The 72,089-nt window shown below is 43.5% G+C and overlaps 1 protein-coding gene across 1 annotated transcript; it reads left to right on the plus strand.

Moving 5' to 3' along the window:
* Positions 1–4,656: 4,656 nt before the first annotated feature.
* LOC147619460 (jasmonoyl--L-amino acid synthetase JAR4-like) lies at positions 4,657–40,172 on the plus strand. The gene is made up of 4 exons (XM_086773130.1): positions 4,657–5,073; positions 37,993–38,094; positions 38,263–39,029; positions 39,488–40,172. The coding sequence occupies exons 1-4, from the start codon at positions 4,754–4,756 to the stop codon at positions 40,018–40,020; spliced, it is 1,722 nt and encodes a 573-aa protein (XP_086629256.1). The 5' UTR covers positions 4,657–4,753; the 3' UTR covers positions 40,021–40,172.
* Positions 40,173–72,089: the final 31,917 nt, after the last annotated feature.

Genomic DNA, 72,089 nt, shown 5'->3' on the forward strand with positions numbered 1-72,089 from the left:
TTACAATTTTTTCTTGTATGGTTTAATTATTTTATAAGTGTGCGTGAGAGAGAGCTCTATTAAACGTGATTCGTAAGAATTGTAGGTTCCTTCGATGATTCTCTCCTTTCTTTCTATATTCTCTTTTCTTCTTCGATGAGATGAGATGATGTCTCTAAAGAGATTAATTGTACCAAATTATTTCATATCTTAATAAATCATTGAAATATTCATATGTAAGATCAGGTCTCACACATGGGGGGACAAATTGGATCCAATATGGTGTTCATATCTCTATGCTTTATTTTCTTGTAAATTATTATTTGAAGTGAAATTTTGATTATTTTGATTTTAATTTGTTCCACTGCGTAATACTCTCTCCCCCCCATGTGTGCACAGATAGACAAAAACTAAAATAACACATAATCACAACTCTCTCTCTCTCTCTCTCTCTCTCTCTCTCTCTCTCACACACACACACACACACACAAACGTAAAGCATGCATGTACCTACATAAAAACACAATCATGACCGTCTCTCTCTCTCTCTCTCTCTCTCTCTCTCTCTCTCTCTCACACACACACACACACACACACACACATGCACACACACACACACAAACGTAAAGCATGCATGTACCTACATAAAAACACAATCATGACCGTCTCTCTCTCTCTCTCTCTCTCTCTCTCTCTCTCTCACACACACACACACACACACACACACACACACACACACACACACACGTGCACAAACAAATAGAAACTAAAATGACACAATCATGATTGTCACATACACACACACACACACACACACACATGAATGCATGAATCCAAATAGCAAAGAAGGAGAGATTCACTTGCTCATGAGATATTGAGACACTAAAAGTGATACACCAGACATGGAGCATTATAATTAATGTGTATGTGTGTGGGGAGAGAGAGATACAGTTAGATGGGTCATCCCATCTATTACATCTAACTCTCCATTCATCCATTCTAATTAATCAATAAATCAAGTTTGATTAATGCATTTTTTGTACATGTAATAGTCCGCTCAAGAAATACCCGGATCAGCAAAGAGACGTGGAGGCTAAGCGTAAACTCAAGAACAACGATGTGCCCAAAGAGCAGCAGACAGACGTGGGGACCAAGTGTCAACTCTTGAACAACGTGAAGAGAAATGTGCGCTTGTAGCTCTAATGAGTCAATGGTGATGTAAGTAGAAACACACGATCGTTTATAATTATGGTGACTTGATGCTGATGCAAGCAGAAGCACACAATTATGGTGACTTGAGAGCAGTAGAAGCACACAATGGTGATGCGACCGACAGAAGCAAAAGCACACGATGGTGATGCTGACTTGAGAGATGTATGGTGTAAAGGTGCATAGCAGTAGACTGTAGATGGCATAAAAAGTTTGAGATGACACGTTTATAGCCGATCTCCCTCTCGCGGTGATGATGCACTGGGCTCTGCACCTTTTGAAATTTCTGGAAAAATAAAGAGCATAAAGCGCCACATCAACCCCAGGGAGACCCCAGGGCACCTGCACTCTCCCTCTCGCAGTGATAATGCATTGGGACACTACCCTATACCTTTTGAAATTTCAAAAAAGAAAGCGCACAGAGCACCACGTCAACCCTAGGACACTTCTACTTTATCTCATATATAGATACAGAGGCTCTTGCAAGAGAGATTAGCATGATTTATGTCTCTACACATGGTAATGTGGCAGATATGTTCACGAAAGCTCTCTCACAAGAGAAAAGTTTAAAGCTTTTCACAACGCTTTGGGCTTATTGCCATTTGGGGATTAATTAGCTACATGATCCCTTTACATGCTCACATCATCTCACTACAAAGGGGGATTTGTAGCCATTTATATGGTAGTGATGTGTGTATATAGGCTATATAATGGGTTGGGACACTTTTTTTCCTCTTTAGGAGGTTTTTCCCCCCGAGCGTATGTACACATACTCTTATAAGTGTAAGTGACCTTATTGTCACTTCACTTGTACTTCACTCATTCTCATCAATCTACTTTGAGTTTTGTGCTTCTATCTGTATCTCCTTGCTTGTGTGTTGCTATCTTGATCTCCACTCCAACAATACATACATATATCTATATATATGCATACATATATATGCGAGTTTTGGTGTGTAAATGACCTTATCATGTCACTTTACTTGTACGTCACTCATTCTCATTTGAGTGTTGTGCTTCTATCTATATCTCCTTGCTTGCATGTTGCTACCAACAATACATACATATATCTATATATATGTAAATACATATATATGTGAGTTTTGGTGCCCATCCGAGAGAGGGGGGAGAAGACAGAAAGAGAGAGAGATGGAGGGAGGGATAAATACATGTGCTGTAGTTGAACACAAAGAAAGCCAAAAAAAAAATGCAAATCACATAGACAAAGCCTAAACATGCATGAATTCAGAAAAAATCGCCAAGCTTATGCCTCATGGGTTGCATGTAAGCATGTTGCCGAATACAAACATTTTTATTGAACACCTTAGAGAGCTAAATGAAGGCTGTGTGTGTGTGTGTGTGAGAGAGAGAGAGAGAGAGACAGAGAGAGAGAGACAGAGAGAGAGAGAGTGCATGTGTGCATGAGAAAGAGGGTGTGTGTTTGTGTGTATATGTGTGCGTATGCGTGTATGTATGTAAAAGAGAGAGAGAGAGAGAGAGAGAGAGAGAGAGAGAGAGAGAGAGAGGTATTAACGTTGGTAGAATGCAACACGAGGGCATACACGACCAACGGTGGGAATTGAACTCGGGTGGATCATGGCCTTTATAAGGGCCCTCACACTGGCCAATTTGCCCCACTTGTGGGTGGCAGAAAGGTAGTCCGAGGGTCCTTTTTTATTACACACACACACACACACACACACACACACACGGAGAGAGAGAGAGAGAGAGAGAGAGAGAGAGAGAGAGAGAGAGAGAGAGAGACATGGAAGTCTATGTGTGAGAGTGTGTGTGCGGGGGGGAGGGGGGGGGGGGAGAGTGTGTGTTTGCATTAGTAAATGTGTGTGTATATGTGTGTGTGTGTGTGAGAGAGAGAGAGAGAGAGAGAGAGAGAGAGAGAGAGAGAGAGAGCGAGAGAGAGAGAGAGAGAGTTTCAACATTTGACAATGTGTGCGTGTGTATGTGTGAGAGAGAGGGTGTGCATGTGCATGTGCATGTGTGTGTGTGTATGAGAGTGAGAAGAGAGAGATTACATGTAAGATGCATTTATTTTAGAGAGCGAGAACACCTCACCATGCATCCCTACCATTAAAATTATGTGTGTGTGTGTGTGTGTGTGTGTGTGAGAGAGAGAGAGAGAGAGAGAGAGAGAGAGAGAGAGAGAGAGAGAATTTCTATTTGAGATAGTGTGGGTGAAAGAGTGTGTGTTTACATTAGTGCATGTGTGGGTGTGTACATGTACACATGTGTGTGTGTGTGTGTGTGTGTGAGAGAGAGAGAGAGAGAGAGAGAGAGAGAGAGAGAGAGTGTATGCATGCGTGTGCGTACATCTGCATCTATGTTTATGTGCTTGAGAGAGAGTGAGATGATGCAAGCTTGGAGAGAGAGAGAGAGAGGTGTAAAGGGAGGGAGAGTGAAAAGAGAGAGAAAGACAGAGAGAGAGAGAGAATAAAAAGTAGCTTTTGATAAAATATAAATATAAATAAAATATATATATATATATGTGTGTTTTTATTTACACATACATGTATGTATGTATGTATGTATGTATTCACATATATATATATACATATGTGTGTGTGTGTGTGTGTATATATAATATATCTATCTATATATTTAAAAGTGAGCACACCTTACCACCCATCTCCACACATTAAAATTTAATCAAAATTAATTAAAATTATGTATATGTGTGTGTTTATATTTTTAAAAAGTAGCTTTTAATAAAATATAAATATAAATATAAAATATATGTGTATACATGTGTGTTTTTATTTACACATACATACATACATATACATATATGTATGTAATAATGTATGTATGTATATGTATACACATATATATATGTGTCTCTGTGTGTGTATGTATGTGTGTCTGTGTGTGTATAATATATCTATCTATCTATTTAAAAGTGAGCACACCTTACCACCCATCTCCACATATTAAAATTTAATCAAATTTATATTTTTAAATACATATATATATGTATGTATAAATAACTATATGTGTCTATGTATCTAAAACATAATATTATATATACTCATATTTACATGTGTGTATGTGTGTGTGTGTGTGAGAGAGAGAGAGAGAGAGAGAGAGAGAGAGAGGTATTAACGTTGATAGAATGCAACACGAGGGCATATACGACCAACGGTTGGACTTGAACTCGGGTGGATCATGGCCTTTGTAAGGGCCCTTGCACTAGCCAATCTGCCCCACAAGAGAGAGAGAGAGAGAGAGAGAGAGAGAGAGAGAGAGAGAGTTTCAACATTTGACAGCGTATGTGTGTGCATGAGAGAGAAAGGGAGAGGGTCATGTGCATGTGCATGTGTGTGTGTGAGAGAGGGAGAGAGGGAGAGAGAGAGAGAGAGGGGGGGGCAGGCCTAGGTGTGTGTGTGTGTGAGAGAGAGAGAGATGGCTGTAGAGAGGGAACCAATTCTTTTAAACTTTAACTAATGAGACTACTTATTTATAATATTAAAGATTAAAGATCTATAGGAGGAGATGGGAAAAAATTTAGCTGTGTATATAAGAGGAGAAGAAAGGTTTCGAGAAAGTGGCAATGGCGGAGCAGGACAACGGGGCCGTGAGCGGAAGCCAGAGAGTTCCAGACCTGGATGTGGATCTTATCGCCGAGTTCGAACAGTCAGCTCGCCTTGCCCCTTCTCTGCAGACCTACCTCCTCTCCTCCATCCTCTCCCGCAATGCTTCCTGCCACTATCTTGTCGACCACGGCCTTGATGGGCTCTCCGATGCCCATGCCTTCAGATTGCGTATCCCCACCGTCGATTATGATGACATCCATCCCCTCATCCAACGGATAGCAGATGGCGATTCATCGCCCATCCTAAGCTGTGAGCCTATCAGCATCCTTGTCTTGAGGTATTTTTTCATTTTTTTTTCTTTTATTTTGTGCACATTACAGTATCTACCTGGGATACGGTTTGCCTATATTGTGCACTATGTAGGACCCAAATTCAGGGACATATGCATGCTGAACCCAGATCATTGAAATGGAGCAAGACGAGCCTGCTTTTAGGATCTAAATTACTGCAGTGAACCAAGAAAATGTGCAATTTGGGTCTTGGGAAGAACATCCACCCACCCTTCTGTCATGGTCTCTCGAAGGCGATTACCAGAAGCTCTGATATGCAATTAAAATGCCATGTCATCACTTCACATCATCAATATGCATAAACACGTGCTGTAGACGTTTGTCTTCAATATAGAATATGTTGATACGGCGTTTTCATGCAACTAGCAACTATGTTGATGTGATGTGACATCTATACAAATCTGGCACCTCAGCTGGTAATGGATCACATGCAGCCGCATTTTAGGCAAAATCCGAGGGCGAGTGTGGTCCAATTTGGGGTAATTTTGACACCCCAATAGGTACCCGGAAGTGCCGGGGTTGTGCATCAATGAATGAAACATATTGGGCACACTGTGAACATGTTTAGGGACCTTTTTGATGATTTTTTGGGTCTGAAAACATACAACTTGCCATCAAATCCCTGTATAAGGGAGGTCAAGGGTTGTAACATGCCATAGTTGTCAAAACTTGGTGTTGGCTCCATTCTCACATTTTTGCCTGGGAGAAGCCGTTGCCACCTCCTTTGAGACGTAAACATGTCAACCAACCTTTTTCCAACCCCGTTGACAACAATGTTGAAAGCATTGGTTGGCAAGTTGGGAAAGGCTACATTACTAAGCTTGCACTTGTGAAAATAATGTCGTACCTAGTTGTCAATGAAAAGATCGTGAGCGCCGTCCTAAGTGAAATTGTGTCATTGCCACTGTGGTGCACCTTCAAATAAGTTGTATAATCTTGCACAAAATCCTGCTTGTGAAGGTAAGTGTAAACGGAAGGGCAACCGAACACGGAAAATCTAATCAATCATGAAATCTGAAAATACACATAAGCATGCCAGATAAAACAAGATGACAAATCTGCACAGTACACCACGCTAGGGCCCAGAACATGGGCTGACGCACCCACCCTCCCTCCCCCCCCCTTTTATGGTTAGATTACCAAAAAGGAGTCTGCTTCCAATACAACTTTGCGGGTACCCAGGGTTCACCACTAGCTGCACCTGTTTCTTCCAATACAATATGAAAACAAGAAAACATCACATCAACTGAATTTACTGACAATTCTCAGCACAAGTGAGATTCCTGGCATCAAGCACATGCAGGACAACGATGGACAGCCCATAGCTCTCCCACATCAACCCGGGACAACTCAACATCATCGTCTTCTTCCTGTCTGGCTCATAGAGCAAGTCGACCAGCCCTTAAAGGTTGTTTTCAGTAGTCAACCAGCCCTCAGTAGCCACAGAAGAAAGCGACCAGCAGTTGTACACAAGCCTGCAAGCCCCCGGTTGGAAGGAAAACTGTCTAGATGCCCACGACCAGTTCTTCCTCTTTGTTTTTAACCTCTGTCCAGCCTCTGTTCAAGCTGTAAATCAGCTGGCCAGCAGTGGAGAACATGCAGAAGGAGTCGGCTAGCACCTCCCATGCACCTGTTAGGTATTTGTCGCGATAGAAGGAAGTAAAATAGCTTGGAGAAGCAATCGACCAGCCCCCATGCACCTGGAAAAGTAGGTGCCTACCTCCAAACTGGAATTTTCTCCCATAATAGGGCTTCCCTCTGAAAATAGCCCACACGTGTGCTTTTTTGGTCCAGAAAGGGGGTGCCTACATGAAGGAGGTCCAAATAATGTCCAGTGCCCAGTTTTTGGCCGCCACGTGTATTAAATAAGTCCTGCTCAATGTGTACTCACTTATAAGTTATCCGGCCACTTACAAGTGTGTGAACCTACATCAATGATTATTAGCATGTGAACTCACAAAGCTGTAAATTGAGTTTTTGGGAATACTTACCATCTGCAAAACACATGTAGACTACCTGTTAGTCCCAAATAGGTGTGCACATACACGTCCATAGGGTGCCTAGGAGTCCCCGGCCCCATGGACAACACAGGTAGAAATCTCAGGCATTGTCCAGGCAAACAAGACAAGTTGTCACCAATTGGCCGACCATTTGGTCCATCTCGAGTTTTTGCGTCTCGTTCACTTGAGGCCAGGCCGGTGTCTCGTGTGAAGAGGCCAGTATTTTGCTGACATGGACGGGAGCCAGACTGGTGCCACCCGTGTGTTAGCAGGATGGTGTCGTATGGACGGGAGCCAGACCAGTGCCACCCGTGTATGACCTGGACTGTGTTCGATCCATGGGATTGTCACGCCATGGAAGAGCCAGTATTCGTGCCGTGTTTTGCCTATGGGACTGTCACACCATAGGGAGACTCGTGCCTGGAACTGTGTCTTACCTATGGGACTGTCACTCCATAGGAAGACCAGGTTTTTATGTTTTATGTCGTGCGAGTTTTGTGCCGACAGATATTTTGTACTTGTTCCATGAACGGGAGATATGTCCATGTTACTATTTGCACATGCACACATATTCTGCATGCTTGAAACTGTTTTCGCATGACATGTATTTGTGTGTTTGCCTGCTTGACGTGTTACTTACTGAGCGGGGACGCCTGCCAGTGAGTCGTGAAGTCTGCTCTGTATTCTGACGAGTTTTGGTGCATGTGAACAGGTGGTAAGTATGTTGCACTTGTTGTTTTAATGTTTTATATTCTAACCCTTTAATTTATAAGGTTAGGTGTTCACACTTATTTAAAAGTGGGCACCCCCTTTGGGCACCCACTTTGGGGCCAAGGTGGGAAGCCCCACTTTTAAGTGAGTGTGGGGGTGGGCATGGTGACCTACCCCCACTAATCCCCCCACATGCATGCGTGGGTATCACCAAAGTTTACTCCACATTAATTTTATAAACAAAGGCTTTCTCCATCGTGGATACCACCAGCATACGCTTCCACCATCTTCGTGAAGAGCAAGAACCAGCGATCGCTTAAGCAACTCTGAGGCGGCTGTTTCTATCCTGTAGACGGCTGTACCCTCTGCTACGACTGTACTCTCTGGTGGCTGCCCTACACCCCTCCTACGTTTGCTTTTCCCAGGCGGCTGGCTGACTTCCTGCACAACGACTGCTTCCGTTTCCTCTGCTGTTGGCTGCGCCTCCTCTTCTACAGGCGGCTAGTGTTGACTTGAGGTGCGCTTCACACATAAGCATTGCTGCAGGCGGCCATCTCCATACAGCATACGCTGCTGTCTGCAGGCGAATCCCTTGGTCCTGCAGGCTGCGTGTTTTCACCAGCAAACTGCCCTTTCTTTCTTCTCCAACAGGCGGCTAATTTCCCATGTACAGCAAACTGCCCTTTCTTTCTTCTCCAACAGGCGGCTAATTTCCCCTGTACAGCAACTGAACCTTAATAGTCAGGTGGTTGTGCACTACTACCTGACGGCTGCAGCACCTACTGTTGGTGGCTGCGCATGTTCTCTCCAACAACCTGCACTTTCACCTCACAGGCTGCTGTCCTTCTCTTGCAAGCAGCGATCTAGCTTCAGCAGGCGGTTGTCCACCGAGTGTGTGTGCACTCCCGCAAACGATACTCTATAGGCCGGTGGCTGCAAGTTGCCATCTCTTCTTCACTGGTATTCTACAAGGGGATTTCGCATCTCCTGGGTGACTTCAGCATACCACAAGTATTGGTTTTCTATCAACCATCTACAAGTAAGTGATTTTCAGATTTGAATAAAGTATTTTATGTTTAAATCTGATAAAAGATTCATCCCGCTCGGCCAACACCCGTTCGGTGCCGGGTTGTCCAAGCTATATTGGCGAACCTCGGTCCAAAGGTGTTGAGATCGGGAGAGCCAGGCGTTAGTACGAGAGCGCCTGTTTGTGCGTGGTCTCGGAACACCAGTGAGGCGCTCTCCGCGGAGTCCAGTGAAAGCACAGGACCGTAGCGATTGGACCACACTAGTGGTCGTTCTGCGTCGAGCTTCTACATCGAAATTCGAGCCTATTTGTTTGGTACTGTTTTCATATGTACATGGACATTATCTGGTTCTTGGAACCCATGGAGCATTGTATTCATTAAATACTCCCAATAAATATATCATATATTGAGGGGGGGTCGGCCCGTTCCGGCCCCAGTGCTGGTGTCCATCTTTCCATTTCATTTCATTTAAATTCAAGTTGTTTTAAAGTTGTCCATTTCAAATTTGTGGTTTTAAAGTTGTGCTATTAAGCGTGTGGGTGTCCAACGGAGTCTTTCCCACTTGACGGGATCGGTTTCATTGGTATCAGAGCACGGTTGTTTCCCTCTTCCTAGTGGGGAAACGAACCTGTGTACTGGACATCCCGCTTTTAGCAAACTTAAAACACAATGGACAGCCAAGGCAACCCTTTGGAAGTGCCAAATTCGAGGGGTCCATCTCTCGTGGGTCTGATGCCCTGCGTGGTAGGCACAAGTCCCTTGAAAGGGTTATGGATAGTGAATCCAAGGGTCAACTGTCTCCAGGAAAGACAGTTATGCTTGAACAAGAGCCTGATGCTATGAGGGCTGAAATGGAACATATGAGAAAACTTTTGCAGGCTCAAGAGCAAGAGTTAAAGTTCTTGCATGAAGATCCACATTTGCAAAGTGCTATTGAAGCCAGGAAGGCTGATGCTATGGTTGATGTAACTTTTGAATCAATGGCTCGTGAAGTGGGCAAGAAACCAAGGGAGTTGGCACTTTGCCTATCTCCTTCGCAAAGGTGATATCAAAGAGGGGGATGACGGAGAGCTGAAATTCAGAAATCCACCTCGTTTGAAGCATGGAGATCCCGCATCTCAAAGGCTGAAATCTTTTATGCAAAAGGAAGAGGTGACAGTCACCTCTCGTCATGCATCCTCTCCACAAGGCACTAAGCCTGACAGATATATGTATGCCAGTGCTCATGGAGGGCATCAAAGTCACATGCATGCAAGACATGTATCTCATGGGGACAGGTCTACTTCCAGAAAAATTTTGCCTTCTGAGTTGTTTCATGGAGAGACCATGCCATATGCAGGTAAGTCACATGCATCTGAGTTTCGAGTTCGTGGAGCACATGCCACCGTGCCCCATGAAGCTTCTATGACGGCCCATGGAGCCCATGCAGATAGGGCTACCCCGTTGGATAAGGGAAAAAGAAAAAGAGAAGATCATGAGCCTCATGCCAGGAAGCTCAACGAATTCAAAGCAGGTGATAAATCTGTCAAATTTGATGTCTTTCATGGTGAACATGATGCTTCTAAGGTGTTAGCGTTTGTGGCACAGTTCGACATTGCTTTTAGCGATGAGGACTTTACAGAAAAGTCAAAGGTGCGCCATGCTAGCATGTTTTTGAAAGGGACTGCTGCCCATTGGTGGATCACTGAAAAGATCACCAAGGATCCCATTTCTACTTGGAAGGAATTCAAAGATAGATTTTATGCTCAGTTCTTGCCACCCAATGCAGAGCAAACTCTCACTCAAAAGTGGGACAGGCTGGAACAAAAAGATAATGAGAGTGTGCAACAGTATGTTAACAAATTCTGGAAAGTGTTGCTGGAAGTGACTCCCTTCATGCTAATCACTGAGGATGAAAGAAAGAGGAAGTTTCGTTCTGGACTGCAACCAGCATACCGTTCGGGCATTGAATTGCACCCGAAACATACGTTGCAACAACTCACAGCTTCTGCTCTTGCTACGGAGCAATTGGTACTCAAGATCAAGCAGGATCAAGGAGGTTCGAAGGGGAAGGACAAGGCTGCCCCAAATCAGCAAAAGGGCGGACAGCCATCTAAGAAGAACTTCCGGGAGCCTTACAAGGGTGGTAAAGCTGAAAATAACACATCAAAAGAACAGGGCCCAAGGAAGAACAAATTTGGATTAACCCCGGAGCAAAGAGAGCAATATGCCAAGGATGGAAAATGCTTTTCTTGTGGTAGCAAAGACCACATGTTTCGGCAATGCCCAGATCGCAAATCAAAGCACGAGGACAAGCACACCAAAGCTAATGTTCATGCAGTTCCTAGTTCCTGATGTGCAAGGTAATACAGGTCATGATGCAAAAGAGCGTATGGTTTGCAAGGCTTGGGGGCAAATCAAGGATCAGCCCGCACTCTTCATGTTTGATGACTGTGCAACTGACAATTTCATCTCTATGCAAATGGCAGCTGCATTGGGTATTGAGGTTGAAAACATGGGACCTCAGATTGAAGCCGAAGCTGCATTTATTGGTAAAGAGGTGCAGGTTACCCCTTTGATTGGGAAGTTGCGTATCCATATCCAGGGCTACCTTGATAATGAGCATTTTCTAGTTGCTCCACTGAATGGATGTGATGTATTGTTGGGCAAGCCGTGGCACCATAGGCTTGAGCCCCGCAAAGACTACAAGTCCAATATGATTTCTTTTATGCATAAAGGCCGCATGCACATTATTGATGCTGGCAAAGAAGGGGATTCCATTCCAGTTGTATCACACATCCAAATTAATAAAGCAATGAAAAAGAGTCTTTCAGCGTACTTGGTTTTTGTGCGTGATAGTCTTGTGCCAAATCATCAAAATGTGGATGCTATGTCTAATGATAGGCTGAATTTTCTTAATGCATTCAAAGACTGTTTTGCTGACTCGTTGCCAGGTGAATTACCTCCCCAAAGGCCCGAAGATCACCGCATAGATCTTGTGCCAGGTAGTTCTCCACCTAACAAACCCGCATACCGAGTGAGTGCCGCACAACAAGAAGAAATCATGAAGCAGGTAAACGAGCTTTTAGAGAAAGGTTTGGCTCAGCCCAGTTCCTCACCTTACTGCTCTCCTGTGCTTCTTGTTCAAAAGAAGGACGGATCATTCCGTATGTGTGTGGACTATAGAGCTTTGAACAAGCTTACCATCAAGAACAGATTCCCAATTCCACGTATTGATGATATCTTGGATAAGCTTGATGGCTCAGCTTGCTTTAGCAGACTTGATTTGAAGAGTGGTTATCACCAGATACGCGTGGTGCCACAAGATGTCCATAAGACTGCATTCAGGACAGCCTTCGGATTATATGAATTCTTGGTAATGCCTTTTGGTCTCACCAATGCTCCTGCTACTTTTAATCGTATGATGGATAGGATATTCCGACCCCATCGCAAGTTTACAGGAGTCTTCTTTGATGATATCTTGGTTTTCTCCAAGAATGAGCAGGAACACAGAACTCATTTGGTCACAGTATTCGAAGAGTTGCGGAAGCATAAACTTTTCGTCAATGCCAAGAAAAGTGAGTTTTTCCTTTCAGAGATTCATTATTTGGGTCATATTGTATCCAAAGATGGAGTTACAATGGATCCTGCAAAGATCGAGACTATTCGGAATTGGCCCGAATTGCAAAACGTACATCAAGTACGTAGTTTTCTGGGATTATGTTCGTATTACAGGCGTTTCATAAGACATTTTGCTATGATTGCCACTCCTCTACATGATCTCACGAAGAAGAAAACTGCTTTCAAATGGACTTCAAAGGAACAGGATGCTTTCTTGCAGCTCAAGCATGCGATCATATGTGGTCCAGTATTGATTGTTCCTGACTTGCACAAGTCATTCGTGGTTGAATGTGATGCTTGTGGTGATTGCATAGGAGCTGTCCTAAATCAAGAAGGGCATGCAGTTGCATACGAGAGCCGTCGTTTGCATGATGCTGAGCTTCATATGGATATCTATGAGAAAGAGCTCTTGGCTGTAATTCGCGCCTTAAAGATTTGGAAACACTACCTTCTTGGGGCTGAATTTGTAGTCAAGACAGATCATCAAAGCTTGAGATACTTTCTATCTCAAACCAAGCTTTCAGAGAAGCAGATGAGAATGGCAAATTTTCTTTCCATGTTTCATTTTCAGATTGTGCATACTCCAGGAAAGAAAAATGTCGTGGCCGATGCACTATCTAGGAGGCCTTATGTTGCTGCAGTCTCAGTGGTCTCTCATGGAGATTTATCTGCTATGAGAGATTTGTATCATTTGGATGCTGATTTTTGCCATATATGGACTGATTTGATGGCTGGTCATTCACATGCCTCTTATGTTATTAACGAGGGTTATCTTATGAAGGATAATTGCCTATGTGTGGTGAAGGATTTGCATCCAAAGGTTATGGACGAATGTCACGCTCCACCATATGCTGGTCATAGAGGTATTATGCCTACTACTCGCATGATTCAGAGGTACTTCTTTTGGCCGAGCATGCGTAAAGACATTGAGGGTTATGTGCGTGCATGTATTACTTGCCAAAAGGTGAAATTTGATAGGCAAAAACCTCCAGGTTTGCTTCAGCCATTGCCTATTCCCTCGCAACCTTGGGAAAGTATCACGATGGATTTTATTATGGATTTGCCTAGATCCCAGCATGGGAATGATGCTATTTGGACTATTGTGGACAGGTTTAGCAAGCAAGCTCACTTCTTGCCCGTCAAGAAAACCATTAAAGCTGATCATATGGTAAAGCTTTTTCTTGCTAATATTTTCAAGCATCATGGTATGCCTAGATCCATTGTTGGGGATAGAGATCCCAGGACTACAAGCCTATTTTGGAGGGCTTTGTTTGATAATATGGGTACTAAGCTTGAGTTTTCATCAGCTTATCATCCCCAAACGGATGGCCAAAGTGAAGCTGCAAATTCAGCCGTGTTGGATTTGTTGAAGTGTTATGTGGCAGATCAAAACAGTGCATGGGAGAAGTATCTTCCACTTGTTGAGTTTGCCTACAACAATACAATCCATGCTTCCACAGGAAAGGCTCCGTTTGAGATTATTTATGGCAGAGTGGTCTTGCCACCCATCCTTCGTACCAAGGATGAGATTTTTGCAGCTGATGAATATGTTCGTGACTTGGATGTTGCCTTTGGTCAGGTGCGGACAGCCATTGCAAGATCTCAGGATAAGCATAAAATGGCTGCTGACAAGCATAGAAGGGACATGGAAGTCAAAGAAGGTGATTGGGTATTGCTGAAATTTGAGAAGGCTAGGCTTCGGAAGAGGCCAGGACGAGAAGGATCATATCCTAAGCTTTCTCCTCGCTATTATGGACCCTTCAAGGTGATTCACAAGATCAATGAAGTGTCCTACAGGCTTGCTTTACCTAGTCATTGGAAGATTCACAATGCTTTTCACGTGAGTCTATTTCGGAAATATGTGGGGCCAGATCCTGATGAGCCTGTCACAGAAGATCCGCCAGAAATTGAAGAGCTTGAGGAGATCCTCCAGCCAGAACAGATTGTTTTTCACAAGGAGAGAAAGCTACCTGTAGGAAAGCTTTCCAGGAGATACCTTGTGAAGTTTAAGAATTATTTGCCTATTGATGCCAAGTGGGTAAATGAGGATTATTTTGCAGATTATCTGCAATTGTTGCAGGCATATCTTGAGGCTTTTAAGTTGAGGTCAACTCTTTAGAAGCCCGGGGGGATGTCACCAATTGGCCGACCATTTGGTCCATCTCGAGTTTTTGCGTCTCGTTCACTTGAGGCCAGGCCGGTGTCTCGTGTGAAGAGGCCAGTATTTTGCTGACATGGACGGGAGCCAGACTGGTGCCACCCGTGTGTTAGCAGGATGGTGTCGTATGGACGGGAGCCAGACCAGTGCCACCCGTGTATGACCTGGACTGTGTTCGATCCATGGGATTGTCACGCCATGGAAGAGCCAGTATTCGTGCCGTGTTTTGCCTATGGGACTGTCACACCATAGGGAGACTCGTGCCTGGAACTGTGTCTTACCTATGGGATGTCACTCCATAGGAAGACCAAGTTTTTATGTTTTATGTCGTGCGAGTTTTGTGCCGACAGATATTTTGTACTTGTTCCATGAACGGGAGATATGTCCATGTTACTATTTGCACATGCACACATATTCTGCATGCTTGAAACTGTTTTCGCATGACATGTATTTGTGTGTTTGCCTGCTTGACGTGTTACTTACTGAGCGGGGACGCCTGCCAGTGAGTCGTGAAGTCTGCTCTGTATTCTGACGAGTTTTGGTGCATGTGAACAGGTGGTAAGTATGTCGCACTTGTTGTTTTAATGTTTTATATTCTAACCCTTTAATTTATAAGGTTAGGTGTTCACACTTATTTAAAAGTGGGCACCCCCTTTGGGCACCCACTTTGGGGCCAAGGTGGGAAGCCCCACTTTTAAGTGTGTGGGGGTGGGCATGGTGACCTACCCCCACTAATCCCCCCACATGCATGCGTGGGTATCACCAAAGTTTACTCCACATTAATTTTATAAACAAAGGCTTTCTCCATCGTGGATACCACCAGCATACGCTTCCACCATCTTCGTGAAGAGCAAGAACCAGCGATCGCTTAAGCAACTCTGAGGCGGCTGTTTCTATCCTGTAGTAGACGGCTGTACCCTCTGCTACGACTGTACTCTCTGGTGGCTGCCCTACACCCCTCCTACGTTTGCTTTTCCCAGGCGGCTGGCTGACTTCCTGCACAACGACTGCTTCTGTTTCCTCTGCTGTTGGCTGCGCCTCCTCTTCTACAGGCGGCTAGTGTTGACTTGAGGTGCGCTTCACACATAAGCATTGCTGCAGGCGGCCATCTCCATACAGCATACGCTGCTGTCTGCAGGCGAATCCCTTGGTCCTGCAGGCTGCGTGTTTTCACCAGCAAACTGCCCTTTCTTTCTTCTCCAACAGGCGGCTAATTTCCCCTGTACAGCAAACTGCCCTTTCTTTCTTCTCCAACAGGCGGCTAATTTCCCCTGTACAGCAACTGAACCTTAATAGTCAGGTGGTTGTGCACTACTACCTGACGGCTGCAGCACCTACTGTTGGTGGCTGCGCATGTTCTCTCCAACAACCTGCACTTTCACCTCACAGGCTGCTGTCCTTCTCTTGCAAGCAGCGATCTAGCTTCAGCAGGCGGTTGTCCACCGAGTGTGTGTGCACTCCCGCAAACGATACTCTATAGGCCGGTGGCTGCAAGTTGCCATCTCTTCTTCACTGGTATTCTACAAGGGGATTTCGCATCTCCTGGGTGACTTCAGCATACCACAAGTATTGGTTTTCTATCAACCATCTACAAGTAAGTGATTTTCAGATTTGAATAAAGTATTTTATGTTTAAATCTGATAAAAGATTCATCCCGCTCGGCCAACACCCGTTCGGTGCCGGGTTGTCCAAGCTATATTGGCGAACCTCGGTCCAAAGGTGTTGAGATCGGGAGAGCCAGGCGTTAGTACGAGAGCGCCTGTTTGTGCGTGGTCTCGGAACACCAGTGAGGCGCTCTCCGCGGAGTCCAGTGAAAGCACAGGACCGTAGCGATTGGACCACACTAGTGGTCGTTCTGCGTCGAGCTTCTACATCGAAATTCGAGCCTATTTGTTTGGTACTGTTTTCATATGTACATGGACATTATCTGGTTCTTGGAACCCATGGAGCATTGTATTCATTAAATACTCCCAATAAATATATCATATATTGAGGGGGGGGGTCGGCCCGTTCCGGCCCCAGTGCTGGTGTCCATCTTTCCATTTCATTTCATTTAAATTCAAGTTGTTTTAAAGTTGTCCATTTCAAATTTGTGGTTTTAAAGTTGTGCTATTAAGCGTGTGGGTGTCCAACGGAGTCTTTCCCACTTGACGGGATCGGTTTCACAAGTCATCCAAAGATAAAATCAAAGTCATGCACACGAGTGCAGCTAGACTAGAAGAAACACCCATCTGCTCAGCTGTATCCAATAAAATGTCCAGGGCTCATGATCCTTCCGGAACCTTCCCTCAACATAAATACAAAAGAAAGATAGATAGTCCTAGAGAATTTCATCATGTCAGGCTCCATGGGCCATACATATACATCATGTCAGGCCCCACAAGCCACACATGTACTATCATGTCAAGCTACACCAGCCATACATGTACTGTCATGTCAGGCTCCATATGCCACATAGACACACCATGTCAGGCTACACAAGCCATACATGTATGTCATGTCAGGCTCCACATGCCACACATGAACATTAGAAAATATAAGCTGTAAGGAATTTTGTGACATTCCCCCTTGCTCCTAAGCAGTTGACCGCAACTGAAAAGCTTCCAAGTAGGCCTTCAGAAGTTCCGGATAATCCGCAAAATAATCCTCGTTCATCCATAGCCGATAAGTTTTTGAACTTCACAAGATACCTTTGCACTAGCTTGCCACTTGCATGCTTGCGGTCTTTATGAAAAACTATCTGGTCAGGTTGCAATACCTCCTCAAGTTCATCCACTTTTGGTGGATCTTCCAAAACTGGTTCCATAGGAGGTGGTCCCACAGAAGGCCTCAGTAAACTGACATGAAAGGCATTGTGTATTTTCCAGTGATCGGAAAATACCAATCTATATGCCACTTCATTTATTTTTTGCAAAATTTGGAATGGCACGTAATACCTGTTTGAAAGCTTAGGAAACCGGCCTTCCTTACCTAGCCGGTTCCGAAGATGTGCTTTCTCAAAGTTAAGTAATACTCAATCACCTTTCTTGAAAACCTCCTCTCGCCTGTGTTGTCAGCTGTCTTTCTCTGCTTAGCTTGAGATCTTTCTATGGCTGTCCGAACCTGTGCAAACGCAGTATCCAAATCACGGACATACTCATCTGCTGCAAAGATTTCGTCTTTTGTTCGTAAGATAGGTGGAAGGAGCATCTTGCCATAGACTATCTCAAATGGAGCCTTATTAGTTGAAGAATGCATTGTGTTATTGTATGCAAACTCAACCAATGGCAAATACTTTTCCCAATCTGACTTCTGCTCAGATACATAACACTTGAGCAAGTCAAGCACAGCTCAATTTGCAATTTCACTCTGACCATCTGTCTGAGGATGATAGGCTGATGAAAAACTCAACTTTGTGCCCATATTATCAAACAATGCTCGCCAAAATAAACTGGTAGTCCGAGGTTCTCTATCTCCCACAATAGACTTGGGTGTGCCATGATGTTTGAAAATCTGAGCTAAGAACAACTTTGCCATGTGCTCTGGCTTGATTGTTTTTCTCACAAGAATAAGTGTGCCTGTTTGCTAAAACGATCTATATAATAGTCCATATAGCATCATTTCCATGTGTTGATTTTGGCAAATCCATAATGAAATCCATAGCAATGCTTTTCCATGGTTCGTGTCTTTGAAAAAATGATAATGTCATCAAAGAAAGTTCTTTTGAACTTGCGGTGAGATCTAAAAATTTTGTCCATCATTCTATTGAAAGTAGCAGGAGCAGTCGTAAGTCCAAATGGCACAACCAAATACTTATATAATCCAAATGATGTTTGAAAAGCCGTTTTGTGCACATCTTGAGGTAGCACTCGAATCTGATGGTAACCGCTCTTAGGATCAATGCGACTGAAACAAGCAGCTCCCTCAAGTTTATCAAGAATATCATCGATTCGGGGAATCAAAAACCTATTCTTGATAGTAATCTTGTTAAGGGTCCTATAATCAACACACATTCTGTATGTCCCATCCTTTTTTTGCACAAGTAAAACTGGGGAACAATAAGACAAAGAAGTTGGCCTTATCAACTTCTTCTCAAGTAAATCATTTATTTGAGTCATGATTTCCTCTTGTTGGGCAGCATTCACCCTATAAGGCTAGGAGGAGATCTCCCAGGGATTATTTCAGTACAATGATCCTTTGGCCTCTCTGGGGGTAACTGTCCTGGTAGTGAATCAGCAAAATAATCAGCATATTCACTTAAGAAATCAATCTTATCTTGATCTACGGGAGGTACAGTATCATGCTCAACATTATCACGTACAAAGACCAAGTAAGTGTGACTTGGTTGAACACAATGCTAATCAATACACTTAAATACACTAAGATTTGAAGGACACTTGCTCATATACAAGAAGTAAATTGCTGAATTGACAAGAGACACACAATGAGCCGGAATGGCCGACCCCTCCCTTGAGTAAATTGTATTACTATTGGAGAAATTCAATACATAGCTTCACGGGCATCCATTGCCAAATCCTCCATGCCAATGCATATGAAATTCAGCATTTAGAAAACAATGGTATGTCGATGTAGATCACCAAGGAGCTGCCTTGATACCCGGCCCGACTTCAGTGCCCATATTCTCTACCATTGGCTCTATGTTCTACCAAGCAAGGTAGCAACATCTTCAAGAGCACATAGGACAAGAGAAACACTACACAGGGCGGCTAAACAAGGAGTCCTGCCCTTCTACTGAATAAGTAATGACAACACATTGTCCAATTAGCTTACCAGTCATCATAGAAGTTGTTGCAAGCGGAAGCCTTCGCGTTGGAAGCTTTAGAAGTGTTGATATCTTCGATTTGCCGCAATCCTTCGCGACAAAAGTCTTCAAGAGGATGAAGGGAACCCTGGGAAAGCTTCCCCTATGGTTTAACTTGAGAAAGGAAGGCTGAAATTAGGGTTTTCAGCAAAAGACCAGAAATTACAGCAAAAATGAGAGCTGTTTTGCTGAATTTCAGTCATTGGGAGTGAGTAGGAGAGTGATTAGCACTTGGAAACACTCTTGGAAGCTTGGAAAACACCCTAGCGAGTTGGGTATGGCTATGGAGAGCTTGGAAATGGAGAGAAATGGTGGAAAAACAGAGTTTTCAGCCTCCAAAAATCCTCATGAAGAGAAAACACGAATTTTCTCTTAATAAGTAAGTGAATTGGGGTCCAATCAGGTGAGGGGACATGGGGAGATGCCCATTTATGAGTAAAAAGGGAGGATCAGGTCCTGGACATTGAGTCTTGTCCGCCTCGGGACTTTAGTGAGTGTGAACTTGGAAGCGGTCATAATTTATAAGTGACTTTTGGGCGCCCAAACTTTAATGAAGTGGGAACGCACTCACTTATAAATATTGGCTAAGTCCTAAGGGCTATTTGAGCCTAGATTGGGTAATACTTACCACCTGTTCACATGCCACACAACCATGTCAGCAAACAGTTTCACACGCACGGTTCACGGGCGGGCGTCCCCTAGCCCGGAACTACACATAGGTCATGCAGGCATGAAAACAGCATGTAATTTCATTTGCAGGCAAGCACATAAAGATGCTATGCAATGCAGCATTGGCATAAGCAATTTCCGTTCATGAAACCATATAAGACCAGGCGTTTCCAGGTAAGTATATGCGATACCAGACCGAGTGGAAAGCCAATCCTCCAGGCGTTTCCGGGCATGTACACAAAGGCACAAGTCCCAGCGGAAAGCCAAGTCCTCCAGATATTCCGGGCATGATAAGGTCGAGTCTCAGTGGAAAGCCAAGTCCTCCAGATATTCCGGGCATGATAACGTCAAGTCCCAGCGGAATATCATATCCAACTATACAGCATGACACGTGCCAATCACATGCATAGGCACATTCGATAAACCATGGACACCAATCCAATATGCACATAGTGTGAAAGCAAGAGTGAACCATTTGGGTGGCCAAATGGTGACATTCCCCCCCGCTTCTAAACAGTTGTCCGTACCTGAAATGCATCTAAATATGTCTGAAGCACATGCGGGTAATCTTTGAAGAATTCTTCATCTACCCATTTAGCATCAATGGAAAGATAGTTCTGAAACTTCACAAGGTAACGCCTCACAACTTTGCCTGCAGTAAGCTTGTGTTCCTTGTGATACACCCCTCATGATCCACATAGCCTTGAATGTGTATGCGCAACTTGCCAAAAATAGGCATGACCTGCACTTCTCTACCAACAAAGGCAGTCCCTGCTTCAATTTGAGGACCCATGTCCTCCACTTCAATACCCAAAGCAGTTGCCATCCGAGTGGATATGAAATTCTCCGTTGCACAATTGTCAAACATAAACAAAGCGGGTTGATTCTTGAGTTGTCCCCAAGCTTTGCATACAACCCTATCTTTGCTATCATGTGAAGTGTTGCCCTGCACATCCGGAACCATATGCACATTAGGCTTCGGTACATTAGCATTTTCAGCTTTGTTCTTCTTATTTGGGCATGCTCTTGCCATGTGCTCAGTCGTGCCACAAGTAAAGCATTTGTCTTCACGCATATATTGCTCCTTCTCAGCACTAAGACTAAAGTTTGCCGGCTTAGAAGGGCGCTTTTTAGCAAACTTATTTTCAGCTTTTGGACCTAATTTGGCTTGGTTTTGGTCCCTTTTAGGTGGCTGTCCATCATTTTGCAGGTTTTGGACAGCCCTCTCTTTGCCTTGAAATGAGGGTTTAGTCTTATTGGATCGACTCAATTTGAGTTCCAATTGCTCGATGGCGGTGGCGGCTGCGATTAATTGGTGGAAGGTATGATCAGGATACATTAGTAATCCCACTTTGTACACGGGTTGCAATCTCGATTGAAGCCTTCTCTTCCTTTCCGTCTCGGTGACATGCATAAATGGAAAAGCATTCAATGCATTGGGAGGCAAGAATTGAGCATAGAACCTCTCCTTGAACTCTTCCCATGATTTAACAGGATTCGGTGAGAGCTTCTCTATGAGCCACCAATGGGCAGCAGTGCCTTTCACGAACATGCTTACATACTGGATCATGGATTTCTGAGTGAAATCCTCATCACTAAAAGCAATATCAAACTGGCCAATAAAAGCAAGTGCCTTTGATGCATCATATTCCCCATGATATGTGTCAAACTTCATAGATTTGTCTCCGGCTTTGAAGTCACTAGACTTCGATGCATGTGTGTGCATCTCAACATGTTTTCCCCCATGTTTGTCCATTGGGACAGCCTCTGTAACTGGCATCATTTTTGGACCAAAAGGTGATGCACAAGGCATAGATACATGTGCCCTGTAAGCATGAGGCATGGCTGGCCCCTCAACATGCATTGATACATTTTCAGCCATAACTTCTCCCTCACGAGCACACTCGAAGGCATGAGTGGCATAAGAGATACGCGGAATACCTGCACCAACAGAAAATTGCAGCCCATGTTGCATGTGTTGTGCATGTACATTTTCAGCTGGCAATGGCATTTGACATACCTTTTGACCACTGCCATAAACATTGTATCCTTCACGGGTTACATAAGGTATTCCTGCATGGCGTGAAGTCACTGATTGTTCCTCTCCCATAGCATGGAGATTTATCCTCTTAGACATAAGTTCTTGTTCGGGCACCAGTGGGGATTCCAAGACATGTGGGATGGTTGCCTTTTCTGCATAGGCATCCTCGGTACGAGCCAAGTATGCACGTGCTGCATCCCTCGGTTGCATGTGCAACTCTTGAGCAATCATTGCCATTGCATGATCCATATAAGATTCAGCTTTCTTGGCCTTCAAACGATCATGTACCAATGGATCCTCGCGGCGATAGAGATTCAATTCTTGTTGTTGTGCATGGAGAAGAGCCTGCATACGAGTAAGTTCAGCCCTCAAGACTATGGACTCTTCTTCTTGCATCTTCTCTTTGCCACGGGACGGCTGTCCCACATATTCATGTTCCCTATTGTGCACCACATGAGTTTGCTCATCTTGTAAAGCATTGGAGACATGCATTTCATTGTCCCTGCCTCTTGTATTAGCATCTCCAACATTCATTGTATGGCTGTCCATAATGTTCTAAGTGTAGCGATAGCTAGTGTTCACGGTGATCGTCTCTCACGATAGAAGTGAAAGAGAACTGTATGCTCTGATACCAATGTGACTTGGTTGAACACAATGCTAATCAATACACTTAAATACACTAAGATTTGAAGGACACTTGCTCATATACAAGAAGTAAATTGCTGAATTGACAAGAGACACACAATGAGCCGGAACGGCCGACCCCTCCCTTGAGTAAATTGTATTACTATTGGAGAAATTCAATACATAGCTTCACGGGCATCCATTTCCAAATCCTCCATGCCAATGCATATGAAATTCAGCATTTAGAAAACAATGGTATGTCGATGTAGATCACCAAGGAGCTGCCTTGATACCCGGCCCGACTTCAGTGCCCATATTCTCTACCATTGGCTCTATGTTCTACCAAGCAAGGTAGCAACATCTTCAAGAGCACATAGGACAAGAGAAACACTACACAGGGCGGCTAAACAAGGAGTCCTGCCCTTCTACTGAATAAGTAATGACAACACATTGTCCAATTAGCTTACCAGTCTTCAAGTTGTTGCAAGCGAAGGCCTTCGCGTTGGAAGCTTTAGAAGTGTTGATATCTTCGATTTGCCGCAATCCTTCGCGACAAAAGTCTTCAAGAGGATGAAGGGAACCCTGGAAAAGCTTCCCCTATGGTTCAACTTGAGAAAGGAAGGCTGAAATTAGGGTTTTCAGCAAAAAGACCAGAAATTACAGCAAAAATGAGAGCTGTTTTGCTGAATTTCAGTCATTGGGAGTGAGTAGGAGAGTGATTAGCACTTGGAAACACTCTTGGAAGCTTGGAAAACACCGTAGCAAGTTGGGTATGGCTATGGAGAGCTTGGAAATGGAGAGAAGTGGTGGAAAAACAGAGTTTTCAGCCTCCAAAAATCCTCATGAAAAGAAAACACGAATTTTCTCTTAATAAGTAAGTGAATTGGGGTCCAATCAGGTGAGGGGACATGGGGAGATGCCCATTTATGAGTAAAAAGGGAGGATCAGGTCATGGACATTGAGTCTTGTCCGCCTCGGGACTTCAGTGAGTGTGAACTTGGAAGCGGTCATAATTTATAAGTGACTTTTGGGCGCCCAAACTTTAATGAAGTGGGAACGCACTCACTTATAAATATTGGCTAAGTCCTAAGGGCTATTTGAGCCTAGATTGGGTAATACTTACCACGTGTTCACATGCCAGACAACCATGTCAACAGACAGTTTCACACGCACGGTTCACGGGCGGGCGTCCCCTAGTCCGAAACTACACATAGGTCATGCAGGCATGAAAACAGCATGTAATTTCATTTGCAGGCAAGCACATAAAGATGCTATGCAATGCAGCATTGGCATAAGCGATTTCTGTTCATGAAACCATATAAGACCAGGCATTTCCAGGCAAGTATATGCGATACCAGGCCCAGTGGAAAGCCAATTCTCCAGGCGTTTCCGGGCATGTACACAAAGGCACAAGTCCCAGCGGAAAGCCAAGTCCTCCAGATATTCCGGGCATGATAACTTCAAGTCCCAGCGGAAAGCCAAGTCCTCCAAATATTCCGGGCATGATAACGTCAAGTCCCAGCGGAATATCATATCCAACTATACAGCATGACACGTGTCAATCACATGCATAGGCACATTCGATAAGCCATGGACACCAATCCAATATGCACATAGTGTGAAAGCAAGAGTGAACCATTCGGGTGGCCAAATGGTGACAGTAAGAACAAGCTGATTTCTTTATTGCCTTTGAAATAGATATATGGCTTACAACAGGTATGGTACTCCCAGTAGTACCCGCATCAATACAAACTTCCCTGCGCCTATGAGTAAACATAACTTTCTTTTCTTTGTGCAAAATCTTGGGATCCAAACGATAATGCCAAGGCATCTTTTGAATGATTTGTTGCAGACCTGACTCAAACTTTCTTTTCTCGTCCTCACTAATCGTCATGAAAGGTGTGACTTTGAGAAGAATCGGCTAAAACTTTGAAACATAAGAGGAAACGGATTCGCCTTCATCCTCTGTTAGCCAATCCCATTCCTTTCGTGTATGGGCAAGATTGCCTTACACCGTTGACTTAGTCTGACCCATTGATCAGAGTCGAGATGTCCAGACGAATGCTTGATGACATGGACCAGCAAATGCAATCAATGCGTACAGATATAAAGGCAGCCCAAGATAGGCAAAAGAAGTATGCAGATTAAAAGAGATTAGAGAGAGAGTTTGAAGAATCAGATATGGCCTTTATTTGGAGTACGACCAAAAAGAAGTTCCTTATCCTTAGGAAAGTACAAGAAGCTCTCTCCCAGATACTGTGGGCCGTATGATGCTGTTATAAAGAAAGTGGGTGATCTAGCCTACAAACTTCTTCTCTTCTTTCATGCTAGCCATCGGTGCGGAGAACTTCCTTTTGTGCTTGTTCCCCTGCTCGGTAACGGATTTAGACTTGGAAGAGACCATTGTATCATCATAGATACGAGCGGAATGAATCGCCTCGTCCAAAGTTTTGCATTTATTGTTTTTAACCTATAAACGGTATGAGTCGGGTAAACCAGCTACGAAGAAACCCAAAAGAGTTGTGGAATCCATCTTCGTAGCTTTCATCTGTCGTATATCCTTCTGAAAGTGAGGAGGAAGGAAATGATCATAAAATTGCTCTTTGAAAGCACTCCATGTAGTATGGAGAGCTGTCCTATCCAAAAGTTTTGCCATCCACCAATCACTTGTAGTCTCTTTAAGATGCATATCCACATGCTTGAGCATAGATTTCTTGGTAAATTCCTTGGTGCAAAAGGCTATTTCAAATTGCTGTATGAAAGCAAGTGCCTTGGTAGTATTCAGCTTTCCATTATAGCTCTCAAATTTGACGTCCTTGTCCCCCGACTTGAACTCTTTGACCTTCTTGCAATGACGAGCATCCCGACGCTCTAATACATCCTTCTCCTCGTCATGTCTACGATGGCGAGGGTGCCCAGATCTAGGGTTGATTTCCCGTGTAACACCTTCCACTCTGGATGGAACTTTAGGAGCAAGAACATACCTAGAAGGTGGAGACACCACCGACAGTGCATGAAGATCTTGTGCATCTCTTAAATGGGCTGGAAACCCCTCATCATCCCACGAGCTGCATGTCGATGTACATCATGTCCTTGGGCTACATGCCTCCTCATATCTATTGCATGGGCTGCAAGCCCCCTCAAAGCACTTGCTCGGGCTGCATGTCCACTTACATCACTTGCTCGGGCTGCATGCCCTCTTACATCATTGATGCGGTTTGCATGCCCTCTCACATCACTAGTGCGGGCTGCATGCCCTCTCACAACATCATCGAAGTTCCCTTCACGGGATAGCCTGCGAGGCTGCTGTGTTAGAAGTCATCTCCTGTCTTTATGTTGACACTAGGGCCTTTGTTGTGGGTGTGCCCGCCCTTGTAGGTGTTTTCTCATTTTTCCTCACTCCCCGTATTTTTTCCCCATTTTTTTCCTTTTTTTCTTGGCATGGGAGGCTGCCCTGTGATGGCAGGAGGACCCAGTTGCTGGCCGACTGCATCAGTATGCTTGTGTTCACATTATGGAGCTGGCCGACTGGTCTGGACAGGTCGTGGACCTTTTATGTTGGCCGACTGCTGTGTGCAGGTCGTGGGCTCCTTTGGTGTCCACTCGGCTGTCCCTGATGCAGGCCGACTGCGTGCTTGGGGCCACATAAAATGGCCCCACAGCCCCTTGCCATTATTGTATCACTTTGGGATCTTCTTTGTGTATATAGAGGAGAGTTACACGCCTCTCTCTCTCTCTCTCTTGTGCTGCTGTTTTCTGCATTGCGTTTACTCGTGTTCAGTCATCATCTCCGCTGCGCATTCTGACATGGTATCAGAGTCCTAGGCTCTAGATAGTTCTTGGGATTTGTGTGAGCAAGAGGGGGGCTGTTGTGTTGCTGATTGGTGGACTGTACGAGACTGTTTGGGAAGAGGAGAAGCAAGAGGACGGCGGGCTGATTTGCTGGACAGCCACTTGCAGGTGTAAGTTCTTCTTTGTTCCCACCCACCCACCCTTTTTCAGAGTACATCCCCGCAGTGGCAGATTTGTTAGAGATGGCCGAGAGGCATGTGAAGATCCCTACACTCCCCACGTTCCCAGTAGACCGTCAGTTGGACAGGAACAACTATGGCATATGGAAGGTTATGATGGAATCTGTTCTGGAGTCTTACGACCTCGCTGATTTCATCGTTGTTGGGGTTCCACGGCCGGAAGTAGAGGAAGGGGAGTTACTGTCGATCCGAAAGGACCGGGAGGCACAGGCACAGATGTGGGATCGTGTCAACGCCAGGGTCCGTTCGTTTATCTTAACTGCACACTGCAGGTAATCAATCATGTAAAGCATATGATGCTATCAGAGGTAATGACAGCATTTGGCTTCTCTTTACAACAGGGTATCGCCCATGAAGAGGATTTCTTTGTATTACAGATGTGGGTTATGAGCCCTGCAAAGTCGTTGACGATGCGGTTGCATATTAATAAGCTGCAAGCTCTTCAGCAAGAAGTTCTTCAGGCTGGGAAGGAGATATCGTCAGACGACATGGCCATAACGTTGCTGTCGCATTTGCGCTCTCAGTACTCAGCATATTACTCGTCTTTGATTACCAGTGGTAGGCTCAGCACCATCACGTGGGAGGAGCTTGTGCCCATTGTCTTGGACCAGGAGGAACGATTCACGAACCCTCCACAGGGCGGAGGTTCGGAGGCCTTAACTGGCCAACGGTCGAAAGGCCGTAACACGGGCAAAGGAAAGGCTTCATCGGAGAAGTCTTCTGAGAAGAAGTCTGTCGTTGACCGCGAGAAACTAAAGGCAGAGAGGACCTGTAATGATTGTGGCGAGAAAGGCCACTATTGGAGGCAGTGTCCCAAGTGGAAGACCGAGAAGGGTGAAGATTCCTCAGCAACAATCATGAAGACTCCGACTTTTGTGCACCTGGAGGTGATGGACACCGATGTTTCATTTTCTTCAGGCAGGGAGGAGGTTGGAGGATTCTCCGCTATGGATACTCGGAAGTGGATTCTAGACAGTGGTGCTTCCAGGCACATGACTCCTTCCCGTTCAGATTTACAGGATCTTTGCAGGTATTCTGGTCACATTCTTACTGGGGATACATCCACTATTCCAGTTCACAGTGAGGGCAGGTTGGAGATAGTTCCCGATGGCAGAGGGGGGAAGCATTCCTCCTAGATTTTGTATGTTCCGTCACTTGGTTTTCATCTGTTGTTAGTGCATCAGGTTTGCAAGACTGGCGTACGGGTGGAGTTTGATGAGCATTTTGTTGCTCTCCGGGACAAAGCAACAGGCCAGGTGGTTTGGGAAGGCGCAGTGGATAATGGAGTTTACAAGCTTTCAACACTCTCTCACCGAGGTCCTCAGGTTTGTGATGAGTGGCAGTCTGGTAATGGCCACTTAAGTGTGGATACGCTGCAAGTACAGGCTTTCTGGGACCAGATGGTGGATAGCTTGTCCGTTGATGGCAGCAGTTGGCAGGAACTTTCCAGTACTGATGTTGGTGGTTCTTGTGTTTGTCAGTTAAAGGAAACTGAACAGGTAACTTATGCTCTGATGTCTCGTAGTATTCAGGACAAAGAAACTCCTGTAGATGAGGATGTTCTTTCCACGAGGACCTCTCGGAAAGCCAGGCAGGTGACACTTGATTACTTGCAGAAGGAGGTGGATTCTCTAGGCTTTGTGGTTCCGGATTGAGAGGGGGTGGTTGACAGGTTTCAGACGGCCTTGTGTGGTCTTCATCAGGTTTCCAGGACTTGGCTTTGCACCGTAACAGGTGTTGATCCTTGTGAGCAGTGTGATGCCTCTTTGACTCGGAAGCAGAATGGTTCATTGATTTGGTTCATGGACACTAGATTGGACGGGAGCTTCCTGATGAGGCAGTTGAGCTCATGGTTGCAGATGACTCTTTGGGAGGCAGGATTGCGTATCTTGTGGTTTCTGCGGCATGTGAAGGATCATGGACTCTTTTACACAGGAGACGAGTGAGAGTCCTCCACATAATGATCTGATTGGCTGGCCATAATGTATCTTTCAGCTTTTCGGAAAGAAAAGAATTTTCCGTGCCCCGGTATCGCTCTCTACCAGTTTCCCAAGTATGATACCGAATAGGCTGCAAGGGTGCAACAGTGCCCCTACACAGACAGGAGGGCCACGAAGTCTTTCCACACGCTCACTGCCACGCTTAAACCAAAGGTAACCTTTTTTGAGGCGCGACAATACGACGAGGGATACCTCAGAATCCCAACCTTCTCTCACGGATAATGACTCCTTGCAGCCATATCTAGCATCATATTAGGCACAACTGTGTAGAAAGCCAGGCTCTGAAACGAATGCAAACGGAAGGGCAACTGAACACAGAAAATCGAATCAATCATGAAATCTGAAAATACACATAAGCATGCCAGATAAAACAAGATGACAAATCTGCACAATACACCACACTAGGGGCCAGAAGATGGGCTGACCCCCCCCCCCCCCCCCCGGGTTCACCACTAGCTGCACCTGTTTCTTCCAATTCAATATGAAAACAAGAAAACATCACATAAACTGAATTTGTTGACAATTCTTAGCACAAGTGAGCAGTCCCGACATCAAGCACATGCAGGACAACTATGGACAGCCCATAGCACTCCCACATCAGCCCGGGACAACTCAACATCGTCTTCTTCCTGTCTGGCTCATAGAGCAAGTCGACCAGCCCTCAAAGGTTGTTTCAGCAGTCAACCAGCCCTCAGTAGCCTCAGAAGAAAGCAACCAACAGTTGTACACAAGCCTGCAAGCCCCTGGTTGGAAGGAAAACTGTCTAGATGCCCACAACCAGCTCTTCCTCTCTGTTTTTAACCTCTGTCCAGCCTCTGTTCAAGCTGTAAATCAGCCGGCCAGCAGTGGAGAACATGTAGAAGGAGTTGGCCAGCACCTCCCATGCACCTGTTTGGTATTTGTCGCGATAGAAGGCTGTAAAACAGCTTGGAGAAGCAGTCGATTAGCCCCCATGCACCTGGAAAAGCAGGCGCCTACCTCCAAACTGGAGTTTTCTCCCATAACAAGGCTTCCCTGCTGAAAATAGCCCACGTGTGCTTTTCTGGTCCAGAAAGGGGGCGCCTACATGAAGGAGGTCCAAATAATATCCAGTGCCCAGATTTTGGCCGCCACGTGCATTAAATAAGTCTTGCTCAATGTGTACTCACTTATAAGTTGTCCGGCCACTTATAAGTGAGTGTGAACCTGCATCAATAATTATTAGCATGTGAACTCATAAAGCTGTAAATTGAGTTTTGGGAATACTTACCACCTGCAAAACACATGTAGACCACCTGTCAGTCCCAAACAGGTCTGCCTTATGTGGGCTCCAGGAACCAGCCCACAGGGCTGTGTGTTTTGCTCTCAATGATCGCCTACTGCTGTGCATTAAACTGAACTGATGTAGCTAAACTGGCCGCCCTTCTAATGCTTGCGTTTTGTCCTCTAGACTGCCCACGGGGCTGAGAGCAAGTCCACAAAGCAAGACTATGACTAGATGAGAATCTTCAGCCCTAAAGCCACTATATATAGCATAGTTGAGGGAAACCGTCAAACAGAAACGGAAACCGAAACGAAAATGGAAATGCCATGTCAGCAAGGAGGGTTGAGAGATGGGAATGGTGAAAGTTAATGGTTGTTTGTACACACGTGATAACATCATGACATGGATTTTAAGATTTATGAGCATATAGTTGGTGTATCTTCACATACATAGATTTCCCAACAGCTACTTCACTTTCTCAAATCTCTCAATTCATAAGTTAAGATTTTTCTGACCTTATGAAGGTATATAATTCAGTCACTTAGCGGACATGTGAATCTTTTGATTTTCGTCCGAGTGGTGACCAGCTGTTGTTCTCCAAAGTTATATATCTTGGGAGGGTGTGCATACCCCAATAGTTATGTCACTTTCTCAAATCTCTCAATTGTAAGTTTAGATTTTTCTGACCTTATGAAGGTATATATATATATATAGATTTCTTGGAGACTATACCGACAACAACCGGGGTTTTGACTTCAGTGTATCGTGTATCAGATGTATTACTTGGAGTATGTCCCTAGGACATGGGCGGTTTAGACATACAAGTGCCGAGCAATACTGATGAATACAAATTTGGTGCAACGTTTCTAAGGAGTATGTGTAAATGGAAGGGCAACTTTACAGGGAAAATCTTATCAATCATGAAATCTGAAAATGCACATAAGCATGCCAAATAAATCAAGATGACAAATCTGCCCAGTACACTACACTAGGGGCCAGAAGATAGGCTGACCCCCCACCCCCCGCTTTATGGTTAGATTACCAAAAAGGAGTCTGCTTCCAATACAACTTTGCGGGTGCCCAGGGTTCACCATTGGCTGCACTTGTTCTTCCAATACAATATGAAAACAAGAAAAACAAAACATAAACTGAATTTGCTGATAATTCCCAGCACAAGTGAGCATTCCCGGCATCAAGCACATGCAAGACAACTATGGACAGCCCATAGCACACCCACATCAGCCCGGGTCAACTCAACATTATCGTCTTCTTCCTGTCTGGCTCATGGAGCAAGTCGACCAGCCCTCAAAGGCTGTTTTCAGCAGTCAACCAGCCCTCAATAGCCTCAGAAGAAATCGGCCAGCAGATGTACACAAGCCTGCAAGTCCCCGGTCAGAAGGAAAATTGTCCAGATGCCCAGGACCATGTCTTCCTCTTTGTTTTTATCCTCTATCCAGCCTTTGTTCAAGCTGTAAATCAGCTGGCCAGCACCTCCCATGCACCTGTTAGGTTTTTTGTCGCGATAGAAGGCTGTAAACAGATGCTTGCGCTCTTTATGAAAAACTATCTGGTCAGGTTGCAATACCTCCTCAAGTTCATCCACTTTTGGTGGATCTTCCAAAACTGGTTCCATAGGAGGTGGCCCCACAGAAGGCCTCAGTAAACTGACATGAAAGGCATTGTGTATTTTCCAGTGATCGGAAAATACCAATCTGTATGCCACTTCATTTATTTTTTGCAAAATTTGGAATGGCACGTAATACCTGTTTGAAAGCTTAGGAAACCGGCCTTCCTTACCTAGCTGGTTCCGAAGATGTGCTTTCTCAAACTTAAGTAATACCCAATCACCTTCCTTGAAAATCTCCTCTCGCTTGTGTTTGTCAGCTGTCTTTTTCTGCTTAGCTTGAGATCTTTCTATGGCTGTCCGAACCTGTGTAAACGCAATATCCAAATCACGGACATACTCATCTGCTGCAAAGATTTCATCTTTTGTTTGTAAGATAGGTGGAAGCACCACCTTGCCATAGACTATCTCAAATGGAGCCTTATTAGTTGAAGAATGCATTGTGTTATTGTATGTAAACTCTACCAATGGCAAATACTTTTCCCAATCTGACTTCTGCTCAGATACATAACACTTGAGCAAGTCAAGCATAGCTGAATTTGCAATTTCACTCTGACCATCCGTTTGAGGATGATAGGCTGATGAAAAACTCAACTTTGTGCCCATATTATCAAACGATGCCCGCCAAAATAAACTGGTAGTCCGAGGATCTCTATCTCCCACAGTAGACTTGGGCGTGCCGTGATGTTTGAAAATCTGAGCTAAGAACAACTTTGCCATGTGCTTTGGCTTGATTGTTTTTCTCACAAGAATAAGTGTGCCTGTTTGCTAAAACGATCTATAATAGTCCATATAGCATCATTTCCATGTGCTGATTTCGGCAAATCCATAATGAAATCTATAGCAATGCTTTCCCATGGTTCTTGTGGAATGGGTAAGGGCTGAAGCAAACCAAGTGTCTTGTGTCTGTCAAACTTGACTTTCTGACACTGTTATGACCCTATGTTTTTCTCTGGACAACAAGCAGGTGGACACGGGCACGGGATGGACAGTGTGAGAGGCATTAGCTTGGAATCAAGAATAGAAACCCATGTGTGTGGCTAGCCCAAGTGTGAAGGGGACAAAAGGATTTAAAGAAAGGGACAAAAGGATTTTGAGATTATAAGGTTTTATAACCTTTGATGACTTAAAATAATATTATTTTTGGAGGATGTGCTTTTGCTATTGCTTTTAGTTTTTTTTGAAGAAAAGCGAATCGCATCTTTGTTATAAGGTGAAGGGTGGTAGAGTCGAGGGGGGTGGCGCTTCTCCTTAGAGGGCTGGTTGCTAGAGAGCACAGGCGACACCCACAATTGCAGCGCAAGGTCTCTTGGCAAGAAGCGCACAGCAGACTGATCTCTTATCTTCTCTCTCACGATTGGCTGCACGTGGGCTGGTTGCGGGAGGTACAAGAGGCTGAACATGTTTTTGGGTTCTCTCTCTCTCCCTGGCACAGTCGCGTGGACTTGATTGCAAGAGGGCAGAAAGCAGGCGTCTCTCTCTTGGTACACTTGCGTTTGGGCTTTTTCTCTCTATGGGATGCACGTGGGTTGGCTGAAGGAGAATAGAGATAGGCTTTTCTCTATCTTTCTCTCTATGAGTTATGGAAAAAGCAAAGGGTATTGCTGTGGAAATCAACCCTAGTTATGGCACCGTGCTTGGATGGTGTATCTGTGGATTTCTCATGGAAATAGGACACAGGACTTTGGTATCGAGGAAACTATGGTTTATGGGATACAGGTCTTTGGTTTATCGGATACAGGTCTTTGGTTTCATGTGGAGAACATGTCTTTGGATTCATATGAACAGGTTGTAGTTTTCTCGAGCTTACATGTAAGCTGTGGCTATAGGGAAGGACATGTGGTACGGTACAGTCCTACTGCTGTTTGGGAAAGGGTTTGAAGCATCCATGGTAAAGATGGAGAATACCTTTGGAAAGCAGGGAGGTGTTGTACGGGTGTGCCTTCTCTATGGTATATTGTGCTGTAATAAACGAGAGTTCTCATTTGGAAGTTGAAACCGGCCTCTGGTAGAAACCAAAGTGCGGTAGACTAGCAGTCACCCTTCCACTTGTAGTCCAAATAAATAATAAAATTAACTGGAGCTAGAATGCCCCAAAACTGAAATGAAATTGACACCTGTTGGCCCCAAAGCTTGGCGCCCCTCGGTATTTCTTTATTCAAATTCAATGAGATGTAAAACTGAGTACAACAAAGCCAGCCAGGAGAATAAACCTATATGTCCAATCTGGTAGCCCTCAAGACCTCTTAGCACAGAGGATTCACACACACAGATCTGTGTCCCACAAAAGCAACACACTGTGCTTCCCTCTGATCAACCAAGACAATTCAGCAGGGCAGCCTTGAGCACACATCTGAATAAGAACTGGCCTTGATATGATGGTATCCTTCAACTTCTGAAAAGCTGTCTTTTCGGGTTCCAATCAACGGAATGCTACTTTCTTCTTCGTTAGATCATGTAACGGTGAAGCTAAGAAAGCAAAGTGTTGAAGAAATCGACGAGAATAAGAGCATAAACTAATAAAGCTCTTAACTTCATGCACATTCTGCACTTCTGGCCAATCCTTGATGGCTTGAATCTTTGCGGGATCCATGCATACTCCATCCTTGGAAACAATATGCCCTAAATAGTGAATTTCTGACAAGAAGAATTCACTCTTCTTCCCATTGATGAAAAGCTTATGTTTCCTTAGCTCTTCAAAAACAATGGCAAGATGCTCTTTATGTTCAGCCTCACTCTTTGAAAAAATGATAATATCATCAAAGAAAGTTTCTGTGAACTTACGGTGAGATCTAAAAATTATGTCCATCATTCTATTGAAAGTGGTGGGGGCATTCGTAAGTCCAAATGGCATAACCAAATACTCATATAATTGAAATGATGTTCGAAAAGTTGTTTTATGCACATCTTGAGGTACCACTCTTAAGATCAATGCGACTGAAACAAGCAACTCTCTCAAGTTTATCAAGAATATCATCGATTCGAGGAATCGGAAACGTGTTCTTGATAGTAATCTTGTTAAGGACCCTATAATCAACGTACATTCTATATGTCCCATCCTTTTTCTGCACAATTAAAACTAGAGAACAATAAGGCAAAGAACTTGGCCTTATCAACCCCTTCTCAAGTAAATCATTTACTTGAGTCATGATTTCCTCCTGTTGGGCGGCACTCACCCTAAGGAGGACGGTAAGGAGGACAGCTCCTAGGGATTATTTCAGTACAATGATCCTCTGGCTCTGAGGGTAACTGTCCTTGTAGTGAATCAACGAAACAATCAGCATATTCACTTAAGAAATCATTCTTATCTTGATCTATGGGAGTTACAGCATCATGCTCAACATTATCACGTACAAAGACCAAGTAAGAACAAGCTGATTTCTTTATTGCCTTTGAAATAGATATATGGCTTACAACGGGTATGGTACTCCTAGTAGTACCCGCATCAATACAAACTGTCCAGATGCCCAGGACCATCTCTTCCTCTCGGTTTTTATGCTCTATCCAGCCTTTGTTCAAGCTGTAAATCAGCCGGCCAGTAGTGGAGAACATGCAGAAGGGGTCGGCCAGCACCTCCCATGCACCTATTAGGTTTTTGTCGCGATAGAAGGCTGTAAACAGCCTGTAGAAGCAGTCGACCAGCTCCCATGCACTTGGAAAAGCAGGCACCTCACATAAAACTGGAGTCTTACTCAAGATTAGAGCTCCTCCGCCAATTTTAGCTCCCACGGGTCCAAAAGGGGGTGCCTACTTGGAGGAGGCCCAAATAATGTCCAGTGCCCAGCTTTTGGCCGCCACGTGTATTTAATAAGTCCTGCTCAATGTGTACTCACTTATAAGTGAGTGTGAACTTGCACCAATAATTATGAGCATGTGAACTCATAAAGCTGTAAATTGAGTTTTTGGGAATACTTACCACCTTTGCAAAACACATGTAGACCACTTGTCAGTCCCAAACAAGTGTGCACATACACGTCCACAGGGTGCCTAGGCGTCCCCGGTCCCATGGACAACGCAGGCAAAAATCTCAGGCATTGTCCAGGCAAACAAGACAAGTCATCCAAAGATAAAATCAAAGTCAGGCACACGAGTGCAGCTAGATTGGAAGAAACACCCATCTGCTCAGCTGTATCCGATAAAATGTCCAGGGCTCATGATCCTTTCGGAACCTTCCCAGAACATAAATACAAAAGATCTCCAAGATAGCTAGTCCTAGAGAATTTCATCATGTCAAGCTCCATGGGCCACATGTACACCATGTCAGACCCCACAAGCCACACATGGTACTATCATGTCAGGCTACACGAGCCATACATGTACTGTCATGTCAGGCTCCATATGCCACACAGACACACCATGTCAGGCTACACCAGCTATACATGTATGTCATGTCAGGCTCCACATGCCACACATGAACAGTAGAAAAATAGAAGGTGCAAGGAATTTGTGACACTATGGGTCTTGGTTCTTTTTTCTTCCTTCAAGGTGCATTGGAGACGGTGCAAGCAGTTCTTGTGCTCCATCTAAGCTGATGCATTAGTGGCTGTTGGAGTTTGGATAGTGAAGTTTTGCTCCCATTCTCTAGTGTTCTTCTCGTGGGCTACCGGAGGATACTCAAAGGTTTGCAGGGTTTTTTCATGGACGATTCGATAGACAGAGAGTGCTCGACCAGGTGGAAATTGGTCATCTGCATGTTTGTTTGTAGGTCTTCATACTGACGCGGCAAGGACGTAATGTGAGCCTTTGCAGTGGACGCAAAGTGGTCTCGCAGTGTTTGGGATCTTGGGTATCTTGGATGAGCTTTGCTCGGATCTTTTCCTTTTATGGACGGGCACTTTATATGGACACCGTGCAATTGAGGACAATTGCAATGTAAGTAGGGGAGAATGTGACACACCTACGAGTATGCAAGTCAGAGCCAGCCAGACATCATATAGCAGCCGATAGGTAGGGTCGGACAACCTAGTTGACATGTGGCACTGCCATGTGGCAATGATGACATAGCAAACAGTTACAGTTGACAACCGCATTTTACACAAGTTAAGGGGCAGGATATAATCCAAGATGGGGAGTTTTGAACATCCCAATAGGTGCTAGGAGGTGCCCAAGACATGTACCATTGGATGGGACACAAGTTGGACACAATATGAACATGTTTCATGACCTTTTGGATAAGATTTTTGGGTCCAAAAAGGGATGGCCGACCAGCATGACTTGCCATCAGATTCCTATATAAAGGCAAGGCCAAGAAGGCAAGCAATAAAGCAACAAAACAGGCCGCCCTCATGTGTGTTAGCGCATGAACAACTGGAGGATAGCCAGAAACCTTTTGTATGCACAGTAGCTAGGTATGCATGAATTGGATCTCAGTTGATAGCGTTAGTCACATATCAAGCATGCTTCCACATAGTTAACACATCACACTTGCCAATTCAGCATCTTGGAAACCACTCCAGGACTAGCTGAGCTGTTGGAATCTCTGCAGCTTCCTGTGCCATGTCTAATCTTTTGCATGAACGGTCTTAATCCCTGATTAGTCAGCAGTTAAGTCAGCATCATCATCAGCTTCAGCCGCATACCATCATCATCTACAGAACTACCATCCTCATCATCAGCAACCACATCATCATCAGAATCACGATCATCAGTGTCATCAGCATCTTCATCATCATGGGAGTGCTTGGCACCCTGTCGGTAGCCAGCATGGGTGCCCAAGCAGTAGGCGGCCAAGTGTCCAGGCAGTAGGCAGCAGTATGGTCCATGGACAAGGCATTGTATTCAGCGCAGCATTTATGGGGTTTTGTGCATGAATATTTTTCCACAGCAGGTCGAGAGCTCCTGATGCTGGCCAACTTGCATCCCAAGCATATATAGAAGCATAAGAGCATAAATCAGTTAGTAGAAGTCTAGGCAGTAGAAGTTATGTAGAAAAGGGGCTTAACCAGCTCACCAGGAGGTCAGTCCATACTCCAGGTATGATGGCTAACGACTGCCAAACCACCATTTGCCAGGAGCCATAAGCAGAGGGCGACCTTGTGCCGGTGAGGATTTCCCATAACCCCTGCCAATAGTTTGTGTACTTAATCTGGCATCACTTGAGCTGTCCAATGTGCCATGATTTGCCCCTAGCTCTGTGCTTTGGAGCTACCTCCCCAATCTCTCTGTGTGGTTGAAGACAGGTGTCCAAATGATTAAGGTCCCTCCTTTTACACGTGTGCAGCAGCTACAGTAGAACGCAGCCACTGATGCGGTGTTTATACTTTTTTTGTGTGTGCTTTTCTTCTTTATGGTTATCAGTAGTGTATGAGCTGGATTCTGTTTTCATCTCATTAAGAATTCCATATAGGAAGTCCTAATTTCTGTGTACCACTTGCAGCTCAGGAACCTCAAGCGGCAGACCAAGAATGATTCCTGCAACAACACAGTCACGGCAAATAACATCAAAGAGGTTCTCCCTCAGCAATGCAATACTAAAGAGGTTGGCATGCTTCCCTTGTTGCTCTACCATTTCCCTTTCCTTGCTTGATGCATGTGTGTGCTTGCTTTCCAGTACACCAACAGCACCTGGTGGCACTATTTCTTTTGTTGATAACCATCCCCTTTGCATTGCCCATGGCATGTGATTGCATTGTGGCATAGATTTCAGGGAATTTTCAATGGATTTTGTGGGTAAAGCTCTCTGCTTCATCTACGTTGGGAAGCTTCTCATGACGAGAGGAGGACTTAAAGCGGGATCTGCCAGCACACATCATTTACGGAGCGGAGCTCTTTTAAAGAACCTCCCCCAATGGACAAGTCCTATGGGAGTGGTTTTGGGACCGAATGTTCGGCAATCTATGTACTGCCATCTTCTTTGTGGTTTGCTACAGGCCACAGAAGTGACTGTAATATCATCATTTCTTGCATATGGGATAACTGAGGCTTTCAGGTTATTGGAGGAGGTTTGGGAAGAGTTAAGCACCGACATCCGGCTAGGCACTCTCAGTGACCGAATCACAGATGAATCTGTTAGAGCTGATGTTTTGAAGTGTCTCCGTTGTGATCCCCTGCTTGCTGAAAAGGTTCATGCTGAGTGTGCAAAGGGTTGCTGGTCTGGCATCATCAAGCGCCTATGGCCAAATGTAAAATACATACACACAATCGTGACTGGAGTTATGGAGCCCTATGTCCCATATCTGAAAAACTATGCTGGAGACATACCGCTCGTTTGTGGTGATTATGGATCGTCTGAGTGCACTATTGGCATAAATCTGAACCCGAAGTCTCTGCCCGAGCAGGTCTCTTTCACGTTGGTGCCATATGCAGCCTATTTTGAATTTCTGCCTTTGCGTCAGAAAGCAGAGGTAGGACCGGTTGACATCGCAGGTGTTGAAATCGGTGAAGAATATGAAGTAATCGTGACAACGGTGGCAGGTCCATTACTCTCACCCTTTCTCACTCGAGTCTAAGCATGTGCAAAAAGTTGATTTTTTATGTGGCAATAGTGTTGCTCTTAGCAGTTTGTATGAAAATCTCCAGGAGTAGACAGCTAGCACAGTTTCTTAGTCTGGTTACACAACATTTCCTGCCTGTGTGGAGTTGTACATGCAAAAATTGCCTGCCATCCAGATGGATAGGCAATCTTGCCCGTACAAGTCCACACCTGTCCATCTGCCCATTATAGTTGGAGGGGCAATCTTGCTCATAAAACTCCCCTCTACATCATGGATGGACAGGCTATCTTCCCCATATAAGGCCTATCAACCATGTCTGTCCTAAGGGTCCACATGTGAGGCCAAAACCCTTAGTCCCGAGTTTAGTCCTCAGTGTGGGAACTGGTTGCTTTTAGTAGTCAAGTGATGTCTGGACACTCTCTGTGTATTCATGAGCAGGCCTGTACCGCTATCGGCTTGGTGATGTGATCAGAATCACAGGCTTCTACCATGCGTTACCACAGTTTTCTTTTGTTCGGCGAAGGAATGCTGTGCTTAGTATAAACACAGATAAAACTGATGAGAGAGAATTATGTGCAGTGGTTAATCAAGCATCTAAGACCCTGAGGGGGGGAAACATGGACCTGCTTGACTTCACTAGTCATGCTGATCATTCCTCCAGGCCAGGGCATTATGCAATCTTTTGGGAGATCAGTAACAGTGTTTACATGAATGATACCATCTTGACTCAGTGCTGCAAGGATTTGGACTTATCTTTCAATGACCCTTACCAACGTGGAAGGGCAGCTGGAACTATTGGACCTCTCAGACTCTGCATTGTGAAGGAATCAACCTTTCACAATATCATGCTATATACACTAGAATTCGGTGCGTCTCCGACACAGTACAAGACACCCAGATGTGTGAACTCACCGGATTTGTTGAACATTCTCAGTGAGTCTGTAATTGGTGTCTATCTTAGCTCACAGTGACTTGTACTGCATCAAAATCATGGATTTGTTGCCATATTTTCTTGATATTTCGGCTTACAATTGCATGTACGCTTCTCGAAACAATGGTTTATGCCATAATTTTCTTGGTTCTCCAAACATATGATAATCATATGATGGGTGGCTGCAGGTAATAATGTTTGGATTATGCCTCCTTAATTTCAGTACCGAGCTTATATAAGGTTTGCTTTGCTTTCTTTCAAAGAGGATGCTAATTTTGCAACCCATTGATTTGGCAGGGTTTAATATAGACTTTAGATCCTAGAGGTTTGTGTCTGGATGATTGGGGCAGACAAGTAACACATGTCTAGTCTGGCCTTCCTTAGCAGTGAGTGTCACGTGCACGCTAGGGGCAGGCAGATTGACGAGCTAGAGTATGATATGTTGTGGGCGAACATGTGCTTTTTGGTCCACTATTGATAGTGTGTGCTTTTTGGTCCGCTATTGATAGCGTGTGCTTTTTGGGCATTCTTCCCTATTTATTGGGGGGAGGGGTACCAGTTGGGCACACACCGACGGATGGAGCACATGAGTGCAGAGTGCGTGGAGCAAGAGCACCATCGCGCAGGAGGCCGTCATCCTTAGGGGACAACCCCGGGTGGTAGAGGACACCGGATGAGGACGATGGTAGGGCACTCACGAGAGCATGACGCTCTAGCTCGTGGCTCGGTGGGGGGACGGCCAAGATTGTGAGCCTCGCTCATGGCTGTCATGGTTGGGTGGCGAGTATGCCTGCCCCCCCTTCATAGTTTATGGTTTGTTTTGTAGGTTTGCCTTACGGGGTGATCCTGGAAGCTTGATAGTGGTATCAGAGCTAACCCTACACAAGAAGCTGAAAGGTATGCATGGGTATGTGTCACATCTAACAAGAGACCCGGGTATGCTTCTCATTGTTCTCTTCCTATGAATCATTGTTTTTTCTATCAAGTCATTGCTCTATGTTGCATGAGATTGTGGTTGGCGTAGGGAAAAAGCATGTCTAGTCGTGTTAGGGAGGGGAGAAGCAATCGCGGTGGTTTATGTGTGGAGTGAGCCCTCGTTTGAAGAGTCTCATGCTTGACCATGCTGGCTATCCTAAGGGGCAGGTGGCTGTACAGAGGTTGCACCAGGTACAGCAGCCGTACAAGACTGTACGGGCCTGTGCATACAAGTACAGCAACCACACATGTGGCGGGTCTGGATAGAGGCCTGGACAGGCGGTACTTGCGGTACAGGGGTCGTACGAGCACAGTATACACAGCTGTACGTATGTACGGACTGGTGTGCAGTAAAAGCAGCGTTAGACCTGTACGACCACCTCTGAATAGTCCGTACAGTGTACGGATAGCAGTGCGCAAGAGGGAAAAGCAACCGGCAGTAGTCTAAAAACAGTGTATCTCAGTTTTTTTAAAAGAAAAGACAGAAAGTTTTTTTTGTTAAAATAAAATTAGAAAAAAGCATGATGTTTTTTTTAAAAAAAAAAGCATGGCATGACTTTTTGAACAAAGTTGGACATTGTTTCTAGAAAAGCATGGGACCGTTTTTTTTTAATATCAAGGGGACTCATATATTTACACACATTAGAAAAAAAAAAAAACACCTACCTTCCCAAAGCCGATGGCACGCGTGGGGGTCCCTTACCTGGTCGCCTGTGCTACGGACGAGGTAAGGGTTGTTGACGGCACTTGTGAAGGGCTGTTGGAGTCGACCAGGGCTGTCGGCGGTTGCAGGGACTGTCGGGGCTCGATAGGGGTTGTGGCAGCCCACATGGGGACTGCGCCTTGCTGATGGGCACCCCTTTGGGGTGAGGAAGCCCAAGTTTTTTGGGCTGTTTCCCATGCAGCCACGCATGGCCTGTGTGCACGCACTCATGCAGATGCAAGGTAGTATAGTAGAGCCGCACACGCCACAGCCATCCGTGTTACTTGACGTCTACAACACGCAGCCAAAGGTTGTGGACAGCCATATGTAGGTTGTCTGGACAGAGGTGTACGATCATCAGTGGGCTGCCCTACAGCAGCAAGTGGGGCAGGCAGATTGACGAGCTAGAGTATGATATGTTGTGGGTGGATGTGTGCTTTTGGGCGTTCCTTTCCTAGTTATTGGGGGGAGGGGTACCAGTTGGGCACACACCGACGGATGGAGCACATGAGTGCAGAGTGCGTGGAGCAGGAGCACCATCGCGCAGGAGGCCGTCATCCTTAGGGGACAACCCCGGGTGGTAGAGGACACCGGATGAGGACGATGGTAGGGCACTCACGAGAGCATGACGCTCCAGCTCGTGGCTCGGTGGGGACGGCCAAGATTGTGAGCCTCGCTCACGGCTGTCATGGTTGGGTGGCGAGTATGCCGGCCCCCCTTCATAGTTTATGGTTTGTTTTGTAGGTTTGCCTTATAGGGTGATCCTTGAGGCTTGACAACGAGACAGATTGGCCATTGCTCCAGGTGAAATCCAGGTTAAGGGACATGTCTTGTCTTAAACCTTTAACCTGTGCCACTCCTTTTTTTCTTGGCCCCTGAGAGTTTGACCCAGCCCTTTTAGCTTATCCATGGGCATCTCAACAATATGGAAGTCTTGCACCACTATCATAGGCCCCTCTACACCCACTAGTGATTGCAACAGCTCAACCCGGGATGATGCCGATCCTGAGGCATATAGAGAGACAATGACTAGTTTTTCTGAACCTGTATCCACCGAGGCTGCAATCCACTTGTGCTTAGGATCAATCTGGACTTTTTGGATTCTGGGGATCGAGTTATCCCTCCAATAGCAGTGTCCTTACCCCCACCCTGTTGGAAATAAGTGCACACTAGGTGTACTATTTCTAGTCTAGTTTCACTTAAGCCTTTGTGTCTTGAGTCTAGTGCCATGTGGCACCTCTACATTTATCCCATAAGTCAGTCTACTCAAATCTTGTACTTCTCACCTATATATTGTAGGTGTCACATCAATGAAAGTAATCAATCTTGTGTCTTGTCTACACTCATCTCAAGGTAACTCTTTGTCTTTCATTTGTTTTGTTTCATTTCTAGTTTTGCTCTTGCTTTCATATTTCTTACATGGTATCAGAGCCAGCCTTTCCTAGTTCATTTCCAGCTTGATGCTGCCCTGATTCTCTTCTACCTTGCCTCGTCGCTCGTTATCCTCTCCATCGTGCTCAAAATCTGCCCGCCATTTTCTGCGCCAGTTTTTGCTGTCTGCATTGGCCTGTTTACAGTTGCTGCTGCCTGCGCTTCACCCTCTACAGGCTGCGCATCACTCCATACCTGCAGCTACTGTCGGCCTCCATCTCTGGATGAGCAGCACTTGTGTTGCCCCGACATGTGCTCCTGCTCCTGGCCCCCGTGCTGCTCCTGAATTCTGCGCCATCTTCTTCAACAGGCTGCACTTCTCCAGGAGCTGCCCGAGGTTCTGCAACAAATTCTCCACCTCTGCTCGCTCTCCGGTCTCTCTAGGTATCGTGGCCCTGTACTACATCTTTCTCTATTTGCAAAAATCTCTGTTCGCAGCTCTCTCTCTTTCTCTCTCTCTCGGGTTACCCCTGAAAGGGTGGAAGACCTGAGGAAAAAAACCAAAGTGGTATGCTTCAATATTTTCAGTTCTATTTTTCTTCAAAAACAATTCAAAACTGAACTCTCTCTTGTAAGGGAATAGACACTGCCCTTGCATCATTAGCAAGAGGTAAGACCTTCCCACATGGCATCTTCTACCCATTCTCTCATGTCTATCGACAAATTCAATGGGTCCAACTTTCATACTTGGCAAATCAAAATCAAGTGCCATCTTATGAAAGAAGGCCTGTGGGATGTTGTTCATCATGCTACTCCCGAAGATTCCGACATTGAGCAAGTTATCACTTATGCTCCCACTGCCAAGAATGACAAAGCCTATGCTATCATCTTGCTCGGTCTTGGAGATGATTACATTCATCACATCTCTGACATACAGTCTGCTTCTCGAGCATGGATCACTTTGGATACCCTGTTTGGACCCCGCTCTAAAAACTCTAAGATTGCACTTATGATCTCATTCTTTGATCTATATATGCAGGAGGGAGCTACTATAGCCTCTCATGTCAATTATTTTCGCAGTCTTATGGTTCAGCTTGCATCAGTGAAGTCCCCCATCTCCGAAGATATTGCTATTGCTGTGCTTCTCAAAAGCTTACCTGACACCTATGCTACTCTTGTCACTACCTTCAAGTATCACAATAATCCTACTCTTGAAGGTATCATCAATGCTCTCCAAGAAGAGGAAAGAACAAAACAACAAAAGGTAACTGACACTGCATTTTTAGCAAAGAAAGGAGGTTCTAAGGTAAGAAAGCCTTGCCCCCATTGTGGAAAAACTAATCATATGGAGAAGGACTGCTTCAAGGCTCATCCATGCACCATTTGTGGCCGTGATAATCACCGGGAGAAGGACTGCTACTCTAAAACCTCTACATCAGCCCCTGCATCTGGCTCAGCACATGTTGCTGCAGCATCTACAACAGCAGATCTTGCTGTTCATTCCTCACATGATGAGGAATGGGCTTTCTGATTACTTCACCTTTCTTGTCTCCCACTTTGACCACCGATGATGTAGGTCAAGGGGTTCTAGTGTCTTACTCATTATGCTTTTTGACCTCTCTCTTGTCCCTACCCAAGAGGCAGCGATTGCCCTTGAGGAGGGGTTGTCTTCAAGGTCCATCTGTTTGTCTACAGTCAGTCTTCTGTCTATCTAGTCTTGTCTGTCTATCTATTTGTTGTCTGTCTATCTGTCTATCAATCTGACTGTGTCTTGTTTTAGATCCATCTTGTCCCTACCCTTGTGGACCCATATGAGGATATCACTCGAGGAGGGGTGTCTCAGGATCTTTTTGTCTCTCATGTCTAGTCTCTCAGTCTATCAGTCTTTATGTCTATCTTCTAGTCTTGTCTTTTTTTGTCTTCCTCCTAGTGTCCACTTAAGGAGGGTGTTGGAAATAAGTGCACACTAGGTGTACTATTTCTAGTCTAGTTTCACTTAAGTCTTTGTGTCTTGAGTCTAGTGCCATGTGGCACCTCTACATTTATCCCATAAGTCAGTCTACTCAAATCTTGTACTTCTCACCTATATATTGTAGGTGTCACATCAATGAAAGTAATCAATCTTGTGTCTTGTCTACACTCATCTCAAGGTAACTCTTTGTCTTTCATTTGTTTTGTTTCATTTCTAGTTTTGCTCTTGCTTTCATATTTCTTACACACCCTCAGTCGAGTTATCCCCTACTCCACTGTCCAGCCCTGAGGCCATCTCATCTCTTCGGTCGAGTTATCCCCTACTCCACTGTCCAGCTCTACCAGGGGGCGAGGGCCATAGCAGAGCCTTATGAGTGCCCACGCCTGGTACATTACTACCCAATCTCTAACCAGGTACAATGGCAGAGAGATTGAAAGAGACGTACCTTTATTACTTGAATCTCAATCTTTGATGCAACCTTCGACGCGGCCTCCTTGGTCAACGGTGGATCTCTAGGGGGCTTGAGGCCTGCCGGTTGTGATCAAAGCACCTCATGTAGCGGGCCCTCCTCCATTGCCTCGGCCCTTCCAGAGTCTTCAAGGGACCTTCCAGGGTATTTTGAGATTGAGGATGTTTCAAATACCTCCACTTAACTCACCTTAGATGAAGTATGGGAAATCGAAGACCTCAAAGGGGCAATCCTAACAGATAGAACATAAGGCCCTAGGGAGAAAGCCCAAAAAGCGTCACATGTAGATGAACCAAGGATCCAAGGGATGATCGAGGCTACATAGAAATTGAAGATGTTTCAGAACCTCTAATTCAACACACACTGGACGAGGAACGGGGGATGGAAAGTAGTGATGGATCAATCCTGATGGATAGGAACAAGGGAACTTTTGGAAATAGCCAAGAAAGGAGTGGAAGGACGATACAAACCAAGACCAAAATACAAAGAACCCCTTCCAAAGAAACTACAAGAATACCCGAATCCGAGGAGAGGAGATCCTGAGGTTAAGCATAGCATAGGATGCAGTATAATAGATCCAACTAGCAATAGAGGGACTTGCAGGACCAATCATGTTGTATCCACACAAAGTTAAGCAAAGCATAGGATGCGGTATAGGAGATCCAACTAGAAATAGGACTTGTTGCGAGACCAATCATGTTGTATCCACACAAGGTTTTGATGCTTAGACCTCTAGAGCAAGTGTTAGAAGTATTCCATGCAGATAGTGTAAACATCAAAGGAGCAAGATGGCACCCTTGCCTCATAGATCTCATCAATGGCAAACAAGATTAGACTACTAACAGACCACTCATCAATGGTAAACAAGATTAGACTACTAACAGACCACTCAAGACAACAATTGGATGTCAGAATATGCAGCGGAGATGGAGTCGAGCTTCCCTCTCCGCTTCTTCGGAATGTGTACATACGCATCGCTCCCAAACACACGGAAATGGGAGACATTAGGTTTCCTCCCAAAATATGCCTCAAAGGGAGTCATGTTAGGTACTGAAGTCGTCGGAGATCGGTTGAGGATATGGACAGCCGTAGCCACAGCCTCTCCCCAAAGTGGATGAGGAAGATCACGATGCTCCAGCATCGTCCTCGCCATCTCCACCAGAGTCCTGTTCTTTCGTTCTACCACTCCATTCTCTGATGGCGAACTTGTATTGGCTAGTTCTCGCTAGATGCCATGATCTGCACAGAATCTCACGAAAGCATTTGAAGAGAATTCACCTCCTTTGTTAGCGCGGAGAGTCTTTACTTGCAATCCAGACTCTTTCTCCACCATCACATGCCACTCCTTGAACCGAGCAGAAGCTTGGTCCTTTTGAGAAAGGAAATAGACCCATGTGAATCTGGAACAATCATCAACAAGCAGCATGAAGTATAGAGATCCTCCCAAGGATGGTGTCTGCATAGGTCCACACAAAGTTAGTGTGAACCAACTCCAACGGTTTCGAAGCCCGCCTAGAAGCCTACTTCGGAAAGGATTCCGTGTGCTGCGTACCACGTATGCAAGAACTGCACCGTCCTTGCCTGCTGCCAACATTTGGCAAGCCAACCACCATATGGTCCCGGAAAGCTCGCCGCAGCGCATCCACATTTAAGTGGCCAAACCGAAAGTGCCACAAGTCACCAACCTGAGAACCTGTCAATGAGGAGAGTGTGGAGAGTTTGTAGATATCATTCTCCACGCCGCCTTCCCAAACAACTTGGCGAGTCTCGTGGTCCCGTAGAGCAACTGAATGCTTCTCAAACTCCACCCGGAAGCTAGTCTTGCATACCTCATGCACTGACAATAGATGAAAACCAAGTGTTGGGACGTAAAGAACACGAGAGGAATGCTTATCCCCCTTGCCGTTGGGAATGATCTCCATCCGGCCCTCACTGTGTATCAAAATTGTGGAACTGTCGCCAATGAAAATGCGACATGACTGCTGTTTCAGATCCAAAAAGAAGTCACGGGAAGGAGTCATGTGCCTGGAAGCACCATTGTCGAGAATCCACTCCCGAGTATCCTTTGTGATGAAGCCAACTGCCTCCTCACTTGAAGAAGATGAAGCATTTGAGTCCATCATCTCTAAGTGCACAAAGGCTGGAGTCTTTGCAGCTGAAGCTGAAGAATCAGCACTCTTCCCAGTCCGCTTAGGACACTTCCTCCAATAGTGGTCTTTCTTGCCACAATCATTGCAGGTCCTCTCGGCCTTCAGTTTCTCTTGGTTTGTGTCAGGCTTCTTCTCAGAAGACTTCTCCGATGAAGCCTTCTCTTTGTCCTTCTTGTTATTCTGGCCTTTCGACCGTTGGCCAGTTAAGGCCTTCGAACCTCCGCCCTGTGGAGGGTTCGTGAATTTTTCCTCCTGGTCCAAGACCATGGGCACAAGCTCCTCCCATGTGACTGAGAGGGCAAATGCGACAACAACGTGATGGCCATGTCCTCCGATGATATCTCTTTCCCAGCCTGAAGAACTTCCTGCTGAAGAGCCTGCAACTTGTTAATGTGCTCCCGCATCGTCGATGACTTTGCAGGATTCATCACCCGCATCTGCACTTCCAAGGAAATTCTCTTCATGGGCGATACCTCTGGCCAGCGTCATACGCTTGATATGATTGATTACCTGCGGTGTGCAGTTGAGGAAAATGAAAGAACGGACCTTGGCATTGACACGATCCCACAACTGTGCCGGTGCCGGTGCCGGTGCCTCGCGTTTCTTCCGAATCGAGGGTAACTCCCCTTCCTCTAACTCCAGCTGTGCAACCCCAACAACAATGAAATTAGCAAGGTCGTAAGACTCCAAAACAGATTCCATCATTACCTTCCATATGTTGTAGTTGTTCTCGTCCAACTGACGGTCCACTGGGAACGTGGGGAGTGTCGGGTTCTTCACATGCTTCTCAGCCATCTCAAGTAAATCTGCCATTGCGGGGGTGTAACTGAAAAGGGTGGGTGGGTGGGTAAAAAAAGAGCTTAAACTTGCAAGTGGCTGTCGAGCAAATCAGCCCGCCTTCCTCTTGCTTCTCCTCTTCCCGAACAGTCCAAAACAGTCCACCAATCAGCAACAAAACAGCCCCCCTCTTGCTCACACAGTTCCCAAGATCTATCAAGAGCCTAGAGCTTTGATACCGTGTCAGAATATGCAGCGGAGATGAAGACAAAATCTGAAAACTCAAGAGCAACTGCACTGCAGAAAAACACGGCAATAGAGAAGGAGAGAGAGAGGCCACATGAAAATCTAAGAGTGTTACATGACCACATCCCGAGGGATTGAGTGATTCACACTAGTGTTACATGAAAAATTTGACTGTTACGTGACCACATCTTGAGGGAGCATGGGCATCACGACAATAAAGAAACTCATTTCAGACCTGCTTTCATACAGGGGCTCAGATGATGAGTCCATGACCATATCCAATGTGCCTTCAATCAGGCCAGAGCTTAAAGAAGAAACAGGAGCCTTGAGAGCAATCCTCTCTGACCTTGTGATGATCACGATGGCTGAGTACTTATTAAGGAAACTAGAAGCCTGGGATGAAGTCCATTAATGGATGAAAAATCAAACCCAAAATCTTGAGATTTAGATGAGACCAACCATGAAAAAAAAGAAAACCCGTTGAAGCTATACGAAGAGGTTCCGGTTAGTCCAGAACCGTGATCCTAGACGGACGAGCAAACTCATTTCAGACCTGCTTTCATACATGGGCTCAGATGATGAGTCCATGACCATATCCAATGTGCCTTGAATCAGGCTAGAGCTTAAAGAAGAAACAGGAGCCTTGAGAGCAATCCTCTCTAACCTTGTGATGATCACGATGGCTGAGTACTTAATAAGGAAACTAGAAGCCTGGGATGAAGTCCATTAATGGATGAAAAATCAAACCCAAAATCTTGAGATTTAGATGAGACCAACCATGAAAAAAAAGAAAACCCGTCGAAGCTATACGAAGACGTTCCAGTTAGTCCAGAACCGTGATTCTAGACGGGGGAGCAAGGGTGAGCATAGACACCAAAGACATGTGCTAAAGATGTGAAGCAAGACCCTTAAATGTTCTAAAATTATCCTCAAATTAGCGGATGGCATCACCCATAGGAATTTTGAAAGAGGTAGAACTAATGTCATGTGGTGGATCAATTCTTCGCCTAGTGTTTCTCCCTTGGTTTGGGATCCATGGTATATCAAACCTCATACAACAAGCTGGTGTGAATCCCGAAAGCCGGTATACCAAACCTACACCAAACCTCATACGACAAGCTAGTGGCTTTCGAGATCCATACCTGTTTTGATTTGCTCGTCGCAGGGCTGCCCAACCCATATATTCAAGGTTTTTTCTGTGGCTTTGATAATAACCTTGGGCATCGAGGGAGCATTCTGTGGCTATCCATACTTGGGTGGCTAGATCAATTCTTTGCGTAGTGTTTCTCCCTTGCTTTGGGATCCATACCAGCTTGTTGAATTAGGTTTGGTATACCGGCTTTCGGGATCCATACTAGCTTGTCATATGAGGTTTGGTGTAGGTTTGGTATACTGGTTTTTGAGATCCATACCTGTTTTTGTTGTTTTACTCTGGCTTTTGGAGAGGTATAAGGTATAGCTATTTTGAATGGTTGCAATGGGGATTTTGGTACCTATACCTGTCAAAGTTTATCATTGGTTGGTGGTGAAGTGGAGGCAGTAGGGACTAGTGATTCTTTAGCCATTTTTGGGTTCCTCTATGATTTCTCGTTGGTTTTGTCTAGGGGTTCTTTGCCTTAGGTTTGGCTTTTGGCTTGATGGCCCTTTTTGTGGTAAAGTTGTAATAATACGAGAGAAATTTCTGGATCTCCGAGGATATTTGTCTTCTGCAAGAAGGACAATCGTTCTTCTTTGCTTGAAACTGAGAGTTGTGATCCTCTAGTCGTCGATGATGTAGTCAGGCTTAGCAATCCATGATCTCTCAAGGATGATTTCTTCTGGCATAGTTCTTATAGTTATGACAAAGAAACTACCTTCCACGGGATAAGAGTTTATGTGTGTAACTTAAGTTTTACAATACCTTTACACTCATTAGATAGGTTATGATAAGGTTTTTGTGGACTAAAGGACTGGTTTGCCTATCAACATCCATGTCTCAAAGGACACGAGGTTTCTTCTTGCTTTAATATTTAATAGAGCGAGCTTGGCTATACTCTTTGTAGTGGTGGGGAAGTCCAAGCAAAGACTTGTGGGCTTCACATCTTCTTCTTTGTCAATTAGTATTTACATTAGCCATGTGGAGATGAGTACTTTGTAATTTAGCTTTCTCCTCATGAGCTTTGGCTTCTTATCGAGCCTATTTCTTCCTTTCTATTTGTTTCTTTTTAATGTCCTCTAGCTAGAGGTTCGTTTAGGACAGAAGCTCTCGTTTTAGGAATCCTTCCATTGGATGGCTACAAGGAGAGAGGTTCGTAGAACTTCCTAAGTTTACTCCCATTTAGGAATCCTTCATTTAGACTCCATCCAATGTTTCTAGGTGGACAGCTCCTCCTAAAGTTAGCACGTAGATCCTAAAAGGACGCATCCCTCTAAGCTTGAGTTTTCTTTAAATCCCCTACCTTGAACCTCTTGGTCTTTGTAACTAGTCGGGGACCCAGAGCAATAGATAGACACTTCATATACCAAACAGAGCTATGAAAACACGGCGGAAGAACCACAAACAACATAAAAAACACAGCACTGAGCCGGAATGGTCGCCCCCCTCCCCCCTAGAAACTTCTTTATTCGAGGGATAAACTGTTACAACAGACCAAAGTGTGGGTGCAAGCGTGGTCTTCTAAATCCATAGGCTAGCACCCCAAAAGCTACTTCTCTTGGTTGTTCTGGGGGTATAAAGCATGAATGTGTTATCGAGTATCCATACTCATTTGTACGCTTGAGGCCCTATTGTCTTGGCTCTCGATTCCCTATCCTATAAGTGAATTGATGTGCGCTTATTGGCCTGGTTCTTTTAAAGGCTTTCACCTACATTTTTCATCCTTGTGGAAGGTGAATGCTCCTCGTAGATTGGGTCTAACGTGGAGGGAAGCCTCACCTCGACTTTGGGTCTATGGTTAATAACCGTTGTGGAGTATTCAATTGAGTAAACACACTCTACAATTGGTAGCTACACAATACTAGTCGACTGTAACATTTTTGTCAATTAAGTGATGGTTGTTGACAATTTCCATCGACAAGACCAAAGAGATCCGCCAAGGATTCTATTGTTTTTCACCACTTCATTTTAGTGAGACGTGGCAGATAAAATCTATAATTGTTAACATTTTTTCAATTACTCAATAGTCCAATCACTCGACTATACAAATGCAAGTTTTTTTTAAATCGTTGATTGGGAATCATCAGTTTGAGCAATCGCAAACAGTTCAATCATCTAGCTTTTATAATCACTGGCGTGAACAATCGACAACTTCAATCGTTTGAACGACTTCGTTAATCGTTCACGTTAATTGTTTGTTTTGTAGTGCAATTGTCTATAGGTTTTTTCAATCATCTGTTTGCACTGGTTTACCACCAATCGTTGCACAAAGCAATCACTTTGATTTTTTAATCGCAGCTTCGTTAATCCATCGGTTCAATGGTCTGATTCAATTTTTTTGATTATTACTTTTTTAATCCTCCACGATCGTCCACTTCTACAATTGTCCAATCTTACAGTTTAATCAACGATTCCCCCTTGTCCAATCATTTGATCCAATCATCTAATTTCACGTTCTCCACTTGATGATTCATCATCTCCAATCATTCGATCAGAGCCTCGAATCGGCGATCTGACTAAGATTTTTCAACAGCATTTTAGAGAGTTTATCAACAGCTCTAGTGACTTCAATTTAAGCTTTTCTCTCGTATCTTCCCTTCTCAAATTCACCAGCATTCAGGTACATCCACAACTTTGCAAATGATTTATTTGGTGTTCTTTCCAAAGAGGATAAGTTAGATAGGTCAAATTACTCTAGATAGAGTTTTTATGGTAAAAAATATCCTTGTTGTAAAGGACTTATGGAGTCGTGTTAGTGGTGGCACAATTACTCTTGCTACTCCTCAAATAGGTCAGGGACAACAAATCCAACAAGAAGTTCCTTAAATTATTGCTAACCAAAGAAGGTGGGATTTTGATTGCCCTGTCAGTTAAAAGGTCTATTGTTTTACACATTCACTTTTATATAACATCCATGCTTACTTGGAACACTCTAGAAGTTAAGTATTAGGCTAAAAATGATGCAAGGATTGTCTATCTCAGAAGGTAACTTGAAAATGAAAATATGCAAGAAAAGGGGATCCATAAATGAACATTTAATAAAATTACAAGACTTGAGAGAAAAACTTCTCAATATTGATATAGTCATTCTTGAAAAGGATATGATGAACATCACCCTTAATTCATTGCTTGAATTTCAATACTTCCCTCTGGCTTTGTTTGAGAAGCAATGCAGCCCCTCTTACCTATCAAGAGCTTGTTAGCTTTACTATTGCAATAGGAACAATCCAAAAAGAATGTTTCTAACAGTTCTAGCATTAATCAAGCTTTAGCAATCATCAAGGATAAGGGCAAAAAATTTCAGCGAAAGACTAATCCCAACAATACTTCTGAAACTAAGGGTGATTCTGAAAAGCCAAAGAGCGTGACTTGTTTGTATTGCAAAAAACTTGGCCATGCAATTGAAAATCGCTTTAAACTTCAAAACAAAGAAAAGAAGAAGGAATCCAATAAAGGTTCTAGTAGTTCTGTCTCTGATAATAAGACTCATAAGAAAGAGGACTTAGCTAATATTATCATTCATCAAGACTTCTCACTTATGGCTATCTACATTTATAATCTTAAATATGATGCATGTCTCAATGGTGTCATCATTGATAGTTGGTTTCTTGATAGTGGTACTTCTAAGCACATAACTTCTCAAAGAAATTTAGTCAAACATATGGAGAATGCGTAAAGTAGTCACACTCTTACCCTATTAAAGGCATCGGTGAGATTGTTCTTATTATTAGTGGTGAGAATCTTTGTCTTGAAAATGTACCTTTTGTTCTTGGTATTTATAAAAATCTACTTTCTGTGCCTGCACTCTAGCAAAGAGGACTCTAATTGTTGAATTTGCAAATGATAAAAACATATCTTTTGATACTTGCAACACACTCAAGATCTTGGATTGTTCTATGTCAAAGGGGAGGTGATTTAGAGGTGCAAGCTTTCAGTGACTCCGATTGGGCAGGGCTACTTCAACAATCGTTTGACCTAAGACTTCAATCGTTTGATTCAACTGTAGAATACAAGCGCATTGATTCAATTGTAAAGCTAAATACAGAGCAGCATTCACTGTGACAGTTGAATGTGAATGGCTAAGAAGATTGATAAAGGATCTTTGTGTCCCTTGAAATGCCCCTACTCCTATTCTTACCGACAATTAGAGCGTAATGGTAGTTACTAAGAATCATGTCTTTGATGGCAGGACTAAGCACATTGAAGTGCATTACCACTATGTCAAAGAGAGACTCCATGCAAGAGAGATTAATATGATCTATTGCAATACACATGATAATGTGGTAGATCTTTTCACTAACTCCTTATCATGTGAAAAGTTTGAGGTCTTCCACAAATCTTTGGGCCTCTTTCCTTTCAGAGATTGATCTGTAATCTTTGTAAACCTCATGTTTGCCTTACCATGGTTAGAATGATCTTGTTGCTTCACAATTCAATTCTCTTTTCTTAAAAGAATGCTAAGAAGTTTATGACAAGAAGATAACTATGTGATCCTTTAGTTCACCAAGTACTTAAAAAAACATCATATACAGTGTACTCAAGACAGAAAACCAAACCCCAATATCTTATTGGCAGTAGGGTAAGTGCTTCTTCTAAAAAGATAGTGTACTCAAGATAGAGAAGATAACTATGTGATCCTTTAGTTCACCAAGTACTTAAAAAAACTATGTGATCCTTTAGTCCACCAAGTACTTTAAAAAAAACATCAGATATAGTGTACTCAAGATAGAGAACCAAACCCCAATATCTTATTGGCAGCAGGGTGGAGGTCGGCAAGCGCTTCTTGCAAAAAGAAAACCTTCTCGAGTGAACCAAGTAGAGGAGCGTTTAGAAAAAGAAGACGTTGATGTTTGCAACCCTACGGTTACTGTAGCAAATTCTTTTTCTTGTCGGCTTCAGCGCTACAGCTCCCGCAAACAGTGCTTGTCTTCTTTTCGAGTACGACCAAGGTTTTGCTTCTCTTCGGGTGGCTTCAAAACAACAGTGCCTGAGCTGCTTCTCTGCTCTACTCCAAAGATCTCTATAGAAGTATGATTCTTCTCATCCTTTCTCTTGTATACCTCAGGTTCAATAGTGGGCCATCACTCTCTCCCTTATGAGCCCAAAGAAAAAAAAAACTCTTTTGCAGTCGTACTACCCTCCCTTGGCATCAATTGTCCTTGACAACCTATTTATTTAGTCCTCACTCTCGAAGGTCCTCAGTTGTGTTCCTCTGGACATAGTCCTTGCTTTCCATGCCAATGCTAAAAAATTAATACCATCTTCATAAGCCATGTTCAAGTGCCATGGTATTAATCACCAATCCTATCAAGTCTCAATCCCACACCGCCACTATATCTTCTGCCCAGGTGTAAAAAAGTCTTTGAATGATATCATCCACTAAGACCAAGAGTACAATGTCGTGGATAATTGACACATGAATGGTCATCATCTTTTGAACTACAACCACATGAAGTAGTCATATGCTATTTTTGTACAATGATGGGAGTATGCAGTAACACACCATGCAAGCACACTTGTAGATGATTTGTACCTCTTGGCCACCTACAAGAAAGGGACCCTACTACTACTCCAACAATCATACCTAGCAAGATCTATTGATTAGTCCAAGTCCAGATGCATATGCCTTAATCTCTCCTGTACATGGTTTTGGGGTTTACTGATTTCTCCTAACAACGTAAAGAATAAATCTAAGAAGAATCTCAAAAGGTTAGTTCTGGGGATAGCAACTAAGAAGAAGAGGATCGGATGCAAGTCCCCTCACATTTCAAGAATTACAAGGTCAAAAGTGGAAAGGTATGTGCACCTAGACTGAAAAGAGAGACCAAAAGAACCATGTGTATCGTATGATGGACTTGAGGATGTGAAACAAATAGACTTAGCATCACAACCTCGAGAAGAACCAAAAAATGTTTGATTCTCTATAAACCTAATCTTTTCAAATTAATATAGCTCCTCAAGGAATACAAAGATGTGTTTTCTTGGAGATATTAAGATCTGAAAGTAGTCCCTCCACCACCACATGATTTTACTTGTGGATAGTGTCAAGTCTAGTCAAATAAAGACCAAACACTTAAAGAGAATGCGAGGGAGAGGGAGAGCTTGAGTTCCTTGCAAGCAAACACACACACACACAAGAGAGTGCAAGACATAAGAGAGATGGATGGCTAAATTTTCTTCTATCTTCTTCTCTTCTCTACAACCATATAACTAAAAGATAAGAGTACATACTTAAAAGGAAATTACTCTCGTACAATAACATACAATCTTTGGTCCATAGTGTGAATCCAACTATATGAGATGGCGTTATAATTATGCCATAATTCTAGTACTCCAAAGTGGCTATCACACAGCCTGTTATGCATTGACAGCATATCAGCCATAATCTCACCAACCATGCCAGTGGTATACGTGTGGAAGCTATCAACCAGGTGGGTCATCAATGTCCGCAACGGTAGTTGAGCTCGATATCTTAACACTCCCTCTCAATCTCAACTCCACAAACTCCACTCCAAGTAAGTTCCTAAACTTCTGGAGCTTCTATGTACCCAATGCCATTGTGAAGATGTCAACCACCTGATCCTCTATGTGCTGACATATACCAAATCTACATCACCTGCTAGAACCTTCTCCCACACAAAGTGATAATGCACCTCAATATACTTTGTTCTAGCATAGTATACTGGGTTACTAGTCAACTCATGTTCTCACAATAAATGACAACAACCCTATCCACCAGCTCACCCATATCACCAAGTAGCTTTTGAAACCAAGCTACCTCACAAGCTATCATAGCAGCACCCCTGTACTCTGCCTCTGTATTCGACAAGGCAACTGTTAGCTGCTTATTACTAAATAACAGAGTTGTCTTGCTTGGGTGTTGAGGGTTTGTTGTATCACTAGTAGGAGAAGTTGAAGTAGATGCTTTCCTTACTTCCAAGGACACTAACACATTTCTCATATGCTGCAGGTATCCTTGCAAGCAAAATGAAAACAACCTCTTCTTCTTGAACTACCACACCAACTCCAGTAAGCTGGTCTATCAGACACCTTATGTCATTAATGTGAGAAGCCACTGTGGTCTTCTTCTCTTTCTCTAACATATATAATTTTTTCCTTAAGAAAAGACGAGATGCAGCATTTACTTGACCAAAATTTGCTCTTAACGCATCATTAGAGGTGGAGGAGGAACTGACTTGATGTATTTAGTTATAACTCAAGCCACCCATTCACAATTCTCGAAAGCTCTCTATCTGTCAAATCCATTTGCATCTTGATGGCCCAAGTGTGATACTTAGATCCATCAAACCTATCTCCCTTTTTGAAATACCCATTTCCATTGCTTCCCATTGCTAAAAAATGAGAAGACTACCCTCTGTTAACCCTTTATAGATGAGGGTTTGTACAACAAAAGAAGATAAGAGTACTACTACTCTTCTTGCTTCACAAAGAAGTCTCCCTCACCATATAAATCCAAATTTTTACTTTAAAAACCCTTGAATCCCCAAGACCTAGCTGCACTATAATAAGATGGAATTTCCTCTTCCCCTTAGTCACAAACCTCTTTGATTTTTTAAAATATTTGCTCCTAGATGCCTCTTTTGGTTTTACCACATTGCTGGATTCACATGAGGATGCCATCTTTTCTCATTAAAAGAAAAATGAACCATTGAATGAATGCAAGTCCTTTATGCAAGGACTTCTTTACAATGGTTTTTCTTCTTCTTCTTCTTCTTCTTTTCTTTTTTGTTTGTTATTTTCTTGTTTTTCCACTCACAAAGAGTGTGAACTCATATGCATTTTAAAAAAAAAGGCTTTACACCACACAAAAGCAATTCCTTAAAAGGAATATTAACGAGGACATTAAGTTTGCCAACTGAGGTTTTATCAAGAACCCAAAAATAGAAGGAAAATGCTGGAGTCGAGTTGGTCGATTCGTGATGTTGTCGCCCAAAGAAAGCAAGTAGCCCACTGCGACTTCCTTAATACAGTTAGCAGGCACAGTTCACAGGCCTTGTTGACGCTACACGTCAAGGTATTGCACAAAGACTTGGCCCGCCAAGTGCACAGATGCTGAGCTGAGCAGAAACTGGTCGCCGTCAATGTGCAGGGTTCATCTGAGTGCTTAGTGCTTTCACGATTAACATAGTGCTCAATAGCTATGGCAACTTCTTTGGCCCATTGTTACCTTCCTCTTCTTCTCTAGTGAGTGGCGACTTGCTTTCAAGATTGCCCAAATGCTTGCAGAGAGTTTGGTGAAGTGCCCACTCACAAAGGGTTTATGTTAAATTTCGGGGTGCCACTTATCACGGGCGATCACCTAGCCGCCGGTGACCGCCTCGATCTAGACCGTGGTGCAAAAGAGGTATAGACACATGTCCGTATGTCCGTGCATTTGTTGGGATTCGAAGCATCTATCCACTGCACCACGCGCACACTCATGATCTGCACACATGTCCATAACATGTTATGGACACATGTCTCTACAGATGGGCCCGTCTCACCGGCCATTGATTGGGTGATCGGGCCCGTGGGGTGCCACGTATCGTGGCACCTTGAAATTTAACGTAAGCCCTCACAAAGAGCTTGATTAGCTCCTTCAAAGGTTTATTTCTACACAAGAGAGCAAGCATAGATGGCTTGTCTCTAGCATAGATGACTACTTACAAAGAAATGAAGCTTGCATAAGCAAGAGACAATGACTAGAGAATTGTTGCCACAAAAGCTCCCTTCTCTATTGCTCTCCAAAGGAATACACCACAAAGGCTACAACAAAGAAGTGACAACCCACATAGGGTATGAGGGTATTTATACATCTAGCCAAGAGGGGGCACCTAGATCAAGTGGGCTTGCCACTTGCCTCCACAAGATGATCTTCCACATATCCAAAAGGTGCCTAAGATACCTAAGGCCACCTTGGACCACTATGATTAATCACATCATAGTCCAATGGCTAACAAAGTATTAAAACCACCCACCTTTAATCACATCATAGTCCAATGGCTTACAAAGTATTAAAACCACCCACCTAAGGTAGTGAGCCTAGATCACATCTTTTAGCATCCAAGCCATACTGTCTTTGCTAACAAAATGTCATGAGGTGATCTCATCACCTCTATGCTCAAGAAATACTACAGCTAGTGCTCAGAATAGTTTCCGTCCTTCTTACACACCAGGAGTAACCATAGATGGAATGCCAAGCTCCTCATCAAGGCTCTTCTTAGCACCGCTAGATTCACCATCCACATATGAGTGACCTGATTTGATGATAGATCAGGCATAAAAGGTTGATCTACCTTTTCATGATACATGTGTAACTACATCTGTCCTCAACCTGCCTCAGCATGGACTGACATTGGATCCTCATTTTTGAAGTAATTAGAGATGTTGTCTTTGACGAGATGAGTAGCTACCACTAGTATGCACTAGTGGTGAAGGCAAAAGAAGATGTAGATGCAAGAAGTGCTGATGTTGCACCACATGTAGAGCAGCAAACACTGATTTTTGAAGTCTTCCACAAAACATCCTTGAGGATTAAACCTCACTTGTAGACCTTGCTTAACCATCCACCTAATAGAAACCAGGTTCTTTATAATATTTGGAATATGAAGTATGTCTACCAAGTACTTCATTTTGCCATCCTGTATAGACAATGGCACTTTACCAACATGCGCAGTACATCATCACCTGTTTCTACAGAACCTGATTTTTTCATTTTTTGCATGTCTCTAAACCACTCGCCATGACTGATTATATGGTTAGAGACGCCAAAATCTACATACCATATATCTTGAGATCCTGTCACATCTTCTGTTGTGGAATTGAGCATGTGCTACATCACAAACAACTGCTCACTTTTGTCATCCACCACCTTGTTTACTAAATGATGTATAGTTACCTTGCTACAACTTTCCACTTTTAATGTCATTCTGTGTGCCATGGTTTCCCATAATAATAGCACTCTATGCTATTTTCACTTTGATTTCTTTACCAACCACCTCGGCCTCTTTGGCTCCCCTTGCCTCTAGACTGCTGGCCTCTTCCACCTGTGTATGATTGATGTTGATGTGAATAATTGTACTGTTGTTGTCCATAATTTAATTTTCCTTGTAGGCCACCACCTTGGCCTTGACCACCACGACCTCTACCCCTGCCTCTACCTAAATTAGAGGAGAAGTCCTATTCTAATGTGTTCTTACTTTGTGAAGAAGAGTCCTCACCCAAAGACTTTTCTTTTATGATCAGCATGGACACCAAGTCCCGAAAGTTAGGAACATTCTCTCTGACTACAATGGAGGTCTTGAATGGCTTGTACTCTTTGCTAAGCCCATTCAAACAGACACTCACTAAATCATCATCTTCCATTAATACATTGATAGACCCAAGGGATTCAACAATGCCCTTAATCTTTAAAGCATGTTCATTGATAGACATGCTTTTCTTTTCCACAATATGCTTTAGTTGCAATTTCCTTGCCTTTGTATTGGTTTGGAACATTTGCACACTAGGTTTTGCCATGCAAGTGTTGGAATGTTAGCATCATGTATGTGTCCTATAACTGTGTCTATGACACTGATCAAAAGCCATACATGACTTTCCTTGTACGTTTATTCCAATCCTTGAATGCCTTTATATCGACTGGAGTGGTATTCTCTTTAGATAACTCTGGAGGCTCCTCAGTTTCTCCTTTGATATAGTCCCAAAATCCTTTGCTCATCAGGAAATTGGTCATTCTAAAATTCTAGGCATGGAAGTTGTTCTTGTCTTCTCACTAACAATCTGATTGAGTCCATAAGATATATTAGCATGCAACAATCAAAAACCTGCAAACAAAGAATTTCTGTATGCGACCTGTAGCACAGCAGTATCTTCTGTGAGATTGTTGCATCGGTGCTTCAACACAACTTGTATGTCACCAAATCCGACCAAAGTACATGCGACCTGTAGCACAGCAGTATCTTCTGTGAGATTGTTGCATCGGTGCTTCAACACAACTTGTATGTCACCAAATCCGACCAAAGTACATACACCCAATAATATCAACAATACATGTACAAACACTGTTTGCACTTCCAAAATACATTGCTACACTACTGCAATAACCAAATTTTGACCAGAGATAGTTCTCTTCCAAAACTTCTCATCAAAACTGCCAAAAATACCTTGCAAAGCGGCTGAATAGAGATTGAAACATGCCTGAAACTCAAATATGGTTGTTGTAAAACCGTAGTACAAATTATTGCATACCACGAAGGCATCAATCGGAGATATGTAGCTTTCGGAGCTACCGAGGGGGTGTTGTACCTAAACAAGAAGGGAAAGAGATAATGATGCTGTTACCCATCTACCACTTCCTTCCTTGCTTGCTCTTGCCTCTTGCTTACCTCCTTAACTCTCACACAAACTGGAGCTCTAATACCATAAAAAGAATGTGGGGAAAAGGGAGAGCTTGAGTTTCATGCAAGCAGACACACACACATAAGAGAGTGCAAGACACGAGAGAGAGGGGTGGCTAAATTTTCTTCTATCTTCTTCTCTTCTCTACAACCATATGACTAAAGATAAGAGTACATATATAAAGAAAAATTACTCTCCTACAATGATATACAATGATCAGTTCATAGTGTGAATCGGACTATATGAGTTGGCACTATAACTATGCCATAACTCTAGTACTCCAAAGTGGCTATCGCACAACTTGTCATCTACGGGCATCATATCAATCATAAACTCACCAACCATGCTAGTGGTATAAGTGCGGAAGCTATCACCCAGGTGGGTCATCAATGTCCACGCAGCACTAGTTAAGCTCGATATCTCAACAAGGAAAATTATCATTTATTATGATGACATAAGTAGCATCATATAGTTGTTGGTGGCCACAGTAACCCAATGTATCGTGCTAGCATGAAGCAAATTGGCGTCGTGCATTATCATTTTATAAGGATAAGGTATAGAGTTGATCTCGAGGGGGAGTGTTGAGATATCAAGTTCAACTAGTGTGGATATGGATGACATACCATGATGACACCTCCACACATGCCACTGGCATGGTTGGTGAGATTATGGTTGATATACCACCAGTGGTTTACAAGCTATATGATGAGACAACTACTTTGGCTAGAGTTATGGCATAGTTATAGCACCAACTCATATATTCGAGTTCACACTATGGACCTTGTATATTTTATAGTAGATTACATGCCTATATAGTATTTAATCTTATCTTTATTTTATGGTGGTTTTAGAGAAGAAAGAAGAAAGATGTTGATTTACTTGTGTGTGTGAGAGAAGAATTCTACATGCAAAAAGATTAAGGTCACCCTCTTCCCTAGCATTCTTCTCAATTGTTCTCAATGTGTGGGTGGGATTAGTGATGTGTGTAGGCTTCAGTGTAGGTTCTTGGCCTTTCTAGCTAAAATCTTTTGGACTTTTGGGGCCTTTAGAGTATCCGAGTGCATAACCGTAAATGATATCCCAATTGTATAAGCTCTAGTTTCTGTTGGGAGCCAAATTACTTAAAAAAGGAGGGTTCTAAATTTTTACCTCCCTTATCAATTTGTCGGTCGCAAAAGGGTTAGTCGTTGGCATTACTTTGTAGTGTGCTTGCTAAACCTTAGTTTTCTTTACCAATTTCTCACAACTGCTGCAAATGGTGAAACAATCACTCTCAGAAGCCTTTTTTGTGCTAAGGATTAAAAACTTATTGTTGGTCTTTACCATTACTAGGGCAGGCCTAGTGGTTAGATTTGTTGATGTTGAGAGGTGTATAGTTTATGACCAGAGTGATGGAGATATCACCACGGTATCTAATACTCTAAGCCATGGGCTTTAAGTTGGACATGTATAAGAGATTGGCACATAATGCTTATTCAACCACTTATGATAGGAGTGATGTGGAGCTATGGCATGTCCGCTTTGAGTAATTAAAATTTGGCAATTTGTTAGACATTAAAAGGAAAAAGATGGTGTTAGAGTTACCAAAGATTGAGGCCTCTATCAAACATGTATGTGAGGGGGTGCATTTTAGGCAAGATGCAACAAACATTGTTCCCCAAAAGATAGATCAGTAATAAGGGCTATCCTAAAATTATAGCTTATACATAGTGTTGTATGTGGTCCTAGATGATAAGGTAGTAAAATGTATTTTGGTGGGATATAGCTCAGAAAAGCAAAGGGTATAGACTCTACCATCTATCCACAAGGTAGATTTTTGTGAGGAGAGATTTTGTCTTTATTGAGAACTTGGTTTATGTTCACGGGAGACAATACTTAAGCCTTGTAGAGATAGAGAGAAGGAGAGGAGAATGCAAGGGTCATGCTGGTTTGTACCTCAAGATACTCTTGGTAGAGTAACTTTGAGAGCTAGGGTCCTCAACCTTGCCTCCTTTGTTGTCACTCACCACCATAAAGAAGCTTTGAAAATGGGTGGGGAGAAAAGAGAGAGAGCCATGGAGGAAAGCTTAACCTCTCCTTCAATGCCACAATGAGTGAAAGCATATGGATTGGTTCTTTCCATGGTTTTCTCTTGAGCAAGGTGAAACTAATCTCTACATTGGCGTTCTCTCCATGGCAAGGACCACTAGAGGTCCAAGCTCCATTTGAGCTTGGCATGCCCTTATCAGTTCTCTTGGGCTTCTTTGAGTCTTCTTTTTTAGTCAATTGGGATACTCCTTTAGCTTCTTAGGTAGGTTGTTAGGGTCTATGACTAGTTTTTCCAAGTCTTGCGGGGATGGGGATTCACTTCTTCCTTCAAAGACAATGAAGCTATGTCCTCACCTAATGCCTCTTAAACTATCACATAGTCTTCCCCTTGTACTATCTTCTTGGTTTTTCGTCTTCCAATTTTAGGACCAACTCTAACCTATTCCAAAACTTTGTTGGACTGGTGAGACTCAGGTTGGTGGCTTGCATACCCTTTGAGTATGGGAATCTAAAGCATGTTCTCCTATGCTACATTCTAGTCACAACATTGAGACGAACCGTTTGCAATAGCCCACCCCCCCTAACACTTAGCAAATTAAGGCTCTTGGGCTAGATTGCATGCTCTTAATGGGAAATCCTTATACATGTGGCCAATGCCACATCCTATGTAGAGTGGTACTAAAGGCTATGGGTTGGTCGTTGCAGTTATCATAGCCTTCTTGATGGGACATTCTACCACCCAGTGAGGTCCCTTGTAGTGAGATAGCACTATAATGGCATGTGGGATCCTATGGCATTGATGTTCCTCCCCCTTATGCATTGGGCTATATATATAGGGTAGACACTATCACCATCTTGAACGTAATGGATCACGATTCCACTAGAGTTCTGAGCATCTAGTGGTTCTAGGTAGTTAGTGTCCCCTACCATTCCCTCTTCATCCCCTCATTCAGGGATTTTTGTCAAGGTCAATTGGTTCATGGGGGTCACTTGGGGAATGGGTGATTGTTATGGTAATACTACCAGAGGCAATAAGGGTAGTTCTGCGACTCTTAGGACTCCTCTTTGGGGCATGTACTACCAGGAAGTGAGGTGCATTGGAAAGCATGGGCCTTGCTAGTGGAGCCGACAAGGCCAAGTGTTGGGCGGTAGCAACCTCTGAGGGGCTGACCCTTATAGCAAATGGATAGTGTCATGGCTTCCCATCCTCATTAGTATGCACACTAGATACCTTCTTGACTTTTTCTTAGGTGGGGGCATATTGAACACCATATCAACTCACATCTGGGTCATATGCATTTGGCTTACGTTATCTTACCACGACCTTCAATTGCTCATTCATTTTGCTGCATGAGTGTAGTCACTAAGTCTTCTATGGTTAGCGTGGCATGTGGCTCTTTCCCCTTGATGCTGACCTTTGAAGGTATTGTGCTAAAATATGCTTTATTAGGGGTTCCTTTAGAGAGATTCCTTGAAGAAGTTCCCATGAAGTTGTCATCAAAGTCTATGGCACTTCTACAACATGGCTCAAAGTTCTTATGCATTTTTGAGTACAAGGCATTATACAAGGTTGAATCAAGGATTCCCTCCAGGAATCTCCCAATTAACTATTTGTCACAAAACTTCTCACTGTTTGAGTATCATGAGTGATGGGATCTTAGTATGATGATATAGATGGATTCTTTCTCTTGCTATGTTTGACATGGTAAAGCTGATGGACTGGGTTCCCTAGCGGGAGTATCCAGTTGTGAAAGCAATCTTTAGGGAGTTGAGGTCGGCCTTGTCTTTTGGTTTTAGTGATCAAAACCATTGTCCTTCCTTTCCTAAGGCCAAAGGAACTTACCCATACAAGGTCATCAAGCCGTTTGCATGTGGTGCACATCTGATCAAACACTTCTAGGTGTGTAATGGGGTCTCCTATCCCATTAAACTTGGACATCAATTTGGTAATTTGCATGGGTTTGATAGTAGCTTGGTTTTTGGATTGGACCTAGTGCTATAGCTAGTGATGGTGTTGCTGCTAGCCCTATTGCTACCCCCTCCCTATCCCCTCAAGGTATCTTTAGTAGAGGGTAGCAATAGTTATAGTAGAGGATAGTGGTGTAGGTGGTGGTTGAGATAGTGGTTGTGGGTGATAATATGAGTATGGGTAGGTTGGTGGAGGCATGGTATATGGTAGATGTTGCCCTTGTGCTTGAGATAAATTTGGGTACTATGGAGGATAATTGTGCAAGGCTATTTCATAATGTGTCATATATGGTAGATGTTGCCCTTGTGCTTAGATAAATTTGGGTACTATGGAGGATAATTGTGCAAGGCTACTTCATAATGTGTCTCATATATGTTTCTCTTAGAGTTGAATCTAACCCAGAGATCCGTAGTCCATGCCGCCACGTGACACCCATGGTTGTTCATTTGGTAGCTTGGATTGTCTCCTCGGCCCTAGTGGCATGAGTGGTTGCTATGGCCTCTGTGGTTATGCTGAGCCTTAATCCCCCTACATTGCTCTTCTAGGGTCTGATGAAACAAAGCCAAAGGGGATAGTAAGTTGTTTCAAATACACTAAGGTTTGTGTTTTGTGAGCTGGCCAAGCCAAAGCTACTAAAGTACTTACTATCTTAGCAAACCATTCTCGTTGTGGTTCTTGGAAGGATTACTCCTTCCTCTATAGGATTAATTCTTCTTGTGCCCAAGCTAGACTGGTTAAGGTCCATATATCGGGTGTGTATGCCTCTGGGCTTGGTCTTTCTAGTGGACAATCTCTCACTTATTGGTCGGTTCGATGAGTCTTTGACTCGCACTCGCAGTTGGACCCCCTATGATGATATTTCTAATAATGTCTACAAAACTCCTTTAAGTAGTTATAGGGGAGTGAGGCACTCTAACTTCTTAGTCCATACACATCTTTGAAGAAATAGGTTCCCAGGAATAGGCCTCACTCACGTTAGCATCTTTGTTATCGCTGAATGCTCAGTTTCTAGGGTTGTTTGGCTTCTGTTGGGTCCCACGGATTGTGAAGTGTGCAGGGATTCCTTTTGAGAAGGTGATCTTGATCTGGCATCATTCGAGGCACTCTCCTCTAGCATGGGATTAAGTCCAAAAATCCTACTTAACCTCGAGTTCATGTAAGGGTGATCAACTAAGAGTTCCCCTCCTACTATTGATACTATGAGTCCAGCAGTGGCCTTGAATATTTTGGATTTTTTAAGTTTTTCTCTATGTTGGACTTATGAACATGTGTTCATAAGATGAGTATGTATGTTTCGAGTAGGTACATGCATGGCTAAGTGAGTTGGGAACGTACATGGCTAATCTCAGTTAGACTTGTGAATGTATATTCACAACGTTTAGAACATGCATGGGGAACTGAGAGCGTGCGTGGCTAGGTGAAATCTATGGAGCTGTGAACATGCATTCCGAGTTAGGAACATGCGTGGCCAAGACTTGTGAATGTGCATGGCTAGGACTTGTGAAAATGCAGGTGAAATCTATGGAGCTGTGAACATGCATTCCAAGTTAGGAACATGCGTGGCCAAGACTTGTGAATGTGCATGGCTAGGACTTGTGAAAATGCATTCATACGTGAGAACGTGCATCCTTACTTTGGCACGTACATACAAAATTTTGATAGATCTGCCACTTGCAGTGGCCAAAAATAGGGCCACATGATGGTCAATTTTCAACCGTTTTTATCATTAATGAGAATTTATGTGAAGAATATTTTTTGACCCTTAATGATGCAAGAATATTGTGTAGATTTTCCTTGTCAGATGTAATCGTGTGTTTGGACTTGTGAACGTGCATTTGGACTTATGAACGTGTGTACTCAGGCAAACTAGAGAGCAATTTTTGTGTTTTGGCCTAGAAATCAAGATTTTGCTCTCTGATTTCTCCTGAATTGTGATTTTTTTTTTAAAAATTGATAACATGCTTTATCTTTTCCTAACTTACCAAATGATATGCACAATGCATCCTAATGGTGTTTATACAAAGATAAATGGTAGGATTAAGTCCTATGATAAATAAAAACTTAGAAAATTACAAATGCAAGAAGGAATTAACCAAAATTAAAGGGAATGGAATTGAACACTTACTTGAATCCATGCAACTTGAGCCCAAAGGGTTTCTCCATGCTCCACTACATCAAGGTAAGCAAAATAAACCATGGGTTTATAAGCTTAGACATAAAGTTGATGGAATAATTGTGATCGCTACTACAAGGCAAGGCTATGATAAAGGCTATGCACCCACATCTTGTAAAGGGCTATGCTCAAGAGAAGGGCTATGATAAGATCTTTGCACCCACATCTTGTATGGCTATGATCAAGTGTATTATTGTATTGGTAACACATCTTGGTTGGAATGTACATCAGTTTGATATCAAGAATGCCTTCTTGAATGGTGATTTGTATGAGGAGGTTTATGTATCTCAGCCTCGTGGTTTTGTTAAGAAGGGACAAGAGTCTAAAGTGTGCAGGTTAAGAAAAGCTTTATATGGCCTTCAGTAGACTCCTAGATGTTATGGCTCACCCTAACCCCCCTTTAAAACACATCCAGCAAGAGATTACCTGGTGAAATGCAATTGTCGTGAGGATCTTTCCCATGGCGGAGCTCGTAACCCTTAAGGTCTCCAAGCTCTACAACTCCTTGAGAAGCAATTCTGCCATGTCTCCCATGAGTGTTGTCATCACACCACCAAGTTGCACATGTACTCGTCTCTCCTCTCACCTCACTTCACTCACACACACTCACTAGCATGCATTAGAGAGAGAGATTAGCAAGAGCAAGACTCTATTGCACAATGGGAGAGTTCTTTGTTTTATGAGAGATATTCACTTATATACATGGCCATAAGTGTTCACAGTCACTTAAACTATGGCCGATCGAGCACTTTAGGCTCATAAGAGACCTAATGCTATTATAATAACTCATCTTATAATATATCTATGAAGTACATCACTCAGGACTTCATCCTAACTTACTACCACATGCTCTTGAAGTAGAAATCACCATAAGTATTCCATAGGACCATTATGGGTGCTCGTCCAAGTTGTAGATTTCGACACCATTGCTTCATATCTTGAATATATGACCTTTTGGTGTATCTACCTTGACTCCTTGATATAAGATAATGGTAGTAGCTCTTATTAACCCTAGGAATGGGTTAACATTCCCCCCTTCTTGATGCTGATCGCGTCCTCTCATTGATCGCGTAAAGACTTTTCTGTGGGGAGAATTGATAAGCTTTGTTGATGGCCTTTAATGTGTTGAGTGACGGTCAATGGTTTTTGTTCCTCTGGAAGGAATAAGAAAGGCTAGTTATTTGTAAATGAAAAGGTTAGAAATTAGCAAAAATTCCTAATGGGGTCGATGGGTGGGGTATTTGGGAATGATTGCATTTTTATATTTTTGTGAGCCTTTCTTTTTCTTTTTTCTTTTTTGGTTAATATTTTTTACTCACTTTGTTTTTTGGCAATTGTAATTAGAGTTACATGTGATTTGTGTTAGTGGGAAAGCTAAGAGAAGTTAATGATGGGGGAGAAGAGAAGGAAGGATCCGAAGGAACATAGACATAATCATCAGAACGAGATCGTGTTTCTGAGTTCCTCATCTGATTTATTGAAGCGACATTCATCCCTTGAAGAATTTGGCTTTTGATGATGTTCCTTTTTGTGGCAAGATTCTTGTCAAATCTTGTTGAGTAGGACATGTTCCTCATGCTTCTTACCATGTGCTTTTTATGCTATTTTGTATATTTAGGTGCTCTTATAAAAAAGAAGATATACATGAAGTACAAGAATTGAGTCACACAGACTCTTATTGAGCTGCTCTTGTTGAAGTAGCCACTTGTTGGTGAGGCATGAAAGAATTACATTGACTTGCAAGGCTAATATAGACATCTTCACTAAGGATTAGAAATCCATATGTTGTGAAGATTTGTGTTTGGAGAGGTTTGCAATTTTAAGGAAAGTTCCATGCAATGGGTTGTACCATTGACCACGCTTTCGCCCACCATGGTCCACCCATCCAGAGATGTATCTGGAAAGCTGTCAATGATAAGGCCTTGGTGCAAATGTCCTCCAAGTGCATGAGTATGGATATGTACTCATGGAGCAGCTGCTACATTAACATAGCCAAAAGAATAGTAAGCCATAAGCTTAACAAAAATGTATTGGCTATATTGAAGATCGTTGGGAGTTGCTTGGGATATTCTACCAATTTTAGGTAAGCCATATGTGTGACTCCCTTGTGTTTGTGTGTTTTTTCTTTTTCCTTTTTTTGTTACCACCTTGCGAGCAACAAGTTATTGTGTCTACTCCCTATTTTAGAGAATAGGTTCTTATGTCTGTCGTGTAGCTTTTGCACTTATGCTTCTCATCTAAAAAGGGGTGAAAAGAGCATTGTGAGTTTATCTTTGATACGCTCATAAGTCTCCGTTTTTGTGGGAATTGAATCTTGAATTTGTGGCTCAAGTGTTGTCGAGACAGTAGGTAAAGATCCTGGTTGGTTGCCATTAGGTTTGAATGAACACACAAACTCTTGTGTATTTATTGAGTGGCTTGCTTAGTGTTGCTTGGGTTTCTATTCTTGTCAAACTTTAGGTAAAGTTGTTGGGGTTGACGTCGGTGGTGAGGCTGTCTTCACTTTGTTCGATCTTGGCAACCATATGATGGGATTACCATCATAGTATCCTTGTTGTTGAAGCATGTGTACAGGCATCCATTTTTTATGAACATTATAAATTAGTGCTGATGCTTTTGGTACTAAGGTTTCTTTCTTTGTGCAACCTTAGGGGACTTTTTGATGCACTTGGGAATCCAAGCTTTGATATTTCCTTAGTAGTACCCTTGTGCTTGCAGTAATCTTTTTGGCCGGAGTTCTTTGAGGAACTCACATAGGCTTTTGTGGGGACGGTGTTGTGGAGTACTCTTATTCTTCCTTAGCCATTGAGTTTTGCATTGAGGAAGAGGTTTTGATTATTGAGGCACCTAGATTGGATTTGCACCTTTATAGCAACCTTGAGCTACAAGTAACTGCTTTTCCACCCACATTTTGTTACCATTAAGTTACCTTGATTTTGGTTGTCTTTGGTGGAGTTTTCTTTTTGGTTGAAGTGGAAGGTTTGGGACCCTTTGTCACATTGGTTGGCACTGAGATTATAGGTTTGAGACTCATAGGTGTTGATGATGAGGCTTTTGAACATGCAATGATATCTGTGAGGGTGGTGGTTGAAGAGGTGTGGGATCCGGGGCTTTTCATGTGAGTTCCTTTTTAGAGGTAGATGGATGTGCTTTTGGAACTTCTTCAAGAATAGCTATGCTGATTGTGAGGTTTTGGCATTGGAAATAGAATCTCTTTCTCTTGTTATGGTGAAGATGGAGTTGGAGGAGTAGATGCTTTATCAGAGTCGGTCATTGATGTAGATGGTAGGTCTTTGTGTAGAGGGGCTTCCGAGGAAGAGGCTTGTAGCTTTTTGCATTCAACATCATAGAAATCCATTAGGGTTGGATCCTCTTTCGTGTAGTCTGATATTGTCAACTTTGTATCATTGACCATCATGATGATGACCCTTTTGCATTGGAAATAGAATCTCTTTCTCTTGTTATGGTGAAGATGGAGTTGGAGGAGTAGATGCTTTATCAGAGTCGGTCATTGATGTAGATGGTAGGTCTTTGTGTAGAGGGGCTTCCGAGGAAGAGGCTTGTAGCTTTTTGCATTCAACATCATAGAAATCCATTAGGGTTGGATCCTCTTTCGTGTAGTATGATATTGTCAACTTTGTATCATTGACCATCATGATGATGACCCTATTGCTAGCAAAGCACAGTGGTGCTTGAGCAACAATAGTCCATTTATGTCCCAAGATCAAATCTGCTTCCAACACATACTTAACCACAAAAACCTTGCAAGTAAGGAGGTTAGTTTCAATATACATTGTATGTTCAAAGTTCTCCAAACATGGCATGTTCAAGTCTTGTGTGAGGGTCATGAGATTCTTCTCTTATGTTGGATAAAGTTGTGCTTGAATTGTGGTGAGTCTAGTGGAAAGTTCTAACCCAACCATAATTCTTGGGATATTCTCAGCAAGATATATTGGAAGTTCCAACTTCTCCAAGGTCTCTTAGGAGATAGCGATTGCGCAATGCCTGCAAGAGTGTTCATTTGCATGGATTCATCAATTGAATACCACGAGTCACGTATCCAAGCTCCACCAAGGACGACATTATACTCAAGGAAATCTGGGATAGCGTGGAATCTAAATTCCACATTTCCACTGATTGTTTGAGTAGTATAGCTAAAGTAACCTGGAACTTCAATGTTTTGTCCATTGGCACCTCTTGCAAGACCGTTGTCTTTAACAGATGATTTTAGGTTGTCCCAGTGACACCCACGTGTCTATTGTCATGATGTTATGACTAGATCGAGGGCTAATCAATGCACGTTTGCGCTTAACATCATTGCCCGCCACCGTAGGGAAATCTAACAATACCATGATAGAATCTTCAAGAGGAAACATGGATGTTTCAGTTTTTGTTTCAGCTTTTCAAATCTCATTTCGGTTTCATATTCCTATTTATTTTCATCCTTTGATTGGCTTTCAGCTTTTTCAATAGCACCCAATGTGTACAATGGCACACTCAGTCCTCTGACATTTATCCCACTGTAGCCATGATTCACTTTATAACATCCATTAGCCTTTTCAAAGTTGTAGTTATTCACAACCTTCCATTACATCTAATCGTCCATAACCTAGATAGTTGGTCCCGAGTAGTCACTTATTCTCTACACACCTAGATAAAGAATAGTTCCTTCAAGCTTCTGTGAAGGATGAGTTATATGGGCATCAAACATGGATCATAAAAAATGTGGAACCTATGGACATCA

Source organism: Cibotium barometz, chromosome 33 (genome assembly GCF_041138505.1).
Source record: "Cibotium barometz isolate CiBa-2024 chromosome 33, ASM4113850v1, whole genome shotgun sequence".
NCBI classification, from domain to species: domain Eukaryota; kingdom Viridiplantae; phylum Streptophyta; class Polypodiopsida; order Cyatheales; family Cibotiaceae; genus Cibotium; species Cibotium barometz.

Bases quoted from the DNA above. Each gene is read 5' to 3' on its own strand.
- LOC147619460 (XM_086773130.1), top strand. From the start codon at position 4,754: ATGGCGGAGCAGGACAACGGGGCCGTGAGCGGAAGCCAGAGAGTTCCA. The intron at 5,074-37,992 runs GTATTTTTTCAT...TACCACTTGCAG, and splicing joins ATCAGCATCCTTGTCTTGAG to CTCAGGAACCTCAAGCGGCA. The intron at 39,030-39,487 runs GTCCATTACTCT...ATTCATGAGCAG, and splicing joins AATCGTGACAACGGTGGCAG to GCCTGTACCGCTATCGGCTT.